We start from the raw sequence: 72,089 nt of genomic DNA, 5'->3' as shown, positions 1-72,089 counted from the left end.
CCTATCAATTTTAAAAAATTAAATCATGTATCCTGAACTACTTTATACGGGTACTAACATTTAACATCGTCACCAAAAAAATATCAAAAAAATCATCTCATTATTTTCAAGCTTTCCATTAATTTTTATTTAAAAACTAAAAATTTTTTATATTAAATATTACAACTTTACCATTAATTTTTTTTAAAAAAACTAGTCATTATCTCGATACTCAACCATTATAAAAGGGTTAGCAAGGGATCAATGAGATGTTGTGAACAATTATTGTACATATATTTGATTAGCTATATAGAAACCAAGAAGCCGATATTTAACAACTTCTAGTGGTTTAGTAAAAAATCATTGAAGATAGTTAAAAAAGATGAGTGGAAGGACCTGAGCGAAGAAAACTGAAAAGTAAAATTACAAGGAATCTCGTAAGGAGAAGTGAAGTGGAAAGCCCTATTGATGAGAGCAACAAATTGCTTGATGAGTTATGGGTAAATACGGTGGGTGCCTCTAACCAAGAATCTGATATTTAACAACTTTAGTTACACACCTACTTTAGTTGCAAGGCATCTTGGGGGTATACAACATATGCTAAGGACGACCAAATTATCCCAATTCTCTGGTTATTCAAGGACTAATCTGCTTTGGAAGTTGTGGAGAACATCAAATAAGACTAGAAACTTCTAGTATTGGTTAAAAAGGAATCAAATGGTTTGAGAGATCTAGTCACTAGTGAAAAACATCCAAAGTGGAAATCTATCACTAGTCACCATCCCCATGACTCTTGAATTTGAAATTGAGAGTTTGCAATATGTTGAACCAATAAAAAAAAAAGATTAGAAACGAGAAAGAATTAAGAGAACAATTGGAAAGGCTTTAAATGAAAGTGGACACCGGTAAAACCTTCAGAATATCCCTTAAGGAGCAACTCTTTACCAAAGAGAAATTGAGAAAGTTTGTAGAGCAACAACTGGAAAAAAAATGACAAGAAAATCATGTCTTTAGAGAAGAAATTGAAAGAAAAAAATCAGGCTAGAAACTAAACTAAAGAAGAGTAAAAAGAATTAGGAATTAATTGGATGCGAACCAATATTTAGCTAAAGGTTTTGAAAACCAATTTCAATGATTACCAAGAAAGAACTGATATGTCTTCAAAGACCCAAACTGGAGTTAGAAAGCCAGATTGAAAAGTATGAAAGGCTATACAAGAAGCACGTGATGTTGAAAAGTGAGCTGACTAGAGTAAAAGCCAAAGGAAAAGTTCTTGGGGGTCTTTAAAACTAATTTTGATAATAAGAGAAATTAATGAGATCAATCTGTTACAGAAGAAGCTTAACAAAAAAAAGTCCAAGGCAAAACATTTAGAAGAAAAGAAAGGATTGCTTGAGTGCCATAACCAGATGATAGACACCAATAATAATAAATTGAATAGCAACAATATGTTACTCTTGGAGAAGACAAGAAATATGGATGAGCAGATTAATCGTGCCTTTGTCTATACCCGATGAATCTGTCACAATGCTCGGCAAGTTGGAAGGGATGTCCATCAATATCAATAAAGCATGGTTGAATAGTGGGCTCAACTTGAGGTCAACTACTAAGAGCTGGAAGACCTTAAGAATAATATGGCTCAAATGGCTAGCTTACTTGAGCAACTCCAGCGAGTGCAATCTGGGAAGGGACATCCAGTCAGCAACTAACCATGTTACCATCGCTAACAGCTCTAGTTATCCTCTACTCATAAAACATGGGGGGAAATCTTGCTATTAGATCACAAGGAACAACGAGCATTTTGATGACTCATCTAATTATGCTTGCTCAAGTGCCGACCATAATAGATCTAATAATAAAAGGATCCCATAAGGTTAAATTCTCCGATCATCTCGAACAAGATAAGTGGGCTGCTTAGGAGGAAAAGATTAGGGGTTGTTAAGGGATTTAACATCTATGACCCAGTTAGAGAACCTGAGACATGTTTGGTGTCAAATGTAGTTATGCCCAAAAAGTTTAAGGAGCCATAATTATTCAAGTATACGAGACTAGAATGTCCTAATACACATTTGAGATCATGCTGTAACAAAATGGAAGAAGTCATGCGTGATGAGAAGTTGCTCATCAATTTCTTCCATGAAATCTTGATCGAGTTTGCGTTAAGATGTTACATAACCTTGGATAACATAAGGATCAAGAAATAGAGTGAACTAGTTGATGTTTTCTTAAAACAATACAAGTTAAATATTGACATCGATCTGGACCAGACGAGCTTGATGATGATGGAGAAGAGCAACAAGGAAACCGTAAAGAAGCATGCTCATAGGTGGAAAAACAAGGCAATTCATATACAAACCACCTTTATTGGAGAAAGAGATGGTGACTCTATTAACTGATACTTTCAAGTCCCCGTATTATGAGCATATAATGGGTAGCTCAACCCAACAGTTTTATGATGCTATTGTTATTGCTGAGAGAATAGAATAAAGGATAAGAGCTAATAAAATATTAAAACCTACTGAGAATAAGAGGTTTATTGGGAGGAAAAAGGATGTTGAGGTGAGTAATGTGGAAAGAGGATATAAGGGTAAAATATTTTACCGAACCTAAAGCTACCAAACCCAAAATTACCAGACCTGGTATTTGAAAATATTCAATATTAACTTTGTTAAGCCTCTTTTAGTAAACCAACTCACCAACCTACCAGAAAACCAAACCGGAAACAATTCAAGGAGAGCCTACCAAAGAAACCAATAACAACTCTCACCTCTACCTATGATCTTAGAAGAAATGTATGCAAAAATTGCTAAGCAAAGGTCATATGTCCTCTCTTCCATTTCTACCATTAAAGCCTCTCTTTCTAAATTGGTACAAACCAGATCAAACCCGTAAGTACTATCTCACGTGGGCACATGATGTGGGGGTCAAGGAGTTGCTATCTAATTATTTGGTTTAGGATCACTAGGAGACCTAGATATACTCATCTTATCATAAATTCTAGGGTAAGAGACTGATTGTAGTTATGAAAGGTTTTAACACCCGTAACGCAACTTACCTAAGATAAACTGCATTGTGTGGTCTTTATGATTTAAAGGTTTTTATGGGTTCTTAATCAATGGTCAATCTATAGCTAAATTTTTTTTTTAATTTTATGAATAAATTTGATATTTTAAATTTATTATGGGCTTGTATGCCTAGATAAATTTTTACTAGAAGAGTCCATGTAGGTGCTTTGGCCAACTTTTAGTATTTAAATATTAGATTACTTGTAGGTCCAACATTTATACCAGAATATTGAACATTAATTTTCATGAATTAAAAAAAATTAAAGATAGTTATTAAAGTATTGGCCAAGTTGTCATGGATTTAATTAACTAGTTATTAAATCCAAAAATACATACAAAGATATTTTGTATATAAATGCTAAAACTCACTATATATTTTTTTATATTTTTTTAATATGATTTTTTAGAGAGACTTGATCATATACACATCAAATAAAACACATTTTTGTAATTTTAAAATGAGAAGATTTTTTTATTTTTTTGAAATTTTAATGAAAAACAAGTATTTTAATACCATACCCATATCTTAAAAATAAATTCATCTATACTTTTAATTTATTAGGAGTTGCTTTCTTAAAAATAAACTCATGAATACTTTTCCCTTAAAAAAAAAAAGTGTAAGCTAATGCCAAAGAGTAATATATGGCGATCCAATCAATAAAGGTACCAGGTTAATAATTCTCAGGTCCAACTGGTGAGCTCTTACTTTGAATTTAGTTACAAGTCATGCTACGCGCGCATTTATTGTTTTTATATTTTAAAAATATTTTTAAAAATTTAATTATTTTTATTTTAAATTAATATATTATTACTTTTTTTAAATCATTTTAATATGCTGATATTAAAAATAATTTTTAAAAAATAAAATAATATTATTTTAATACATTTTTAAATAAAAAATATTTTAAAAAATAATCATAACCATACTTCTAAACAACACTTTATTTTTATTTTACTTTTGGTTTTGAAATCTATTATATTCCTTTTTTTTTTTGGTGAAATTACATTTATTTAACTCTTACATAAAAAATTCAACAAGAATTGATTAATTATTTACAAGATTGTCATTAATTTTTTTGACCCCGAGATAAAAATACCCTCTCTGAACACAACCACCTGATATCCTCGTTTTTTCTAGTAACAACCTCTCGAATAAACGACGCCAGTAGCAGCGCCACAACTCCATGGAAGCCAACAGTAGCCCCACACACGGGCTCTCTCCTTCAACCTCTCATAGTCCACTCTCTTTACCGACTCACAGCCGCCCCTCAAAACACATATAATCAAAAGGGAAAAAAAAACCAAACACACAAAAAAGTCTCTCCCAAATACCCAGTTTTCTTCTTCAAATCCAACAACCCCATTCTTCACAATAGCACCACACACGGCGAACAACTGCCTCTCCTCGTCGCCAACCACCAACAGGAATGCTTACCACGCACGCTGACATACCTCAACCAACATGACAACAACAACGACCCAGCCACCAGCAGCCACTAGCCATGGTTCTCTCCCACCTACAGTCGAGACAATCCCTCTCTCTTACAGACATTAGATCTCAAGATATTTTTATGAAGGTTTTAAGTTATAATTTATATGAGGGTAAGATGGACATTGCAACTCAATCTGAAATTCTGCATTGACTTGAAGGCAACGTGTAATCTTTTAAACTATGAAGGAAACATATAATCATCAGCAAATGTTAAATGTAATTTTTTTTAATTGTTTTGAAGAGCAAGTTGACCGGGTTTTTTAACTTTTAAGTGTATTAAACGAGTAAAAGATACTTAATTTATTATAATAAAAACATTCAAAACGTAAAAAAATTTAAGGAAAATCTAGAATTTATACAAGTTTAAATCTACAAATAAGTAAAATAAAAACTCATAGAAAACATGCTTTCAAATTTGCAATTGAACTAATAATAAAAATATTTATGTTTAAGTTAAAACAAAAAAAAGATACTTACTTGTTGAAGCACTTTAAAATTATGAAACTTTTGTAGTTATCAAGGATGAATCCTTTATTCTTAAGAATTTTTTGCTCTTTATTTATGCAATTAGAATATTTGAAATATATCTTTCAAAATTTTAACATCACTATCTTAATTTAGATACACTTCTAAATAAGATATTTGAATCAAAGTAAAAGAACTCAATTACCTCTCAATAATATGAACTTAAACCCTAGATTTTGGAGGAAACACTAAGCATAAAAAGAGAAGAAAAACACTAAAAATGAAGGAAGAGTGCATAAAAATATGAAAAAAAAACTTGTAGCAAACTCTCTCTCCACCGCCATTTTTATAGTGAATTTTAGAAGCTAAAAGGTTAAAGAATTAATTATGGTAATAATAAAAATATATTCCTACCATTATCAACATTTGATTAGCCACCTACAAATCAAGAATTAAACTTGAACATGGTGGTCATAATGTCCCAAAATATTATTTTATAATAAACCTACACCTATGTCTGGCCTGAAGGTCGAGTTGGCCCAATGCACGCTCACATGAGTTTAAGTTCAAAGCCACTTTGCTTAAAACTTTTTTCCTCTAAAAGTTTGGATGCAACTAGGATGTTAACAATATGTCTTTTAAGATTCTAAGAACACCATCTTAGTTTAGATACACTTTTAAACAAGGTATTTGAACCAAAATAAAAGAATTCAATTATCTCTTAACAAAGTGAGCATAAGCTCTATATTTGGGAGGACAAAAAGCATAAAAGAAGAAGGAAAACATTAAAAACAAGGTGAGGAAGGGTGAGTAAAAAATTGAAACAAAAACTTGTAGAAAATTCTTCTTGAAAGTTAAAAGGTTAAAGAATTAATTCTAGTAATAACCATAATTAATTCCTACCATTATTAATATTTAATTAGCCACTAATTTAGATCTGAACATAATAACTATAACGGCCTAAAATATTATTTTACAATAAATCTACACCTAGCCTAAAGATTGAGCTAGGCTAGTGCATATGTGTGTGGGTTTAATCCCAAAGCCTACTTTGCTTATAATCTCTCCCCTCTAGAACTTTTGAACTAATTTTCCACCATCAAGCATTTGTTTATTCAAAATCTAAACTTAATATACCATAATTAGAAAGAAACCAAAAATAATTCTATTTTAAAACCCCAAATATGTAACTTCACCATGAAAGAAATATTTAATGAGATTAAATAATACCAATTAGAGCATTATTGTCATTGGTGGAGAGTTATATTCAAATAAGAAAAAAACAAAACATAATTAAGCTCTAGTTTTGAAACAATAATGTTTCCTTAACATATGAGAAAACAATAGAGAAGAGCATGCAATTTTCACATTGGTGGTAAAAATTGTTAGAGGTTTAAGTTACATGATAAAGGCAAGTCTCCCTATTCCAATAAATTAACCTTGTTATAATGAGATAACAAAAAATCTCCAAGTTAAAATTTGTACCCAAAATCCCTTAATTAGATCAATATAAAAAAATATGCTCTCATATATTTAATATTTCTTTGATGATCATAAACAATTTAGTTAATCCCCCTATAGTATTTTAGAGTTAGTTTTCATACACTCTAATAATAATATATTTTTTTCAAACTAATAATTTCTTTTTCTTGCATTCAGGCCCTTCCCCCTCTATGATGAAATGCTACTCCACTATAGCTAGAGAACTCGTACAAAAATATAGTCATGCTTACCAGTTAAAAGAATAATTTGATTGCACATGCTCTTGTTATCATGAAACTATTCATGATGAAAAAGATTGAAATATACATGTAAGGATGAATGCAAAAAAAATTATATATGTAAAAAAGATAACCATAATTGTCTTTGTGAAAATTCTTAGTCCTAGTATGAGTATGACCTAACTCATCCAAGCTAGGGGCTCCATTTATCTTATGATTGATAAATTTTGGCAAGTGAATTGAATATACTATTTTCTAGGGTAACATTCATTGCAAAACAAATAATATGCAGTTGTGGGTTACCACCCTATGATCAAATTTGAACATAAAACACCAATGTATGACTTTGTCCACAAGTTCTAGTGGCAAACATATGTGTACTAAATGTAATAACCATGCCAATATGGCTTGATGATGATCACATCAGTATTTCAGTCGATCAAGTTCATTTACCTCAATTCTTTGAGGCTTAAACTTAGCACAATTAATTTGTTTTTAGTAAAATATCACATACAAAAATATATTTAGGGATTTAGTACATTTGATAGAGTCACGAATAACATTTGCGACACAAGAGTCACGTATACCATCTACGATTCGATAATCACATTCTTTAATTGTGACTTGAGAGTCATATGTGTTATCTGCGAGTAAACTAAGAGACTCACCCTATAACAATTTCTTTTGCTATTAACTCCCTTAAAAAAAACCAAAATTCACGTAATTCAAATAACCAGTTTTCCAACATCAAAACACAATTCACATAAGTAGCATATAACATTTTCAATTATAAGTAAAAAATTTAGACCGACAATTAACATAACATAACATTTTATTAAAATCAAACTAACTATACATCTATTCATAACTCTCATAACATAAAATTCACAAGTAACTATATCTAATAATCACTTCAAGGCGCACATCCTTCCTAACCTCTTAAAGTCCTCCATGACATAAATTGAGCGTAATGTTGGCCACATTATGTCCCATCTCATCGATAACTTTATGGATAGTTGTTGTTTTCTAAGCCTCCCGTACCAAGTAATAAATCTATATACTACATTAAAAACTAATTAGTAGTCATCATCCATAACAACATTAATCTAATGTTTAATAAATGTTCTATGTAAAACAATATTGTATACCAATCAATTTTGTCTTGGATAATATGGATGTATCGAAAAACATGACTAAATAGGTGTAATGGAACAACGCATAATGAACAGATATCATCTTATATAGGTATCTACATCAATCATCGGATGTTACTCCTTAAAAACATGATCTCTCCTAGTATCCTAAAGATCTAGGTAAGATGTATGAATCATCAACCAATTCCCCTTACGTTTACCCTGACGGCTAATATTGTGCAGCTTGTCATTGGTATCAACATAATTCGGTACATGCTGAGATAATTCAAATTATCGCATTACTTGATTTGGATAATGCACCTCAAAAACGTCAAAGCAGTGCATATGATTTGTGTTAATCAAATGTCAGATCCCTCACGGTATATAAGCAAAGTTGAAAGTATCGAGTCCTTTGTATATGACATTCATATAACCTATCATAACATATAAACAAATTATATTAGATAACAAATCAAAACTAAATAATTTACGTTCAAAACTAAATAATTTACATTCAAATAACAAAAAATTCAATACATTTGTAACACATACCTGGTGTGACTATTGTCCAGCTCATCCTAGTAAAACTCATGGACATGAGTGAGATTTATCATGAAATGCCTAGCCCCACATCATCCAACATGACAAACCATAAAGTTAGTATATTTTTTACATTCAATTTATATAAATAACATGTTGATTAGAATCAATTTTATTTTATTATTTCCTAGAACCAATGGATAATGGCCTCTAAGTGACAATGTCAAATATATTATTACCTCAGCTCTCTGAACATCCAATATGGATATGCTCTTATGACTAGAGTAATATTAATCAACATTGACAATTATAAGTTAGTATTTAAAATGCTATTAATTATAATAATCAAAGAAATTAAAATAATTATACCTGGCGAAATAGTAGACACCCGACAATTTTTCTTTTATTTTATATACATGTTTTACATAGTTTTAAATATAGATATACAAGCATGCCCCCTAACTGTAACTAAGAATGACCTAGAAATCCTCAATCAGTGTCAGAAAGAACAATGATAATGCATTGTCAGTTGTACTCATGAAAATAAGACGTCAAGACATATGTAATTTGTATGCTTAAGCATACATAATCGATTAGTCCTTTATTCCATCTGCTGGGGGTTCTTAAAATTTATATCCAACCATGTCAATTTGATGCAATTGCCCCTATAAGCACTAGCTAGAGCCATTCATCCTCATAGACGATCATATAAAGCATCTCTGTCAATCAACCCTCCACATACTGTCATAAGGGTTCCATCTATCAGAAGACCTATCAACATGGTGACATTTTGGAGTATGGGTGTCATCTCACCAACACATAGATGGAAGGTGTGTGTCTCGCGCCTCTATCGCTCAACTAAAGTTGCAATCAATACGTGGTCAAAATGTATGCCATGCAGCTGGTTGATCTCATAAAAACAAGAGTTGATAATAAATGGGAGGACATGCTCATGTAACTCCATTAAGGTATGTTATCGAGGTTTTACAGGATCATCACCTTGAATATCAAGAAATTTAGTTATTTAATTAATTAAAATCGTTAAAATTTAATAATTTACAATGCTTAATTCAAATAGTTATTTAAAAATTCTACTAATCTAAAGATCTGATCTCTTCGCTCCAAATATCATTGGAACAATGTTGATCCTACATATATAAAATTGACCTATCAGCAGGACCTGCCTCAACAACCAAGTGGTCCTACCTGGTAGCACTCCTAGACGTTGTAATACTTTCTCTAGTCCGAACCATGCCTCTCTCTTGGTCCTATATCAACAAATTATTAGCCTTTGCAATATAATTGAACATCCATATAATTGAATTTAAAACAATAATTGAAGTTTACATAATTTAAAAAACTACAAAGAAAATAATATATATTGTATAGTTTCACAATGTTTTTTTGTTATGACCCCTTGTATATGCCATATCTATTTAGTGAGTGTCTTTCTCTAGCATCAATCTTATTATATAGTGCACATAGTCCATATTTTGTAAAGTGCAACATGCAATTAGGTGTGAACATAATCAATGATACAATTGTCATTAACCACAAGTACAAGTTGCTTTATTGATGTTAATTATTTTCCACACTTCTCTTGTAACACCAATTATTGTAGATGTCTCAAGCTGAAATATCCTATCTCCAAGATCAAATAGAGAGATATCAAGTGTGATCTAGAAATTACCGCGTTAACAAGTATTTCAGCTAGGACATTTGGAGGCCACAATACATCACGACTAAAAAAATCTTCAATTTTTTCTCCAAGTTCCACAAAATTTTTATTACACCTAAGAAATATTATTTTTACTATAGCTGATACAAGCAAGCCACACAGTTTTAAAAAACATTATTAAAAACCTTTAACAAATTTGTGGTTGTATTGACATAATGATGACTATTGGAATCATATGACAATGCTTATTTTTTTAGGTTCAACTTCTAGCCATGCTCTGATTGCATCATCAGTCTCCACCAAATCCTCATATAAAATGTCAAACTCATGTTTAGAAGGATTTGTACACATCTTATATAACATATTTTTCAAGAAAAAAATTTTGAACTTAGTGTTGAAGTTACTCACAAAGTGTCATGAACAATATCGATGATACTTAATAGGCTTGGGAAACATATGTGCCATAGAATTCTTAATTGACACGTTTCTATTTGATATAATACACAACCTGGTGCAACCACCGATCACATATTAATGAAGCAAATCTAAAAACCAACTTCAATTATTGTCCATCTTTTTTTCAACAGTAGCAAAACAGAATGGATAAACTTTATTATTTTCATCATAAGCAACTACAACAAACAACTTTGCCTTGTACTTACCATAAGGGTGAATACCATCAATACTAATTAGAGGATAATAATATTGAAATTGGAGCACCAAATGACCAAAATTCATTTTATGATCCCAAATGACAATTCTTAAATTTGAATCTTTGATGGCCACTAGCATTCTAGGTAAGTTTTGAAATGAATCTTCATGTGTACCAAATAATTACTCCAATATTTTTTGTTTAGTCATCTATGCCTTTCAATAGAAGACTTCATGCTCATAATTTCTCTCCACAATACCTTGAATTGTTACATCACTCATACTTAAATCCTTCTTTACAATTCTCAACATCACCTTAGCAATTAAAATCTAAATCAATATGACGATGGTGTTGCAAAACAAGAGGGTTTCCACATGTGTGTGGCCCTTTCAATTTTGAAATTTCTTATGAATTACACCTTTGGTGATATCTCCCATGCAAATACCATTTACAAACTAGTTCCTGAACATATTGTAACTGAACATAAGTTTTAGTTGAACAATAGACCTTGTACTGCAATGAATTCTTTATATGCCACCATTTTACTGTATGAATACATTTATACTTATCTCTAAATTTCCTTCCAGCCTCCAATTTATCATCTGATAAGCCTAAATGCCTACAACTATTAGCCCAATCATTACATCCATATTAGTCATCCACACTCATAACCTCAAATTTAGAAGCACGAAGAGCCATGTATTGATTAATAGGTTCAACTGATTCAATATCCCCATCACCCCTATCTTCTCCATCTTCCTATTCAACCTCAACTCTATCAATGTGATAATCATCTTCACCATCACTTGGTTTAGATTCTCCATAGTAATATGGAGCAGATGTCATACCCAATTGAGGTTTTATATTAACAATTTCCCACATCAATATTTTTCTACTTGTATTATTACCTAACTCATATGGACCAACTGCTCGTGATGCTTATGTGATTCTCTAAGAGTTACTTGGAACCCAGGTTAACTCCATATTAAAAGAGTTTCCTCGTCTAGGTCTACTATTCAAGTAGAGCTCCAACTTATTTATCATATTAATCCTCACAAACCTAAATATTGAATTAACACTTCCATTACTATAGATTGGTATACCGACATAACAAGCTTGATTGACCCTGGTTTGCAACATCCTTCAATTAATTTCAACTACTATTTCAAATATATTCCAATCAAGTCGATTATATAACATTCTAGATAACTCGTTAAGGGACATGTGTAATGAAGCAGTTAAAAACTCATGGCTTTCCCCATTATAAGTGATACCATTATCGGTATTAACAATGATACCACCATGAAAGCATAATATTTTTAAATTACCAAACATTCCATCAAAAAACACAACAAAACATAATTCTAATTTATTAATATCTTGGGATTAATCAAAGTGGATAATTTATCAACAAAACTATAATGGTAATATAATCAGCTAAAACTCAAATTCATCAAATTAATCGGCGAACAACTACATTTATCAAATTTCTCTACCATAAAAAATTGGATTAATCAAAGTGCATAATTTATCAATAAAACTATAACAGTAATATAATTGGCTAAAACCCAATTTATTAAATTAATCGGCGAACATCTACTTTCATCAAATACCATAACAAAATTATCAATCAAATTCATGTATTTCATAGCTAATATCATTATTTTATATGTAATTCAGTATAATCTATAATTTAACCTAAATCAACACTAATTCTAACAAAATAATTTTGTTAATTCACAATCTAATTAACCAAATCTCTAATTCAAAACCCTAACATTGTATGAAATCAAATAAATAAACATTAGCATAAATTACATCAAATTGATAAAGGAAAAGTGTTCAATATACCTCTAAATGTATAATATAGGTGGTGATGGTGATCGGTGGTGACTGTTTTAGCCAAAAATTAGTTGAATCGCGGTGGGAAAAGAGAGAGAGAGAGGTGGCGATCCAGAGGAAGGTCGTTGAGAGTGGGGACGGTCGGGTCGCTGTTGGGAGAAAGAGAGAAAGGAGGAAAGAAGAAGAGAAAAAGGAAGAAAGAGGCTCTCTAGGTATTAATTTTGAATAAGGTAGCAGATGCCATCTACAACTTGCATGTTGCAAATGGCAACTGCAAAATAAGAGTCGTAGATGGTATTTGTGACTCGCATGTCACAGTTTTCATTGGCTACTCGTAAAACCATATTATATCCTCAAATATTTTTTCTTATGTGTTACTCTATTATTTTTTTAACTATGCTAAAAGAAAATCTCTAGACCGGTTAGTAATTGAGTTTATTTTTATTTTTAATGCTATCATTTAGGATTCAAATCAGAAGATTGTAATAAATATTTTTTTTTTATAAATACATCATTTTTTATATAAATAACATTTAAAAATTTTAAAATTGATTTAGAGTGTGAAATCTAATTTGAGGATATCTTTATTTTAAGATCCAAGCAAGAAGCATTAAAAAAAGAGAGAGAGAGAGAGATGTTGATTTGTTTCTCTTGATTGCTCCATGTATTACGCACAATGGATTTGATCCATTCATATTACATTTTCACACCCTCCCGTGTAAGATGAAGGCAAATTGAGACGAAATTGGATAATCTAAAAGATTAGATTGAGAAGGTGTCCACTGTTTGAAACCAAAAATAACCAAATTTCTTTTATGACAAAATCCCCACGACGATGCTGTGGAAAAACCTGAAAAAGGATTTCTATAAGGTTTTATGGATTAAAGTAGGTTGACAAATATTAGAAAGAAGAGTTTTTTTTTTTTCCTTTATTGAGTTTGCGCAATCATGTCTTGACAAAAACTCGAAAGCTCATGTGTGTTCATGTAGTCAAAGCATCAATATGTGCTTTCGGTAAAGATTGCAGTTCAAGCAATGATGCTTTCCTGACTTGGCTAGATGCCATCAAAACCCAAACCTACCTGCCAACCAGACATTTAAAGTCATATATGCTTTCATGACTGCTGGTCTTTATTTAGATGCCAGAGTTTTGCACGCAAAGAATGCTCTATTAAGGGCAATCAATTGACGGTTAACCCTTTCTTGCAAAATCCATGATTGTTACCACCGCTACCTTGCATAAGGAAAACCCAGTTGAAACTTGAAACTTGAAATGGTGTGCCACACACATAAGCCTATATTTAGAACCCACAACAGGTGAAACTAGTGTTTGAGGGTTATAGCATATTAATGGAGCCTGATCCCTCTTCTCTAGATCATATATCATATATGGATTCCAAACTAGTGTTTATATTTTTCACAATCGAGTCCACAATCAGTCAGAATTAATCTACAAGTTCTGAAGAAATGCAAAAAAGTTCAACCTGATTGTGCTCTGGAGCAATCAGGGCAGCAAAACCGACCTCTAGCTTGACATTTAGAGTATCTAATGGTTTTCACCTTGGAGTCGCCACCAGAAGGCATAGAACGAAGCAAAAATTAACTGTGAGAATGGCATCCAACTATGTTAAGAAAAAAACAAACAGGACAAACAGAAGGTTATGATATTTGAAATCATAATAATGGTCATGATGCACAAAATAAATCACAATTAAAATTATATTCTGAGGTATCTGAGAGTAGAGTGATCCAGTATGTTTGCATTAAAGAGAGATCATCTACATTGCAATTCTCTACACAAATTGCCAGCTCAAATTGCCCTCGCAGCATTTATATTAAGTATAATTGATATCCACTAGAAAACAATAGAACTTTTGTATAATTCAACCACAGAAAGATCCTCCAGTTGAGTTGATCCTATAAAATGCAGAGACTGAAAATGGATAACAGAACTTAACTGGAGCACAGTTCCAATTCAAGTACCTCTTGATTTAACAAATAAAAAATGGTTATGAAAGCTTGAGTTAGCATTGTTAATTTACCAATCTAAAAGGTACAAGACCATTTATATATAAAGTAGAAATTAATGTACTCAACGTTGCTGAATAAAGAGCCAAAAACTTCAAGCTTGGAAGAACAAGACATGAGCATCTTCAGTCTTCCTACTGACAATGGCTCATCTTTCTAACAACATTCTAGATTCAGGTTTCCATTTTAAGTTGTAAGGGCAACAAAATTACGGCCCATAAGATACTAGCTGCAGAATTATAACTCAATCTTTGATCACTTTCAGCAAGTAGACAATACCTGCCATCCTGAACTATTTTTTTTCCTTCCAATAAGTTTTGATCCTCAATCTAATATGCTCTTCTCTGCAGGAAGAGAAACACTGAGCTATGCATGCAAAGACATGCAAAACTTACAACTTTGATAGATCTTCAATCTTCCATTGCACACTTACCAATTTGTACAGTGACCCAAGTTTCTTTTAATTAGACTAAATTGGCAAAACATAAAGAAAACAAAATGGAAATAACTAAAATCCTATTCAAACTCAAAAACAGACAAAAAAAAAAACACTTTCTTACAAACATTTTAACAAGATTGTAGCAATCAGAGGTAACAATTCTTAGAAGAGGTAACTTAACTTGGTGTTATGCTAAAAATGATAAAAGAAAGTGAAAAGGTTTGGATATATATATCTTTTTTGTTTTTTTTACCTTCTTTGTGAAGCAGAAATGAAAGAATCAATCTCGGGGGCAGAAATGGTTGCCCATAAAAGCAAAGCTCCAACCCCAAAACCTGCTATTTCACTTGTTTTATCATCATCAGGTATTAAATGTATAATACATCTTAGGTTTTGGGCACACAAAGTCTTATTAGCTCAGATGGTTGGAGCTTCACGCTAGTGTTGCGAAGATCGCAGATTCGAAACCTGTATGAGCCATTTCTGATAAAATAAAAATAAAAATTTGGGTTTGGCATAACGTATTTAGTGGCCTGATTTCAAGCCCATGTAAAAAAGCCCCCGTTTAAATCTCAATGGAAGTTTTCATACAGTTAGCTCATGGACCTTAATTAATTTTTTTTAAACATGGAAAAAAGTGCTTAGGCGACGATGATGCTTTTAAAGAAGTAAAAAAATTGAACAGTCAGTTTAAACATTAATTAATTTGATGATACGACAAAAAGTAGCAAAATAACAACAAATAATAATAAAAAATAATATTGGGATAACTCAAGCTTAGTTAATTCATGAAAGCTTTTATCTTACACATGAAATTAAGATAACTGAATTGAAAAATAAAATCTGAAAAAACCAATTATAAAAACAGACTTGAAAAAAGATATAAAACAACCTAGTTCAATTTTTAAAACTCATGACCTCAAATATTAATAAAATCTCAATCAATAAAATATTGAGAGATGAAATAAAAAAAAATTAAAAACAAAATAAATAACAATTAAAAAAATAAATGTTAAATCTGACATAAAATAAATGAATTAAAATATTGAGGGACGCAATTAAAAAAATAATTTAATTAAGAGAATGATTAAAAAAATTAACAATAAAAAAAATAGGAACTAAATCTGAAAGGGGAAAAAAAATGAGGGTTAAATTGAAAGAAAATTTGAAAAAACTACTGACAAAAACTTGATCTTTTTTTGTCACACATGCCGCCTAGAAATAGAGACGATGTCTTGAGGATTAAAATACTATTGTGGAAGCTAGAGTTTAGTCGATAGATGAAGCTATACGCGCCGTCCAAAAAACACAAGAGCACCAATCCGTGTTAATTTATTTTATATATATTTAAATACTAAATTGCTCTTGATCGGAATTGGTAATTAAAAAAAAAGTCAAGAGGAAAAAATAAAAAAAATATCCCTTGACCTAAGAAAAAGATAATTTTAATTTAAGGGCAGCATGCTAATTTTATTGTGCACTTAAAAAGAAATAGTCAGAAGTTTCTTTGCCTTACAGTTCATTAATTTTTGCCTTTAAGAGTATGCCAGTCATTTAACTGTGCACAAAAAAAATGAGCACTTTACCTTTGCTACGTACCAAGGTCATTTGTGTTATGTTTTACAAGGCAAAATCAAAATTTTAGTTTAGAGCAACAGTACAAGGACTATAATAAATATTATATCCCTTTTAATCTCTTTAATAATGCTATAAAGAGTAGATGACTAGGAAAAAAATATGATACCATATATCAAAAGGAAAAGATTATTAATTGTTGACTGTGAAATTACTGATCACATCTTTGAGTTAATTGAGATTATATGTGTGTAATGGTATGGTCTTTGTTAATGGTCATGTACCAAATTTTTTTGCCCTTTAATTGTGAAACTAAAGGCTAATTTAGGTTATTTGTTATAGAATGGTGAGATTAAAAGATAGGGGATGAAGGTTAAAAAAAAGGGAGAGAACGGGTAGCTTTAAAAAGTTTGGATGAAATGTTCATTGTAGTCCCGAAACAATCTCAATTATATATATTTGGTCCCTTTAATTTTTAAAATTTAAAAACAAAATCAATTTTGATCCCAAATTTAATTTTTTCTTATTTTTTGGTTCTTAGTTTAAGAGAGGAGAGAGAAAGTGATTGTATTCTGACACTAAATAGAAAAAATCATTGTTTACACAAATTTCAGCCACAGAAAAGGGTCATTTTGGTGTAAATGGTTCCTTTCGATGGAGAGAGTTTATTCTAGGTGTTCTTTTCCTCTAACTTGCCTGATGTAGTAGAATTGAGCCTGAAAACAATTTTGGTTTCACGTGAATTATAGGTTTTGGTCTAATTTTTAGGTTGTTTAAGGCTATAGATATGTCTTACAATGTTTTTAGGGTGGTTTTTTTGGGTTTTCTTAGTCAAAATATAGATGTAAATGGTTTTTTTGTCTGAAATTACACAACCAAATTCCCAGCGACCAGAGGTCACTGGGATTTGGGCAAGTGAGGCGTCTTTTGATTTTTTTCTTAAAAAAAAATTAAGAGGCAGATGACAGGTTGTCAATCAAATAAGAATTAATTTTAAAAAAAATAATAAGGCCCATATGCATGGGATGCTCCAAGCCTACCTGCTCAAGCCTTTTTTTTTAAGCTTATACACTTTGGGCCAACCAGGCCCGAGTGCCTAGGAATGTTTTCTTTTTTTCTTTTTTTTTTAAATTTTATGCATCACAATTGGATCTTTATTGATTTTTCTTCCTTATTTGTTTTTAATTTAATTATTTAATATTTTGTTGATTGTTAAATGGGCTATATAATTTGTTTCGATTTAATACTTTTTTTCAATTGCTTTGATATTTGTTATTCTCAATTATATAGTTATCTATTTTATATTAAAAAATTATTATTATTTTTTATCCAAATTAAGTCTATGATATAAGTCACGAGTTTTGCTTGTTAACTTTGATAAAATAAAAATCAAGCTTTATAATTTTTTTGGTTGTATAGATATAGTTCTTGATTTATTTAATTAAATATACACATAAATTTTTTAATTTACAATTAAAATTTTTTATGTTAAAATACATGTAAAAAATATTATCATATTGACAAAAAAACTATTCAACTTATAATAGAGCATAGGTTAGATAGCTAACGATAGTACTATAAAGAGTAGACACCATATATCAAAAGGAGAAAAACATTAATTGTTGACTGTGAAATTAATAGTCACATCTTTGAGTTGATTGAAAAAAATAAACTTTTTGATTTATTATTAAATATTTTTATGTTAAAATACATATAAAAAATATTGTCATATTGAAAAAAAAAATTCAACTCATAATAAAACACATGTCAGTTAGCTAACAATGGTGCTATAAAAAGTAAATACCGTATATCAAAAAGAGAAAAAACATTAATTGTTGACTGTAAAATTAGTAGTCACATCTTTGAGTTGATTGAGATTATATGTGTGTACCAAGTTAAGCATTGCATAGTTTCATATATGCAATTTTAGATGTTTTCCTTATAATTTAATTTAATTGTTATAATTGCAATGGTAAAAGATTTCTACAGTTTGAGCATTCGGGTAAAACATTGTTATTGGAGGATTTCTCCAACCCAAAATAATTTTTTGATTATCCAATAACATTTTATTTGAATTGAATTTAGGTAAAATGATTTTTTTTTTCATCCAAAATTCATGTATAAGTTTTAATTACCTAGATTAAATTGGATCTATGATTATTTTGGCTATACAAAATTAGGTTTAAGAAAAATTACAAGCACATTAGTTTTAAAAATTTGTCAAAAAATAAGTTTATAAACAAACAACAAATGTAATTTGATTAACCATTTTTTTTTCTCATTTTACCTAAATTACTCATTTTCAAAATTTTGAAACATTTATTATCCTAATTAGTTCAAATAATTCTTTTATTTTTAATAGTACTCAACCCTAGATATTTGTGTTGATTAAAAAATGAAAATTGCTAATAATGTTTCTTAGTTATACATATGTTAGGTTCCTTCTTAGGAATTCATGAGAAACTTAAACAAAATTATCCTTTTCACCTTAAAACTTATAATATCTATATTTGAATATATTATTATTATTATTTGCTTAAATAATGATATGGAGACATTTAACATTGGAAACTGTTTATGTAAATCCTGGGATAAATTGAAAATTATAATATAATAGAAATTAAGGTGTAATGCAATGAAATAAGAAAAAGAAAATCAAAGTTCAAGTTTTAGTTAAGGGCCAAATTGAAGAATCTCAAAACCAAGGATCAAAGTGCAAAAGATGTGTAAGTTTGGGGACCAAAATCAATCAAAATCAGGGGTTAATTTGAAAGAAATTGAAAGTTTAATGGTTGATAGGGGTCAGATTGAACAAATAAGAAACCAAGGACCAATGTAAAAAAGACGCTCAAGTTAGAGAAGTCAAATCAAGGTTTCTAGGGGTGCGATTGCAAAAAATAAAAAGTTTCAAGGAAAATTAAGGGTGCATATGCTATAATTGAAATAATAGAGACCAAATTAAAGTTTGCATAATCTCAAGTACAAAACCCTAATTTCTAGGGTTTAATATGAACAATATATCACTCATTTTTAATGAAGAGAATGAGTGACACGTCGTTTAGTCCTTGTTTGTCATCTTTTTCAGCCGAGAAGGTTGCTCAAGTTGCCACCTTTAGGTGAATGAATGTGGAATGTTGGATTACATTAAAGGCTCAAACGATCACCAATCGACTGAGAAACACCTCCTCTATAAAGATTTGTTATCCTTATCACATATTTATACCTACTTTGGTTTATGAACTTAACAACACCTTATCCACGATTAGCTCCCCCTGCATTTGACAATTTTAAACTGATTGAGAGCTCACTTTCTAATCAATGAATGTGAAGTTCTAGACCTCCAAATCAGATGATATTTGATCCCCATGATAGATATACATTCCCTCTACAAAGATCAGCTACTTTTATCCCACGTTACATCTAGTTTTCATAATGATCTCTCTAAAGTAGTTCACTTAATCAGACTTGATTGAAGAAGAAAACCACCATGATTGTTTAAACTTTATGGATACCTTCTATTTACAGGTTTAAGCTTATAAAAAGACAAAAAGAACTAGAATGCACCTTTATAGGGAGGTTAGAAGAGAGAATGAGAAAGAATCTTCTCTAACAAACTCTTACCAAAACCACCATGGTTTTGCCATTTTTGTTTTTGTTTAGCTTATAAAAGGTTGTTCTTGAGCACACCAAAAGAGGAGGCCTGTAAAAATTATAGATAAAAAAAATAAAATACAAAAAAAATCAATAGAATACTTAAAACAGAAGGAAAAGAAAGTTTCTAGGTAAACCTTCAAATTTTGATAATAGGGTCGAGCTCAATGAGTATACCGCCTCCATCTTTATTTTTATCTTTTAAAGTACTATTTATGATGTGTGTTATACATCATTTGAAGTCACTTATTACTTTGAAGGTCATGATTTTTTGTTTTGGAATGTTTAAACATGCTTTGAATACATCTTGTATATGCTCAAGTTTTGTTTATTGCTTTATTTTGATGTGTTAGAATATGATTATGGAATGACAAATGTTAGAATAAAATATTGTTCTTGCGTGCTTTGATGTTAGGTTAATCTTGTTTAAAGTTATGACAATATGTTTTAGGTTTTTTATTTTGCTTTGGATTAAGCTATTTTAGGTTAGTTTCTGAGTTTGCACAAGTTGTAAGCATGTTGTTTGAGCTTCAAGATAATGACATTAATCAATGGAACAATGTTTATACATAGAAGTATGTGTTTTGGTTGTTGCAGATAGCATGGATTTTGTTTACTAATTTTTTCCTTAATTTTTTTTTTTTTGGTTTTGTTGAATGGTATAAGTCGGTTACGGGAACATATTTAAGCTATGGTTGCTAGGCTTAGGACATTTTCTAGGCTCTTCGTACTTGTTTCTTGGTTGACAACTTTTTCTTCATTTTCTAGGTAATTCTAGGTTTTCTAGGTAGTGTTCTTGGGAAGAACATTGCCTTGACTCCATGAACAATGTTTATACATAGAAGTATGTGTTTTGGTTGTTGCAGATAGCATTGATTTTGTTTACTAATTTTTTCCTTAATTTCTTTTTTTTTTGGTTTTGTTGAATGGTATAAGTCGGTTACGGGAACATATTTAAGCTATGGTTGCTAGGCTTAAGACATTTTCTAGGCTCTTAGTACTTGTTTCTTGGTTGACAGCTTTTTCTTCATTTTCTAGGTAATTCTAGGTTTTCTAGGTAGTGTTCTTGGGAAGAACATTGCCTTGACTCCATGATTTAGATCATTTTTTGGTCAAATTCTTTGCACTAGCATCTTCGCATGACACCTTTAGCCAATAATCTAGGGTTTTTTTGTTTTTGCATTAATAACTTGTTTTTCAGTGTTTTAATCTTAGAGTTTTGGTTTTTGAACTGAGACTTTCTCTAACCAAATTGTGATGATTCAATAATAATTGAAGTGAATAGATGCTAATTTTTTTATCCCTTTATGATTTCCAACGTCCTTATATCTTAGAATTTGTTATATCTAGTATGAAATCAAACCCACGTTTCTAGGTTCTTTTTATGGTGTTCTTCATTAGATTCAAGCAAAAAATTCTTGTTTGATCTTTGTTCATTTTGTTTCTATTTTGAGATATGTTTATGGGTTTAGGCTTTAGACCAGGAAGTCGAGCCCACATGCCTGGTTTGAGCCCATTCCTGAGTTAAGGGCATGTTTGGCTAGTCAAGTGTTTACTAAGGAAAAAACATTTTTTGTGTTCTTAAAGCAAGTTTGTCAAACATAGCCTTAAGACAATTTTTAATTCCATAATTTTTAGTTAAGGGTGTGTTTGGCAAACATGCTCTAGTAATTTTCCAATAAGGTTTATATTCTTATTTTTTGTGCTTCTGGCAAACAATCCCTTAAATAATTTCCAAAAAATCTAAAAATTTTCAAAGACCATTTTAAAATTATTTATGGGTCCTTCGCATATTTTTTCAATCATTTTGCTTAAAATCGAGGTTGTAGGCTTAGTATTAAAAATACTTGTTTTTCTCCAAAATTTCAAAAAAAAATCGAATAAATTTTCTTCATTTCAAAAATACAAAAATATGTTTTATTTTGTGTGCATATGGCCAAATTCTAAAAAACTTTATGTATATTTTAAAAAAAAAATAAATTGCATTTTATCGCACTTAAAAAAAATATAAAAAAATCAATTAATAGGTATCACAAAAAGTTTGAGATTATCCATTAGAATTTGGTCAAAATTTCATAAACACCATAAAAATCATTTTGTTTATTTAATTTTTGTGATATATGTTTTACTTTTTTTCGAACTTCAGAATAGTTAGATTTTAGTCTGATAAGATGAGGACTTTCTTATTGAGAAGGACTTTTTTTGAACTTTAGATAGACCAATGAATATAAACACGACCTTAGAAAAAACAATCAGTCAACAATGCAACTTATGTTAGGTAGGATGTATTAGGGATGACGCGTCTTTTCCATGCATAACTAGTCACCTTACCTAAACTCTCGTAAACCATTAGGTTTTCTAGTGATCATAATACTAGGTGGCAACTCCTGAACCTTATTAATAATATTTTTATGATTAACCCCAACACATCTAAAACCCCCTCGATCCAGGAGCCATACCCACCTGATGTAACCATATTATTCGATAGTTTCACCCATATCTACCTAATGTTTTGTCCATGTTTTATATATAAAATGCCTTGATATTCTATATTTTATGTTTTGAAGGCACTTTTGGATGAAAGATGCAAAAAGGAGTAAATTGGAGGTAATTGGCAGATTTGACGTTCAGTCGATGTTTTGTGCAGAGCGTGAGTTCTAGAGATCAAAATGAAGTGATTCCAGTGGCACTAAAAAGCTGACATCCATACCTTTTTAGAAATGTAATGCAAGAAAAATAAAAAGAGAAATATCATGGAAATCACATCCTGCAAAGTCAAATCTCACATTTTGCCAGTGTTGACCTTTGGCCATTCAAAATTTAATATCTGGAGCTACAGAAGTCCAATTGATGCAAACTCAATTTTCTTGGATTCCTAATTCAAATACCTATCCACGCTCCAAATTTCAGCCAAACACGATGTCATATGAGGGAGATATGATTTTTCAAAGATGACAACTGAATTCTGCCAGCAAATAGGTTTCATGAAGAAACGAGTCCAAATTACATTCCGAAGCATCTAAACTGACATCCAAGTTTTTATATCAGCAGTTTAGCTCCTCTAAGTTAGAGCTTGAAGATTTCATGCAAGGCTATTTCTCTTTTTTAGGGAAAATAGTTATTGAAGTACTTAAATATAAACTACCAAGTTAAGGAAGGACTATTTTGTAAAATAGAGACTAGGGTTTCTTAGCATATAAAAAGAAAGAGAAAAGGGGCAGCAGCCAGCAGAAAAGAAGGAGAGCAGAAGGAGGCAGCAGCCAGCGGAGAATAAACACAAATTCTCTCCTCTACAAACCCAAAAATCATGCTCTCTTCAATCTTTAGAAGTAGTTGTTCAATAGTTATGCAAGGCTAAGCTCTTTTCTTGGTTGCAAGGACACAAAAACCTTCGGATTTCAAGGACACAAAAACCTTCAGATTTCAAGAACCGTGAGATTTATTCTTCCTTCTATTTTCAGTTTATGTTATGAATGAGTATGATTGTTTTCCTATGCATATTTCCTATGATTGTTGTTGATGATTGCTAGAGCGGACTCTAAGTTATTGTTATAAACAATCTATTGCTAAGTTTAATATCAAAATCAGAGTTGTGATATATGAACTTGTGAAGCAACTAAGCTTGATAATTGTGGCGGAACTACGTTATTGAACTTAGGGAGAACATTTGAACAAAGTGACACAAGCTGCGGACAGCTTGTATGTTAATCTTGATGAAATTATCTAGTCCTTAAAGCTACTATTAAATTGAATCATTAGTGCGGACACTTTGATTGTTTGTTGGTTAGGATTAGTTATACGGCGAATCCGTTAATTAATCAATGTTAAGAAAAGATAAAATTTCAGAACATAAATTGCAATTTTCGTTTCAAGGATCGGTTCTAATTTCGGTAGGTGGATGTGTGCTTGCGACCAAGATTTGTTTTCTTGATAAATTTCGGTTTTAATTGATTTTGTTTGCTAATTCAATTGCTGCCATAGTTTAGATAATCACAAACCAAATCCCCCCAATTACATAACGTACAACATAAAAATCTGAATTCAAATTTCCTCGTGGGATCGACCCCTTGCTTGCTCTATACTATCTTGTGTGTTTTAAGTTAGGGTAACTAATTTGTGGGAACACGACATCACAACAAATTTTGGCGCTGTTGTCGGGGAAGTAATTTTAGTTGATTCTTGTGCTATAATTTTTATTTGCTGTGATTGTTATTTCTTTTTCTAAAAAAAACAGAATTTTTGCTTGCTGTGGTACTGTTCATTATGGCAGCGGTACTGTTCAAAACATATTTTTTGGTGGAATTAGGTATTGGCCTTTTGTTTCCTGAAGGTAAACGACGTTCTAAACATGATTAATGTTTAACCACTAGCCCCACCCTATTGAGGCCAAATTCCACTGGTTTCTAGGGTTTTTAGGCAGTTTTAGTTTTCTAGCGCAGGATTTTCGTACAATTTGCATTGTTTTCGATCTTTTATGTGGTTGGTTTCTTTTGAGTTTTCTTGATGATTTATGTCAGTAACCCATTCTACTAATCAAAGTCAAGTGCAGTTGGATCTCGAAATAGAAAAAACTTTACGCAGGTTACGAAAGGAAGCTCGCCTCAACACCATGGCTATTGCACGACAACAAACACTCAAGGACCTTGCTGCTCCTAACGTGGAAAATCAGCCATTGTGCATAAACATTGACAATAATGTAAACTTTGAGCTCAAATCTGGTTTTATACATTTGCTACCAACATTCAATGGTCGAGCAGGTGAAGATCCTCATACTCATCTCAAGCAATTCCATATGGTTTGCATTGGCATGAAACCGAATGGAGTTGACGAAGAACAGGTTAAGTTGAAAGCTTTCCCTTTCTCTTTAAAAGGGGCAGCAAAGGCATGTCTTTTCTCTATTCTTCTAGGATCTATTGGAACTTGGAATGCCATGAAGAAGATTTTCCTTGAGAAGTATTTCCCAGCATCTCGAGTTTCCAATATAAGGAAAGAAATATGTGGGATTTGACAATCTCATGGAGAGACACTTTCCGAGTATTGGGAAAGTTTGAGCAACTATGCATTCAATGCCCTCATCATCAAGTACCCGATCAGCTACTCATTCAATATTTCTATGAAGGATTGATGCCTACTGACCGTAGTATCATTGATGCTGCAAGTGGAGGGGCATTGGTAGATAAGACACCCGAGGCTGCACGCCAATTGATCTCAAACATGGCAGCCAACTCAAAACAATTTGGCACTCGTGGAGACTTCTCCAACAAATGAGTAAATGAGGTAAGTATTTCTAACCTTGAAAATAAAGTTAATGATCTTACTTCTCTTATGCGTTCTTTGGCTTATGGAAATGTGCAGCAGGTGAAAGTTTGTAGCATATGCTCCTTACAAGGACATGCTTCGGATATGTGCCCCACAACGGAAGATGATTACATTGAACAAGCTCATGCAATTGATGGAACATTCAACAGACAGCCCCATCATAAATATGATCCCTTTTCCAACACGTACAATCCTGGATGGAGAGATCATCGCAACTTACGCTACGGCAACCCATCCCAGCAAGGCAATCAAGGTCGACAGTTCCATCCCCATAGGTTTCAGCCCCAACAAAATTATCAAGCAAGACAACCCCCTCCATTCACAAACTCCAATGTTATGGGGTCGTCATCCAATGATGATCTTCGTGAGATGATGAAAACTTTGGCTTCTAATACTGTTACCTTGCAACAAAATGTCATGTCTTTTCAACAGGAAACAAGGTCAAGTATTCACAACTTGGAAAAGCAAATGGGGAAAGTAGCTTCAAGTGTAGGGAAATTGGAAGCACAAATGAATGGAAAGTTGCCCTCCCAAACATTAAATCCAAAAGAGAATGTTAGTGCTATCATGCTGCGAAGTGGGAAAGAAATTGAAGAGAAAAGGTTGAAACAAATTGAGATGGAGGAAGAAGAAGAGATAGAAACTGAATTGAGTACAAAGAAGGAACATCCTCCTCCTCCACAAACTAAAACAAAGACCAACACTCCAAAGGTAACTCCTCACTCAATTAATTCCAGTTTTAAAACAATTCCATCATTTCCTGTGAGTTCTTCTAGGTCAAAGAAAGAAGATAAAAAAAAAAGATTTTAGAGGTTTTCAAGAAAGTGGAACTCAACATTCCTTTACTTGATGCTATCAAGCAAATTCCCAAGTATGCCAAATTCTTGAATGAGTTGTGTACTACCAAGAGAACTTTCAAACTGAAAGGTCATGAAACGGTAAGTATGGGTGAAGTTGTATTTGTCGTTGTTCAAAAGAATCTACCTTTGAAACAAAAAGACTCAGGTGCGTTTACTATCCCATGTGTTATTGGTAATGCTAATTTTAAAAGAGCTTTATGCGATTTAGGTGCATCCATTAGTGTTATGCCTAAACATGTTTATGATTCTCTTAGTCTAGAGCCTTTGAATAAAACTAGTATTGTAATACAACTTGCGGAACGTAGTTTTGTTTACCCACTTGGTGTGATAGAAGATGTCCTAGTCAAGATTGATAGTTTGGTTATTCCATGTGACTTTTATATTCTTGATATGGAATATGATTCTTGTGATTCATCAACCAACACTCCTATATTGTTTGGGAGACCATTCTTGAAAACTTCCAACACAAAGATTGATTGTGGTAAAGATACCTTGTCTTTGGACGTAGGAGATGAAAAAATTGAATTCAATTTTCATGATGCAATGAAATATCCTTATAGTAATGTTTATTATATCACATGCTATGACCAAATTGATAAGTGTGTGCAGCAAGTTTGTGATTTTGATTGCGAAGACAGATTAAGCATAGTTTTGAGCTGTGTCTATGATTTCACCAAGATAGAAGAGATGGAGAGGCATGTGTGTGTTCCCCAAAACATGCACGAATCAGTATTGGCCTTACAAGCTTTGCAAACCATTCCCCATGGTAATGTCTTTGTTGATTTAGTACTCTCACATAAAAAGCTTTTGCCATCTATTTTACAGGCCCCCAAGTTAGAATTAAAACCTTTGCCCGATAATTTGAAGTATGTATTCATTGGCGACAATAATGCACTTCCCGTTATCATAGCAAAAGGTTTGACAAGTATGCAAGAGGAAAAACTTGTGAAGTTGTTGTGTGATCACAAAACAAAAATTGGATGGACTTTAGCCGACATCAAGGGCATTAGTCCCTCAATGTGTATGCATCACATACTATTGGAGGACAACGCAAAACTAACAAAAAAAAGCAAAGGAGGTTGAACCCGCCTATGATGGAGGTAGTGAAAGCTGAAATTTTAAAACTGTTAGATACAAGAGTCATTTACCCCATCACTGACAGTAAATGGGTCGTGCCAATCCATGTGGTGCCCAAAAAGACCAGAATCACGTTGGTGAAAAACAAAAATGATGATCTCATTCCTACTCGCATCTCGAGTGGATGGAGAATGTGTGTTGATTACAGAAAGCTCAATCTTTCTACACGCAAAGATCATTTCCCATTACCATTCATGGATCAAAAGCTTGAACGCCTAGCAAGTAAGTCTTTTTATTACTTTCTTGATGGATATAGTGGGATACAATTAGATTATTATTAATCCTGAGGATCAAGAAAAGACTATATTTACATGTCCATTTGGTACATATGCATATAGGAGAATGCCTTTTGGTCTCTGTAATGCTCCTGCAACTTTTCAAAGATGCATGATGAGTATTTTTTCTGACTATGTTGAAAGAATAATCGAGGTTTTTATGGATGATTTCACGGTGTATGGTGATTCTTTTGATAAATATGTAGAAAATTTATCTTTGATCTTGAAAAGGTGTATTGAAACTAACCTTGTCTTGAATTATGAAAAGTGTTATTTTATGGTAGAACAAGGAATAGTTCTTGGGCATGTTGTGTCTTCACGTGGATTAGAGGTTGATAAAGTTAAGATGGATGCTATTTCATCATTGCCTTACCCCTCATACGTGAGGGAAGTTCGTTCTTTTCTAGGCCATGCAGGTTTCTATCAACGCTTTATCAAAGATTTCTCGAAAATTACAGCACCCTTGTGCAGACTATTAGCCAAAGAAGTGGATTTTGTGTTTGATCAAGCATGTAAAGATGCCCATGATGAGCTTAAGAGATGTGTCACATCCGCCCCTATCATCCAACCACCACATTGGGATGAACCTTTTGAGATAATGTGTGATGCGAGTGACTATGCGGTAGGAGCTGTGTTTAGGCAAAGAATTGGGAAGAATTTGCATGTTATCGCCTATGCTTCTCGCATGTTGGATGGAGCATAATGTAATTACCATACAACTGAAAAGAAACTTTTTACAGTGGTGTTTGCTCTTGAAAAATTCAGGTCATATCTACTTGGTACAAAAGTCATTGTTTTTACTGACCATGCAGCTCTCAGGTATCTTTTGAAGAAGAAGGAGTCCAAACCAAGACTGATTAGGTGGATCTTGCATTTACAAGAATTTGATCTTGAGATCAAAGACAAAAAAGGTGCTAAAAACCATGTGGCTGATCACTTGAGTCGATTGAGGACCGAGGATATACAGATCGAAACAATAAGAGAGACATTCCCCGATGAGCAGTTGTATATGTTGCATTCCTCTACAAGACCATGGTATGCTGATTTGGTAAACTATTTAGTCACCAAAGAATTCCCTCCAGGTTTGTCTAAACCCCAAAAAGATAAGTTACGAGCTGATGCTAAATATTATTTTTGGGATGATCCTTACCTTTGGAAATTTTGTGCGGATCAAGTAGTTAGGAGGTGTGTACCACAAGATGAATTTCATTCCATTCTCACTTTTTGTCATTCTCATTCTTGTGGTGGGCATTTTGGAGCAAAAAGAACAGCCCACAAGGTACTTGAAAGTGGTTTCTATTGGCCTTCTATTTTTAAAGATGCATATCACTTCTGCAAATCATGTGAAAAATGCCAAAGAATAGGTAATATCACTAATAAGAATCAAATGCCTTTAACGAATATTCTTGTAAGTAAAATTTTTTATGTTTGGGGTATTGACTTTATGGGTCCATTTCCTTCTTCTTTTGGCAATCTTTATATTCTTCTTGCTGTTGATTATGTGTCCAAATGGATTGAGGCGAAAGCCACACGAACTAACGATGCTAAGGTTGTTTTAGATTTTGTTAGGACTCACATATTTGACAGGTTTGGAATCCCTAAAGCTATCATTAGTGATCGTGGCACTCATTTCTGCAATCGTTCCATGGAAGCATTGCTACGCAAATATCATGTGACTCATCGAACTTCCACAGCATATCATCCTCAAACGAATGGCCAAGCTGAAATTTCAAATCGAGAAATCAAGTCCATTTTGGAAAAAATAGTGCAACCTAACCGGCAAGATTGGAGTCTACGTCTTGGAGATGCACTTTGGGCTTATCGGACTGCTTATAAATCACCTATAGGAATGTCACCTTATAGAATTATTTATGGGAAAGCATGTCATCTACCGGGGGAGCTTGAACGCAAAGCTTTTTGGGCCATTAAACAATGTAACATGGATTATGATGCTGCTGGGATTGCAAGAAAACTACAACTGCAAGAGTTGGAAGAAATTCGAAATGATGCTTACGAGAATGCAAGGATTTACAAAGAAAAGACTAAGAATCTTCATGACCGAATGCTTACAAGAAAGGAGTTTCATGTTGGAGATAAAGTCCTTCTTTATCATTCGCGTTTGAAACTTTTTCCTGAAAAATTGCGCTCTCGTTGGATTGGACCCTTTGTTGTTTCTAATGTTTTTCCTTATGGTGCAGTTGAAATTACAAGTTTAGAAACCAACAAAGTACTCAAGGTCAATGGGCATCGTTTGAAACCTTTCTATGAAGGTTGGACAACAGAACTCACCGAGAGTTAGCTGAACCAATCTATGAAGAATGAGCATGCCACATGTCAAGCCAATGACATAAAACAAAAGCGCTTACTGGGAGGCAACCCAGCACAAAAAGAAAAAAAATCAAATTTGCTTTATTTTTCCTTATCTTTTATTTTTTCGCATTTTAATTTATTTTCTGTCATTCTCTTATGTTCCTTTGCTTTTATTTCAATATTGAGGACAATGTTGTGTTTTAAGTGTGGGGGTATTGGGAGAATTTTAGTTTTCTTTGTTGTTCTTTAAAAAAAATAAAATTTGTGTTTGATCTTTTTAACTCCCATTGGTTTTTGAGAATATGAGTATTATGTATAAGAATTAATTGAGATAGATGAAGATATAAATCAAATGAAGGAGTATGCATGCAAATTTTAAGGTTTAATTGGTTTAGGGATTGATTTTGAGAGTATGCCATGTTGACTTTATAATGTTATACCAATGCAAGCTTTTGAGCCTTCAACATTATATTCTTTGAGTGTGCATTCTTTCAATGATATGTATCTCTAGATTTTGCTTCATATCTTATTGAGATTATATTCCATTACAAATATACATGAAGATGATAAAGGTATTAGGAATTTTAATCACTTGAACCAAAACGCCAACCTAAAGCATATTATCCTTAGTAAGCCCCTTTTGAGCTTGTTTATCTTTTCTTTGCTATATCCATTTATAAGCCTTAACTTTATATATGTTTTTCTTTTCCCCTGGCCAAGGATTAGTAGAGCACATATACTTGTGATATCTCATGGAATTATGGTTGGAAATTATGTGAAAAGAAAGAAGTGATGCTTGATGAGAATATGAGCAAAGTTATTAAAGGTGAAAAAAAAAACAATGAAATGAAAAAGAAAAAAAAAGTGTTCCTTTATATTCTTAAGATTTTATGTTGAAAGAGCTTGAAATCAAAATGAGTTAAGCATTGGTGATTAAAGATGAAAAATTTATGAGCTTTGATGGAATATCTTGTTTGAAGTATCATTTTTCGGAATGCTTTACTTTCTTTGGTTTGAACCTTTCCTTTTACTTTCTTTTACCTCACCTTAACCTTAGCCCCATTACAACCGGAAAAGAAGACCTTTTGATTCATGTAATACTTGTAATAAGTTGCTAATGGAGATGAGATTGAAAAGGAAGCTTATGGTAGAACATACTCTTTGATTGAATTTAAGAGATTTAAACACATAAACCCTAAACACATGAGTGTTGGAGTGTATATCAATGAGAGGACCTATCACTTTGGCATGGCATAGATTTCATTTAAATCCCGACGATTGATTCAGTTTTGAAGTTTGCATGTAAATGAATTCATGAGAATTATACTATTTATCCTTCATGATTGTATTCTTGTTTATAATGCATACATTCTTGGACATTGATGGAAGATTAAGAGATTGATCATAGTTATTTTTAATTTGATTTTATTTATCCTTTCTCGAGGACGAGCAAGAGCTAAGTGTGAGGGTATTTGATGTAACCATATTATTCGATAGTTTCACCCACATCTACCTAATGTTTTGTCCATGTTTTATATATAAAATGCCTTGATATTCTTTATTTTATGTTTTGAAGGCACTTTTGGATGAAAGATGCAAAAAGGAGTAAATTGGAGGTAATTGGCAGATTTAACATTCAATCGATGTTTTGTGCAAAGCGTGAGTTCTAGTGATCAAAATGAAGTGATTCCAGAGGCACTAAAAAGCTAACATCCATACCTTTCTGGAAATGTAATGCAAGAAAAATAAAAAGAGAAAGATCATGGAAATCACATTCTGCAAAGTCAACTCTCGCATTCTGCCAGTGTTGTTGACCTTTGGCCATTCAAAATTTAATATCTGAAGCTACAGAAGTCCAATTGATGCAAACTCAATTTTCTTGGATTCCTAATTCAAATACCTATCCACGCTCCAAATTTCAGCCAAATACGATGTCATATGAGGGAGATATGATTTTTCAAAGATGACAACTGAATTCTGCCAGCCAATCATTAGACCCTTCAACACTTTGGAAATCCAATTGGAAGGCAAAGAACTGGGGTAGTCCATCACAACCAAATAAAAAGGGTAAGGTTGTATACCCTAGAGAGATGAGATGCACTTTGATCATTGTTAAAGGTAACAATGTTACTTCTACTTCTCGTAACTATGACATTAAATACTTTTATTTTCTGGATTTTGGTCATCTTGCTTCATAGTGTCCAAACAAAGAGTAATGGTTATGAAAACTAGTAACGAGGTGGAGACCGATGGGGAGGACAAAGAGAAGAAGATTCCACCATTGGAGGATGCTGATGATGTTTGTGTTAAGTATCCGGTTGAGGGAGAAGCACTTATGGTAAGGAGAACACTGAATATGCATGTCAAAGTAGATGATTTGGAAGGTCAGAGCGAGAACATATTCCACACGAAATGCTATGTTTAGAATAAGTTATGTAGCTTAATTATAGATGGTAGTAGTTGTAATAATCTAGGTAGTATTGAATTGGTGAAAAAGTTGCAAGTGTACACTGCCAACATCTCATACCTTATAAATTATAGTGGTTAAATGATAGTGATAAAGTGAAGGTGAATAAGTAGGTTTTGGTTGTGTTTTCTATTAATAAATATTGTGATGAAATGTTAGGTGATGTTGTGTAAATGCAAGCTAGTCATTTATTGTATGGTAGATTATGGCGGTATAATAAGAGAGCTATGCATGATAGAGTGACAAATAGATATTTCTTTAAGATGAATGGAAGACATATAACTTTTATATCTTTGACACCTAAAAAAATATATGAGGAGCATCTGAAATTGAAGAAGGGAAAGATGGTTGAAAAAGAGAGCTTGTATAATAAGGGGACCTTCTTTGCTAACAAGACTCTTCTTGGATTTAATGATTAAGTTATTTTTTGGTTTGGTATTGATTTTTCCATGATATAGATTCAAGGTAAAATCTTTTTAAAGAAGGGAAGGATGATCTGAATCACGTGAATCACGTCAAGTTCAAATTTGGCCTTCAAATACCTGCTGACTAGTTTTGCAAGATTAGACATATTTCTCAAAACGTATGTCGGATCAAGCTAAAATTTTACAAGGATATTATAGACATATGGGACTATATTTTGATAAATATTCAAGTTAAATAGAGTACAAGAACATATTATTTCAGAAGGTCAAAGTTACTAAACAAATCTTGTCAATTATGCTAAACTAGACCTATGTATACTATTTCGCACATATCTGCAACTAAAGGTGAAAATTTGATATAATTCAAGTTGGGATGGAAAATAGACATCTCAATCTTTCATACCATATATGATAAGCCCAATAATTCATCCAAACGGGAGAGAACAACATGTTTGAAATAAGGACTTAAATCTGCAAAAAAAAAGAAATTATATGAAAATTAGAGATACGGGCTACATGAAAGAATTTTAGTATGGAAACTTTGTTTTTTATTATCCTATTTTATTTATATATTTAATATTGAATAATTATTTTTAATTTGGGTTTGTTTTGTCCCATTAGATTAGAGGTTTATTTTATTATTCAACTTATGTTACTTGATTACTAGTTTAGGCCCATTAACTTACAACCCAAGAGGGATCCATTATGGTTAGTTAGAAGAGATCATATTATGTTTTTTAGCTGCAAATTTCAGCAAAAAGTTGAAGAATAAACATGAGTTTTATTTTATTTTTGTTTGTGGGGAAACAACCTTTCTTTGCAAGGATAAAGATCGTACATTGACTTAATGAAGATTTTGTCTTTGTGGTGTCATTCGCATACTTAGAGTTCATTGATACAAGGTTATCTCCGGGTCTAAGTCTTTTTCCAATACCTTTGGTTCTTAGGTACAGGGTTACCTCTAGGTTAGGGTTTTATTAAACCTGATTGTCGTCTTTTTGGATTGTTATCTATGTCGTTGGGGGTTGCTTGACAACGTGATCAAGAGGTCGACATTATATCATATTTAATTTTATTAACTTAATTAGATGGAATAAAAGTGATGAGATTTTAAATGTTTAAGAACTATCTTCACTGAAAAATTAAAACTATTAGATAAAACTCTAATAATAGTGATATTATATTGTTATCTAACAAATCCATCAACTAGAGACTATTTCAAGTTCTCTGTGGAGCTCAAGATGGCATGTCCACTCTAAGGATGAATTACATGATTGGAGTAGCTGCCGCATTTTATTTTATGTTAAAATCAAAGATTTAGACTAGATGCTTATTATGCAAAACAATTTAAGAAAAAAACGAAAACAAATTCAGCGTAGACGTCCGTTTGTTAATATTAATATTTGTTGTGGTTAAATAAAATGTAATCAAACTTAAATATAGTGAAACTCCTTGATTGATGGATGATACTTACCATAACATTTGTCTCCTTTTATCTTATCTTCATTAGAAACATTGTCAACTATTGAAACCAGGCATCGACGACTGCTTTATCGAGTATCAAGTTAGTAGTTACTATTACTATTACTGAAGAAAAGGTTAGGTCTCCTTCAACGTAAAGTAGAGCTAATTTCATAATGATTAATGTGAAGACAAAACCTTTTTCTGTTTTGTAATCATTTGCTTCCACCACATCTTTTGAAAGTGAACGACGAGATAGTTATTTAGCACAACAAAAATATATATATATATATATATATATATATATATATAGATTTCATTTCATAATTAAAAAAGAGATAAGTAGGTGCCCTATTACAAAGCTTACACTAACATTTTATATATTGATACTAGCTATGTCATTTGTCATGGATCATATATTTTTCTTTAGTAAAAAAATAAGTATTTAGGCTTTTTAAATATGTTTTTAGATATAAAAAAATATTCATAATCATAAATTGAATTGCTTATATATGCATCTTATTATATAGATTGATATTTGATCAAGACATAATTAAGATTAAAATATTTGATTATAAAATGAAATGCTATGCATTTAGTTGTGTTTAACAACTTTATTTTTCTAAATAAATTTTTTATTTAATCAAACAATTATTTATGCCAATAAAAAAAAAAGTGTTAATAAAAGCAAATGGAATAAAATTATAAAGCTTAGCTATAAAACAACTCAAAGGTAAATAATAATAAAAAAAAGTTTTGAGTAAACCTGGGTTAACTCACTATCCCTGTGATCATGAACACAAAATTAGAATAACTCCATAGAAAAAAAAGTGAAAAAAAGCTCAATTCCCAACAAAAATTATATGTCCAATGATTAAATTAAAAAAATTTAATTTTTGAAAAGGACCTAAAAAATACCAAAGTCAACTCATATTAACCTTCAAAACTCATGACTGCAGTCATGAGGTCTAGATTGACAATATAGAAGGCAAACCAAAAATTAAAACAAAGCAAAATTCTCAATAAAAAAAATATAAAGAGATGAAACTAAAAAAAAAAGTAAAGAAAAAAAAAGATTCAAGTTAACCCAGGTGAACTTACTAACCTGCCAAAGACATAGGATTGGAATAACCCCATAGAAAAAAAATAGAAAAAAAACATGAAGATCAGTTCAAAAAAAAATATTGAAGGATGAAACTAAAAATAAATTAATTTTATAGGACCTAAAAAAATCAAAGTCAACCAGTGTAAACCTTTAAAACTCGCGACCTAAGTCATGAGGCATATCAGGCAAGCAAACAAAAAAAAAGATGCAAAATGCCCAATAAAAAATGACGAGGGATGAAATTGAAAGAAATGCAACAAAAAGGATCTAAATTAAAACAAACAATATTAAAAAAATTGAGGACCAAATTCGATGTAAAAACAATTGAAATAAATTGTTAGGGATGAAACTAAAAATAAAATTCAATTAGTAAAAGAAAAATAAATTAAAAGAATGAGGATCAAATTTGATATAAAAATTAAATTAAACCTAATGATTAGAAATAAAATTGAAAAAAAAAATCAAAAGAGACCAAATTCTACATAAAAAATGAAATCATATACTAGGGATAAAATCAGAAAAAAATCAATTAGTAAAATGAAAAAAAAAATCAAAAGAGCGAGGAACACACTTGATATAAAAATCAAATTAAACCAAATGATTACGGTTGAAATTGAAGAAAAAAACAAATCAAAAATAAATCAAATAGCAATTAAAAGAATAAGGACTAAATTTGATACAAAAGATAAACGAGAGGACACTATTGTACTTTAGTAATAAGAAGAGAGAAAAAACAGAGAGAAGTAAAACGCCTATCAGAGTCCAACTACTGCTATGCTGCATACACTCGCCACACCACCAAAGAGAGGACATTGTCGCGCTTCCAACACAATCGAGAAAGGTGATGTTTCTGCCAAATGCTATGTACATTTCGCTTGAAGGGTGCAGATGAAGTCCACTCGCTAGCGCATGCCAGAACTTTCTTTTTTAAAATTTATATGACTAAAAGACCAAAATGCCCTTAGTTCACCTAAGTATTATGAAGAAACCAAAAGTAAGACAAAAAAAGGCCCTGTATTGAAGGTTTAATTTTTGTTTTGTAATGGTAGTTATATAATTCAAATATTCATTGAAAATCAAAACGGCCATAAAGCTCCTGGACCAAAGTTTATTTTTATTTTCGATAAATGTTATTTTATTAATTTTATTGTTTTAAAAAAATAAAAAATACCTCTCTAACCCCTATGAATTTGAAAACAAAAAATGTATTCCTTTGAAAAGACCATAATACCTCTAATTGAATGCAATGTTTTCGTGGAGAGGACAAAATAGAAAAAACACAGTGGGCATTTACAGTGTTTTTTCCATGGCTTTTTGATTTTCAGTTAATGTTTTCTTTAAATAATTAGTATCTTTTTTTTATTTACAAGAATGTTCTCTCTCAAATTACAATGGAAAAAAAGCTTAACCGAATACTTAAAAGTGTCTAATAATATCCAAATACAAGATGAACGAGTTATAAAAATTAAATATGTTTTGGTTAATTCCTAGCCCCTACGCTTACTTTGTCTGCAAATAATATGAGTGAAGTCTCTGTTAGCAATTAAGTTTTTTATCGGATTAATCAATCCAAAAGCAACTATTAGTAAAATATTTAATGATTATTAAAGATAAATAAGTTTTTATTAATAAATTAAATATATTTTCATGAATAAAGTTAATGTCTAGTGTAATAAACTAATTGGTTGTAAGGCATATATACTAACATCTCTCATTTGCACTAAAGTTAATCACTCATGTGTCAAATACCATATCACTCAACTTAATGATAATGATTTTACTGGGCAATGGCTTAGTAAGAGGATTTACAAGATTCTCTTCAATCCATACTCACTCTATCTTTACATCTTTTCTTTCTATGGTTCTCTAATCAAATGGAATTGTCTATGTATAATTTTGGATCATTTATGATACCTTGGTTTCCTTACTTGTGCAATGGCTCCATTATTGTCATACTACAGGGCTACTGGATCAACAATACTAGGAACTACACCTATTTCAGTAATGAACTTCTTGATCTAAACAATCTCTTTTGTCTCCTCAAATGCAGAGGTGTACTCAGTTTTAGTTGTAGAATTTATTTTGGGCTTGTATTTGGAACTTTTTTAACTTACAAAACCATTATTTAGAGTAAAATATAAGTAGATTAAATTTTTTATTTTCAATATCTTATTGAAAACTAACATCCAAATAACCATGAATTACTAGTTTATCTCTTTTATAGACTAGAAAAACGTTCTTAATTTTTCTTAAGTATTTAAGAATATTTTTAATTATCTTCCAGTGACTCTTACTTGGATTAGATTGGTATTTACTCATTATTCTTAAAGCATAAAATACATCTGGTCTTGTATATATCATCGCATACATTATAGATCTTATATCTAAAGTATGTTGAGTCATTTCCATAATATATCTCTCAATTTGTGTTTTAAGGCACATATCTTTGGAGAGACGTATCATATACGAAATAAGTATTCTCTTTTAAATTCTTCCATGCTAAACCATTTTAGTATCTTATCGATGTATGTGTATTGAGAAAATACAACAAACCTTTTTAGATTTATCTTTTTAGATATTTATTCTTAGTATATAGGTTGCTTCTCTCATATCCTTTATGGAAAAATTCTTGGACAATCAGATATTTACTAACTAGAGTAAATAAATGTGGTTTCCTATTAGTAATATGTTGTTTACATATAAGCTTTATATAATGACAAGTCTCATCTAAATTTTTTTATAGAATTAAATTATTTAATTATCTCATCAAAATGGATATTCCAACTCTTTGATATTTGCTTAAGTTCATAAATGAATTTTTATAGCTTGCATACTTTATTAGCAAATTTTTTAAATTAAAAACTTTCAATATGTGTTATAAACACATCTTCTTGAAGATTCTCATTCAAAAATATAATTTTGATATCTGTTTGTCAAATCTTATAATTATAGTATGTAACTATAGCAAGCAAAATCTTTGTAGATTTTGACATGCCAGCAAGAAGGTTTCATCAAGTTCAACCTATTCATCTTTGTTTGTAAACTTTGGTAACTATTATAGATTATATATGTTTGTACATTGCTATCCATATTAATCTTTATCTTAAAAACCCACTTATATTCAACATGTTTTATCCCTTCAAGTAGATTAGCCAAGTCTTATACCTGGTTGGTATACATGTAATCAATTTCATATTTCATGGTCTCAAGATATTTTTTAGAATCAATATCAGATATTGGTTCCATGTAATTGGTAGGCTCATTAAGTATAAGCAACTCATCATTTTCTGCTTCTATAAGAAGTTCATATCTCATTAGTGCATGACATGTCCTACCAAATCTATAAAGTTCTTATGTTTTTTTAGCTTTAGGCTGAAAATAAAATATTATAGCCTAAGGTTTAGGTTCTATTTAGATGTCAGTTCATGGTTATTGAACTTCTTTAAGTTTTATTTTCCTCTCACTACTCCTTTCAAGAACAAATTCTTTCTTTTGAAAGGTAACATATTTTGAGACAAATATTTTTTCTCAATAGGATGATATAAATAATATCCAATAGTTTCTTTTGGATATCTCATAAATTTATATTTATTTGACTTAGCTTTTAGCCTTTTCAGATACAATATGCTTCATATAAACGTCACATCTCAAAACTTTTCCGTCTCTTAACATTTCATATCTCATATAAAGTCTTATTAAAAGATTTTGATGGAACCCTATTTAAAAGGTAAGTAGTAGTTTGTAGGGCATAACCCTAGAAAAAGAAGTTGGAAGGTTTGTATAACTTATCATGGATTACACCATATCCAATATGGTGCAATTTCTCCTTTTAGAAACCTTATTATGTTGTGGTGTTCTATAAGGTGTCCATTTTGAGATAATCACATTCTCTTTTAAATAATCTTGAAAATCTTGGTGAAGTATTCACCGCATTTATTCGATTAAAGTATATCGATACTCTTTTCAATTTGTTTTTCAACTTTATTTCTGAATTCTTTGAATCTTTCAGATGATTTAGATTTTCATCAAATATATATGATCATATCTTATCAATGATCAAACATGTATATTCATGTATGGAACAAATCGTTACTGGTCCATATACATCTATATATGTATTAAACCTAATAATGCATTAGATCTTTCACTCTTTCAGTAAAGGGTGTTTTGGTCATCTTACTCAATAAACAAACTTTACAAGTTTCATATGATTCATAATAAAAAGGATCAAATATCCTTCTTTATATAACTCGGTGATCCCTGTTTCATTGATATGACAAGAACCGAATTCCTTGCGATGGATGATTTCAACTTTTGAAATTTGAAAAAAAAAGAATCCAGTCAATTTTTTATTGTATCAAATCATTCATATACGTGTAGATATGGATAAGATCTAGATTTTATAACATATAGAGATATAGGTTTTTTTATATGGATCCATTTGGTTCGTTTGATTTTTGCTCGAGCCGGATGATGAAAAATTATCATGTCCGGTTCCTTCGGAGGATGGATTTTTAAGTATTCACCTATCCCAATAACAAAAAAACCTGACTTGAATGATCCTGTATTAAGAGCTAAATTGGCTAAAAGAATGGGTCATAATTTCCCTTATGTAACACGTTGGGATTATTTAGCTACTATGTTTACAGAAGCGATAACAATAAATGGACCGAAACAGTTGGGAAATATTCAAGTACCTAAAAGAGATAGCTATATCAGAGTAATTATGTTGGAGTTCAGTCGTATAGCTTCTCATCTCTTATGGCTTGGCCCTTTTATGGCAGATATTGGTAGGCAGACCCCTTTCTTCTATATTTTTAGAGAAAGAGAGTTAATATATGATTTATTCGAAGCTGCCATTAGTATGAGAATGATGCATAATTATTTTCGTATCGGAGGAGTAGCAGCTGATCTACCTCATGGCTAGCTAGATAAATGTTTGGATTTCTGCGATTATTTTTTAACAAAAGTTGCTGAATATCAAAAACTTATTACACGAAATCCTATTTTTTTAGAACGCATTGAAGGAATAGGAATTGTTAGTGCAGAGGAAGCAATAAATTGGGGTTTATCAGGACCAATGCTACGAGCTTCCAGAGTACGATGGGATCTTCGTAAAGTTGATCATTATGAGTGTTATGATGAATTTGATTGGGGAGTCCAGTGGCAAAAAGAAGGGGATTCGTTAGCTTGTTATTTAGTCCGAATTGGTGAAATGACGGAATCCGTAAAAATTCTATAAATAATATGGATATTGATTATCTAATTTGTTCTTTTTGCAATTTATATTGAACTTGGGCATTTCAAGATCAGGTATATACAAACCATTTGTATAAGTACTAGATCCATAACAAATATCATTATTATAGAAGAAACAACATTTGCCCTTAATAACAATTTTAAATCCATTTAAAAATAGATACAATGTTTCTAAAATGTATTAGAATAAAATAACAATTATCAAGCTCTACTATCAGTCTATTTGACAAAGTTAATGCAACAACCTTTGATTCATTACTAACTCTTAGGTCTACTTTTCCTTTATTCAATCACAAACACACATGAAGTAGAAGCTTCAATAAGCTTTTTAGCCTTCACTGTTGGAAGATAATCTTTATAGTTCCTTCTATAGTGGTTTTCCTTGCCATAATAATGACAAGTACCTTTATGATTCATGATGCCCCATGTAAGCTTCTACATTTGGAATGCAAGACTAAGTTCACACTTAACTCGTGATCTATGATAAAGCCCTGTTGGCTCAATTTCTTAAAATAGTCAATCATTCTCAACACATAGGTGTTCACCAAAAAACTCTATCATCTTACAATGAAACAATTCCTTAAAGGTCTCATACCTCTCAATTATACTAGCTACATCAAACAATTTTTTAAGATGCATAATTATTATATAAACATTCATATTCCAATGTTGTGTTTGAAGTTTAAGTGACATGTTGGCTAACATCACATAATTAGCCTGCTCATCATCATCAATATGACATTGATATTCACTTTGTACTTTGTTATCAGTGTCCTCATCACAGATAAGAAGAATTTGAGTTTCAATAACCTATAACTTTCTTTGTTGTTTGAGAACAATTATCACATTTCGATACCTGTTAAAGAAGTTTGGTTTAGTCAATTTATTAGCATCAAGTATGTTATGTAGAGATATATTTATTTTACTCATGATAATCTATCAACATATTCATACAAAGATAATGAGTATTGGTATCATGCATAAATATTTATAACCATATTTAGATAAAAACTTTAATGATAATTTGGTCTTCTACTACTTTCCTGCAAATTAATAAAAATCACTATTAATTCAGGAAATTTCGCTTAGATCTCTTAGTGAGCTAAGATCCCATTTAATTTATATGATCTTAAGTAACTCAAAAAATAAATTAAATTAGATAGATAACATAGCTTATCAATTACATATTTATATAACTTCTAGATTAATTAGGTGACAACTCTCTGAAACATATCATATGTGTTTCACCTAACTACTTCCCCTAATCTTATGCGATCATAAGTAACTCATCCAAATCATATAAGTTAGTTAAGTAGGACTCGATTTTATAACATTAAACATATTTAATTAATGGTAATCTTGAGCAACTCAATAAGTTATCCATGAATATAACTCTGGTTTTATGCATATAAAATCAGAAGACAACAAATCATGTTCTCAATATGTACTTAATATTTTAATGAGGGATTAATTTTTTTGATTAAGTCTCATTCCATGGCATTAGTGATATATCATACATAACAATTATATATAAACATACAACCCTAACATGCCGTTCTAATTTGATGATTATGTACATATTTAAACTAATTTCATCGAGCCATTAAAGGAAATTTGGTGGTCAAAACCTAGGTAGTTGTTGCAAATATTCATAAGTCTTTTGTGAGCACCATGGTTCTAGCCTTTTTCATCGTTCTTTTGTCATCTTAGATTACAAAATAATTTTTTCTATCTAAATCCCTACATTTCTGAATAATTGGTTCAAGGTTGGGTTACCACAAACAACAAACCGTTCAAGTGTCTAACCTTCAACAGTAATCCACACGAACCATTAGTGAGAAATCTCATAAACCCTTTTAGAAGAGAGGGATTGGTATACCTTTGAGTGATAGCTCTTTTCTTTTACATTTTAGGTATTTTTTTATTGTACCAGATATAAATCACAATCCTAAATAAAATAGGATTAAACAAATTAATTTATTAACAATTCAACAATTGATTTATTTGTATTAGAAGATCAAGTATAATGTCTAGCAACCTATCATGATCCCTAAATATTTAGAAAAGTCATAATTGGTATGACTTAACTTTCAGTGATCAATTTCTCAGTGTAATTATTATCCCTTTATCAACAATGTTTTATTGTAGACATTATAGCATGAAGTGTGTTTACTCTGTCAAATCATGTTTATTCTCAATACCTTAGTCATTGATTATTTGAATAAGATTTGATACTTTTTTCAAATCTCATTCCACCTTGCGCAAGGATTTACAACCAATACTATTTAAGAACAGATGAATAATTTTCATTAATTCATCTAGGATGATGAATCTTCTGTTAATTACTTAAATACCTTCATATAAGGTATATTATACTCAATATCTACTCATTTGTTACCCTTGATTAGGACAATGTATGGTAGAATCAAAACATAACACTCCTTTAATAAGATAACTTCGTGATCTCAAGTATAAGAATCACTTACATAGTCGTCATATGAGCTTTTCCATAGATACAAATTATCTCTCTATATGAAATTCTCATGATGATCAATTTAGTGTACATGTCATCTGATAAGCACCTACATATTAGTTCTAGGTATCTCTTATACCTCAGCTTATGAGAACAATTGTTTCCTTTCATAAAAGAAAGATCATAATATGTATGAGTCTCAACAATTCTAATTAATGTTCAATCTTAATCAAGAATTGACTAGGAACATTTAGAAACAATGCTTTGATGTATTAGGAAACTCATAATTATAACTTTATAATTTTCTTTACAAAGCATTTTGGCCCAAGAACTTATTTTTACTTTAGATTCATTAAGAAAATATTATGTTCATTACTAAAATATTTGGTGAATATTAAAGATAAATAAACCTTTATCAATAAAATATATATATTTATATGAACAAAGTCAACATCACTTGTAACCAACTAATTGGTTGCATGGCATAAACACTAACAATGCAAGCTTCAGTTATTGTTACTGATAAATCTTCAACTCTAGAAGGGAACGAGAAATCTGTGTTTTGAGAAGGAATGGTCATAAAAGGGTGAGAACTTAGGAGTTCATTTTGTTATGTATGAGAAGAGGACTATATAGCCAAGAAATGTGTAATATTTCTCCCAATAATGGTTGTCATGGAAGTAGGACTATGCTAAAAGAAGTTTAAATGTCCACTTAAAGTTTAAAAAAAAACCTTCACACGTGAGCTTGATTCTAGTAGCAATAAAAACCCGAGAAAATAAATGAATGCTTACTTTCAATGTTTTCATGTGTAGCCCTGTTGAGTTGAAATAAGCATGGTTATTTTGGAAAAGTTCAAGTCATAATAGCATTGAACGAAAAGTTTTTTTTATCATATGGCTAGTCTTTTTTGCTTTTATTTTCCTATAGACTTTCAACATCATTTATTTTGTTGCTATATTGTCTTATAAGATGCGGTAAAGATGCGGTAATACCTTAAATTCTCAAGCTTTAAGGAATTAAGACTATGGGTGAAGTTGGGCATATTAAAAATTTGAGTAGGGAGGCTTAAGCTTGTTATCCTTTTTTTTTTTTTTCTGCAAACAAATAGTCTATGGTTATCATTTTACTCATGCTTTCTTTTTTTAATAATAATTACATGCTAGTAAATGTAGATTTACTATCGCTTTATAATAATAAAAAATTGTGAAAATTATTATTTTAATGAAATCTCCAATTTTTAGGGAATAATGTAAATTATTTTGTTAAAACTTTTATTCTGACAAAATCTCTTACTTTTAGAGATTAAATAAAAAATTTCGTTAAAACTTTTACTATGATGAGATCTTTTACTCTTAATTGAGGATTAATGTCAAAGATTTTGTTTAAACTTTTATTCTAAAAAAATCTCTTACTTTTAGGGATTAATATAAAAATCTTGTTAAAACTTTTATTTTGTTGAAATCTCTTATTTTTAGAAATTAAAATCAATTTTTTAGATGTCTCCTATATTTAGGTACCGGCCAATTTTTAAATAAATCATGAATAATCTTATAATATAATTAATATCATATACAAATTTAGAAAAACGCAAAACAAACATAACCTTTCACCGGAAAAGATACAATAATGGTGGTGTCTACTTTTAGAAATTAACATAAAATATTTTGTTAAAACTTTTACTATGACATAATCTTCTACTCTTAATTAGGGATTAATGTCAACCCCTGATGAGTAAACAAAGCTCTTATCCTGGTTTATGGTCAAGTTCGAAAGCCTAGAAAATGTATCCAAAACTCCCCTAAGAATTCTCAAAAAACCCAAGTCAACATGACAGAACATCATAAGATCATCAACAAAGTATAAGTGTATGATATGGTTCTATTCACTAATGGAACTTAAACCGCACATCTCAAGTAATCTCTCTAATAATACACCCCAAACCCTCTATGGCTAAGACAAAGAGATAAGGGGAGAGAGGGTCACCCTGCCTAGTACCTCTGGAAGACCTGAAAAAACCAAATGTAACAACCCTAACTTTTAAAACATTATACACATGGATAGGAGGATAAAAAAAGAAAATCCAAGGAATTTTTTTTAAGATAAACAAATATTGAATTACTCACATCAGTAGGTTCACATTATATAATTTAAGTAATAAAAAATCTATTACACAAGTTAAACAAAATAAACTATTATACAAATTTACTCATACAAGTCACAATTTATGGTTAAACATTTGAAAAGGGATTTCTCTATTACTTTATTAACCAAAATGAATACACAAAAGCAACACCAAATGTATAAATTAGAAGGTATGCAGATAAGATAAACCTGCATATAAATTTATAAAAACACTATAAAGTTGATTTAACAATTTAATATATTTAATAATTCATTACACTACACTAACAATTTCTCTTTTTAACAAGTTCACTATCCAGGGTTCTGATTCCAATTAATTCAATAATAGATTTTAACAATTACCCATTTAACAAAGCACGAGTTCTAAACCAGGAAACTGATTCAACAATCATCCATTCCCAGGGTACCAGTCTTATCACTAGGAAGCTGGTCCAACTAATAGCCCATTCACAGGGCACGAGTTCCAAACCGAGAAACCTGTTCAACCAATCACCTATTCCTAGGGCACCGATCCTATCACTGGAAAGCTAGTCAAACCAATAGCTCATTCACAAGGCCCTAGCCCCAAACCAGGAAACTAGTTCAACCAATTGCCCATTCCTAGAGCACCCATCCTATCATCAAGAAGTTGGTTCAACCTATATCCCATTCATAAGGCACCTATCCCAAATTAGAAAATTAGTTCAACCAATTACCCATTCTTAGGGCACCAATCTTATCACCAGGAAGTTGATCCAATCAATAACCCATTCGCAAGGCACCAGTTCTAAACCGGAAAACTGGTTCAACCATTAATCATATATAAAATATGCATAATAAAAAAAACCAAAAATTCAGACATGCATAATAAAATTCAGAATGCTCTTAAATAAATGTTTAAAGTGTTAAGCACCTACCTGAAATTTGTGCTTTGTTGGTCGTTCTCTACTGTTGTTTGGTTCCCATAGCCTCACCTATACCAATAGGTGCACTAGATTAAGTTCAAGCTACAATCATATACATACACACTCACTTTACAATCTATTTCCTCAATAATTCAACATTTTCAGTCAAACACATCTCTAAACGAGAAGTAACAATTTATGACTTTCAGATGGTTCAATATAAGTGTCTTTCAATTCTGTTCGGTATTTTGGTCATATGCAGAGCTCCAAGACTTGATTTTATAGAGGGTTTTAATTTATAGAAAATTAAAACATATATCTATGACTATGATGCACATGAATAAACCCTGTTTTTCCATCTACATACCTAAATTCATAATTTTCAGCAGCACGGAAACTTGTCCTGCTGATTTTTGTTTAGAACCTTTGTTGTTTTTTATTTTATATCTAGCTTTTTGTAACTCCAATTTAAGCAAGGTCAGTTGTGTTTAAAAGGTAACACCCATGTCTATAACATTGATGAGTAAAATTATTTCAAATTCTATCATCTTAAGGTCTAAATCTTAGTGAAAAACCGAAATACAAACTGTCCTTTTTTTTATTCCTAAGTTTAACAAGTATCTTCTTGTTTCCCATGCCTTTTTTCCATCATTTTCAGCACCCATCAACATATAACACCTTCATATATTATCATTTAACATAATCTAAACCCATCAATCTCATTAAATACATTATTTTAAAATGAAAATTTTCTCTACTAGCCTATTTTCCATCCACCAACTATATCAAATGTCAACATCTCACCATCTATATCAAATATCAATATCACACCATGTAAACACAATTTCATATTCAAATTTCATAACCCATAAACCTCTACTAAAACAATTTTCAACAACTCAATCATTCAAGAAAAACATAAAACAAAATAAACTAACTATTAACAGAGTTTATTACCTCTTATTCAAAAAAATTATGAAGTGAAACTTGGAAACCCACACATTTTTCTTCCCCTTTTATTTTTTTCCCAAACCGTCTCCTCTCTCCAGCCAATCTTTTGGTTTTCTCATATTTTTCTTCTTAACTCCCCCTCCTAACACTTAGTGTGTATTTAGTATTGTGGTAACTTTTGTATTTGTGGTTTAAAAATAGTAAATTTTAAAAAATCACTTTTAGTGTGATTGGTTTGATTAAAATACATGTTTGATTAAAATTATGGTTGAAGTTATTGTCTAGCAAAAAGCATATTCAATATGTTTTAGTTAAAACTGTGGTTAAACTGATGTTATAATAAAATGACCAAAAAGGACTCGTAGTAATTTTTTATTTTGCAATTGTAATCTAAGCTTTGTGATTTACATCTCATCAAGAAATCCATTCAAACTTGCCAAAAAAATTGATCTTTTGTTGCTGGAATCAAGCATGCTTGATGTAGATCTATACAAATGCAAACTCTCCAAACTCTTAAAGACAATTTGTAGCTTTTTTGTTTATACAATTGTTTCTTTAACTAAGAAAAATTTCAAATGTTGTTTTGGTCTATGTGTTTTATCAACAATAAAAAAGAAACAAGTAAAAAAAAAAAATTCAGAATGAGTGGTTCACTGGAAGCATGTAAAAGTTGCTTCACCAAAAACTGAGGTGAAACCTCATTTATTGGCGAGTCGCATAAACCAAACTATAAGTTTATTTTGTAACCAAACACCATGCAAATGAGGTTGGGCAAAAATGCAACAGCTATTGCCAAAACAAACGGTCCTTTAGATTGCTTAATCTAGCTTTTTGTAAGTTTGGAATGAATTTGCAAGGTTTTCCTCTAAAATATTTTTTTCTCTCTCCTTTTTCTTTCTTGCCTTGGCCGGCCAACACTCTAGGAATTTCTACAGATTTCTTCTCTATTTATAGCAATAAGTTTCCTTATTTGCATCTTGCCTCCTCTCACTTTCTTTATTTTCACATTAGTCCCTCATGTTAACTAAACTTCCATATTAACCCCTTATATTTTATCTTATTTTTAGATTGACCCCATCATTTTTTTTATTTATACATTGGCCCCAATATTTCTCTTATTTATACATTCGCCCATGAATTCCTTCTCTTACTAAACTCTTTAGTTCTTTATTATTGTTTTCAATTTTATTTTTTATCATATAAACTCCTAATTAATTCCATTGAACCCTTCCACTCATCAATTATATTAATATTTATGAACTTCAATATTTTTTTCATACTAGGGTTTACACGACAATTCAAACTAAAATATCTTTTATTTCGACGGAACATAATTCCTCTCACCACATTTCCATTTAATTGCTTGAACCCTGCCTTTTCATATGGAAACAACTATAACATCCCGAGGAGGTTAAGTTTGGCATCCATTGGTTTCTTGTCCACGTTTTCCAATAGATGTTAGATGCTACATCATAATACACCCAAAGATGCCAGGGAGACCATTTGCTCTTGTTTAATTATGATTTAAAAGCGTCCATGGATTATCGATAGAACTTTGCTTCAGCCATAAACACTAGCCACTTGTACTTACATAATTAGTAGAGCAGGAATTTTACCTTTTCATCTCAGTGGAATTTTGTTTCTATATGAGGTGATCTATGGGGCTCCACGATATCGTAACTATCTAGCTACCTATCTTTCTAGAAACCTTTCCGTGATATCTTCTAGGTTTTGTCAAAAGGATAAACATAGTCGTCAAGGATTTTAACTTTTTCGGAGCTCGAACTTGGCTGTCTGCAAGTTATCACTAAACACATGGATGGCTGATGTTGTGCCAAGAAAATTAGGTAATTTGAGAGGTTGAATTCAAAGAATTAGAGGTATACTTAACACACATTAAGAGATGGCCATAAGGAGAAGACATTGCTTTCCACTTCTTTTTCGCGCTATCAAATCAAGCTTTTCTTAGTATGATCTTCGAGTTCTTTAACAAGATCTTGAATTCACTCTATAAATGCATCTTTCATACCTTTATACTAATGAAATAATTTCTGTTAACTATCATTACCTATATATAGGCATTTACCACATAGAAAATTAAGTCTAACCAATTAATTTATGCCCTAATGTTCTAAAAATGCTAGTTATAGTCATCCCAAAAGCCAGATATGTAGCTTAGGTGACTCATCTAGGTCGACTGTTTCGGGCATATTTAAATACCCCATTACCTTATTTGGCATCCTAGAACCTTCATCAGCTATTAAAATACACATCATTTACATTAAACAATTTCTAAAGCATGCATTTAAGGATAGTTTATGTCAACAGATGGTGTAATGGCATTGGAGCACAAGCTGTTTTCGAGGAAACAACAGCAACCCACTAACTTTCTTTTATCGCTAAATAAAGATTATGCTGTCTACAATCTCATTATCAAAGCTAGACAACAAACATTCTAGCTTGAGTTAAGATATGGAATCAATCAATAATGTTGGAGGCTGGATTTATGCTGATGATATACTGTACGGTATCATAGATTTAGTAGAGACAATTGTACACTGCTGATTGGCGAAGAGAGGGAGCTGGGTAAGCATATGGTAACACATGGATTCAGATTATAGGAGGGAAGGAATGATTGCACTGAGGAACCTGAAGCCAAAATAATGGTGGAAGACATTAGTGCTCATGAGATCATCATTTTAATTTGTAAAATAAAATTGAGGATTCTAGCTGCATGACTGATTGAGGAGGTATATATATAGGGGAAGACTATATGCACGTTTCATGCAAATTTGAGACAACATACAGTTTTGGACAAAAGTAAAGCAACATAGTAGCAATGATGGGTAGGGGAATTGCTGAGCAAGGGTGGAGGAAGGGTCCTTGGACTCCTGAAGAGGATAAGTTGCTTAGTGAATATGTGAGCTTGAATGGTGAGGGAAGGTGGAGTTCTGTTTCTAGGTGTTCAGGTAAGCTCTCTTTCTAGGCTTGATGTTTGGCAAATGTAATCACAGCAAACATCACCACTGGCTTGCTATATCAAAGGGGGAGAGATAAAAACAAGAAAGCCACTATAGCTATTAGTAAATTAATTATATACATACACTCTTAATTTTTGGGTGGGAGAGGCAAAATTTAGAGTTTATCATTCATTGGTAGACACTGATCATGCTTTCAGCTTTTGATATTATAAATCAACGCACGTACTAGCTATGTGCATACTTTGGTTGAAAAGAGTAATTTTCTCATTAATTGTTAATTTTAGTGCTTAAACTTTGACTTATTATTGGTTTTACCAGGCTTGAATAGGAGTGGAAAGAGTTGCAGACTGAGGTGGGTGAATTACCTTAGACCAGGACTTAAGAGAGGCCAAATAACACCACAAGAGGAAGGCATCATTATTGAACTACAAGCTCTCTGGGGCAACAAGTAATGCATTTTGTATCCCCCCCTTTATAAAATCTTTCTTTCTTGGTTTTTTTTTTCCTGTCTATTTTCATTTCTCTATAAACTATTATTAATAGTCCATACATCACCAGGTGGTCAACTATTGCTAGATACTTGCCTGGTAGAACAGATAATGAGATAAAAAACTATTGGAGAACCCATTTCAAGAAGAAAGATAAATCCTCTCAGAAACAAGAAAAGCGAAAAGCTCTGATTCTCAAACAGGAAGTGCAGCAGCAGCAGCTAGAAGCAGGTGAAATGAAAATGGTCAACACCATTGATCATGTTAAGATGCATGAAGCACAAGAAATGTATTTCATGTACCACAATTTGGAGGATCAATGCTCGCCTGTGATGACTCAAGATGTCGCATCTTGGGCAGACTTTGTTGTTGAGGATTATTATGGACTATTAGGGGGCTTGTGGAACTTAGATGATCATCCACAAGGTTAAATTACTCATACAAGTAACTGAAATAAGATATCCATGCAAAATCAAGCAACAACTTGTTCTTTTGGATAGGACTCAAAGAATATTTACAGTAGAGGGTACAATTTCTAATAATGGTTAGAAAATGTTGATGGTGACATATTTTACTCATGTCTAACTTGCTTAGAGGATGTTGAAACATTATTTTTATGAGAATTTAATAAATGATGATGAACTTTTATTAAAGATTGTGGGTTAGATTTATCTGTAACTCTACAATTATATAGATGTTGCTGTTTACTGATATTTCTTTGCTTTACAAGTCTTTCAACTATATTTTTTATCTCACTAAAATTTAGTGGGGGAATAAGAATGTCCTCTCCACCAATATTGTTTGCTTTGAATTGATTTTCTCTCTAGACTTCCTAACATAATTTTTTATATATACAAAATCCTCCTAAGAATAATCTGAATGATTTAAACTTGAAGAAATGAAGAACAAGAGAGAAAAAGTGTAAAGTTTTAATATGAGGAATGTGAGATGAAGCTTGGCTTTGTGCTTTGAGCCATACGTCAATATATTATATTTATAGATATACATTGTAACTATAAGTTGGTAAAATACAAAAACGAACTCATTCTAAAGAGAGGGCACAATATTAGGAGGCTCAGTCAAATTGCTAATATAATGGATATTGCAATCTGTTGTTGCTGCATATCCTTCAAGATATTGTTGTTGCATATCTAGTTGCTATCATTCTCCTAGAGTATCTGATGATCTAACATCCCCCTTCAAATTGATGAGGCGCGAACAAACCATTAATTTGTGCTTCAAAACTTGAAATCATTGAGCAGATTGTCCTTTTGTAAAAATATCAGCTACTTGATCAAGCGTCAAGATGTGTTGGACCTTGATATCACGATTGCAGACTTTCTCTTGAATAAAGTGGTAATCTATTTCCACATGTTTTGTTTGAGCATGGAACACTAGATTTGATGTTAAAGCAATTGCACTAATGTTGTCACACCACAGAGTTGGTGTGGATGAAATACAAATACCAACTCTTTGAATAACATTCGTATCCAGTATAATTCAGTAGTAGCTAGATCCATTGAACGATATTTTGCCTTTATACTAGAGCGGGACACAATATGTTGTTTCTTAGAACTCCAAGATACTAAGTTACGACCCAAGAACACTCCATAACCGCTAGTGGACCTTCTATCATCAGGATTGCCTACCCATTTGGAGTCACAGTATTTATGAATGTCAAGGAAAGAAGGAGTGTAGTATAAACCATCATTGATTGTTCCTTTCAAAACGTAGAACCCTTTTCATAGCCTACCAATATGACAACCTTGGTTGATGCATATATTGACATAATGGTTGACAGCATATGTTATATCCGGTCTTATGATTGTGCAATACTGTAAAGCCCCTATAATATGTCTATAATTTATGGGATCAGATAGCACTTCACCATCAAAGCTAGATAGCTTTGTACCTAAAACAGTATGAGAGGTAAAAGGCTTGGCTCTAACCATTTTGGTGCGATGTAATAGATCACAAATATATTTGGTTTGACGTAAATGAAGGCCTTGTGAATTTCTATCAGCTTCCACACCTAAAAAATAAGATAATGAAACAAGATCTTTGACATGAAAAATGCTCTGCAGGCTTCAGATTAGAGTATCAATTTTGATGGAGCTTGAACCGGTGACCAAAATGTCATCTACATAGATTAAGACAAAAAGTTTTGTGTTGTCAGTATGTAAAGCGAACAAAGAGTAGTCATTTATTAATTTTTTTGAACCCAAGTTCAATGAGATGCTAAGATAAACGTTGAAACCATACTCCTGGAGCTTGTTTGAGGCCATACAAAGATTTGTGTAATCTTCAGACAAAATCAGGTTTTGTATCATCAATAAAGCCCCATGGTTGTTCCATAAACACTTCTTCATCAACTACCCCCCTTGGTTTTATAGACCTTTTAAAAATTTATACAATTTTAATTTATAGAATTCAGAATTTCTATGCTATGATGTAATTATGAATTGATATTGTATTTAATGGGATTATGTACTAATATTTTTATGAAAATAATACATTGAGACAGTGGATATAGATTGGATAGACATCGTAAATGTTTGGAATGAAATGAGATTGTGCATGGGAAATTTGATGAAATAGTTAAATTAGGTATGTGATCATCACCCGAATTGTATTTAAATAGTGTTGATTTTGTTTGTTTTTTATTGTCAATATTTTGTTAGATCAATAAATACATATTGTATGTTAGAAGAATAACATAAAGAAAAAAATACAAAAAAAAGAAAGATATAAAGGTACTAATGTGTTGAATTTATTAGCATCCATGAGGGGATGACTAAATTTATTGGTATCCATAAGGGGATGGCTGAAATTATTAGCATTCATGAGGGGATGGCTGGATTTAATGGCATCCGTAAGGGGATGGTCTGATTTATTGGCATCTATGAGGGGATGGCCAGATTTATTAACATCCGTTAGGAGATGGCCGAATTTTATTGGCATCCATGAGGAGATGATTGGATATATTGGCATTCATAAGGGAATGGCCAAAATGATTGGCATCCATAAGGGGACAGTCGGATTATACTTAGTGTTCATAGAATCAGTGACTAAGAATAAGATATGTAATGATACTTGGTGACCGTGATATTAGGATTAAGGATAAGAAAGGAACGATACTTAATGATCATAGTATCGGTGACTAAGGATAGAATATAAATTGATAGTTGACGATCAATTATCGGTATCTAAGAATATGGAAAGTGTTGATGTTTAGCCGCTAAAAGAATGATGACCAAGGAAATGAACTATGATTTGATTAATCATAGGATAATGATGTAGGTTCTCCTTTCCCTATACTTCTATTTAAGTTGATAAGTCATTTAAATTAAATTGTGGACAATAAAGGTTACTTCCTAGTTGTACCTAATAAAAAGGGAATTTATATTGTTGTCTCATTTTTTAATGGAAATCATTGTGTTGTTATTTACAATAAATAAAAATCTGTGTTGTTTCCAATAAATGGAAATTATTATGTTTTTGTTTCTAACTGGGTAGAAACTATGGTGTTGTTGATTCTAATAAATGGAAACTATTGTGTTGTTATTTCCAAGTGAGTGGAAACTATGGTGTGTAGATTCCAAATAATAGAAACTATTAAAACTATCTTGATTGTACAATGAAAACCATTGTGTAATAAGATGAACCAATGATTAAGAATGTATATGATAGAGGGGTTGATTGGCAACTAAAGATTTAATATTGTTTGATGCGCTACTAAGTTAAAACAAATGTTAAGGGGGTGATAATGTAATAAACAATTATGATACCTAGAAAATGAAAAATATGGTAATGTTACAAACGAATTATGTCAAATGATGATGGTGATGTGTAAATTGAGACTAATATACATGGTTACTTCAAGGATTGTACCCAAAAAAATTGGTAACTAAGGAAATGAAATATTAATTAGTTGATTGAAGAATCGAAAATTGAGTTGCTACGTAGTGATGTGTAATCGGTAACCTCAGAATTAAATGTATTACATAATTCGTCATAAAGACAACATCGAAAGTGACAAATATGAACTTGGACACCATAAGAGCTAGTGTGTAATATGATATGTATATAATGTAATCGATATTAAAAGAATTTTGGATAAGCATATTGATCTTTTTCTTTATGGAAACCACATCCATCTATTTTATGGCTAGTTGTTAAATTGTAATCTTATTCTATTTGCAATAATGAGCATAGATATTGTCATATGAGTTGAGATATTATTAAACTTGAGTTGAATGTGTTGAAAAATGGTGTTAAAAGTTTTAATAGACATAATGATTCCTTTCCCTCATGAAAAATCATGAGCATAAGTTTTCTTGATGACTAATAACTCTCATTATATTATATATGTTGCAGGTCTATGTCACAAAGTGGGTCAATGTTGATTGTGTCATTTCATTGTTTATAATTTTGTTAAGTACTTACTTTATGTACAATGAATTCTTATAATTGTGTTATAACTTCACCTGGAAATGTACTAATTGGTATAAGTGTACTCCCAGCATTCGATAATTAAGTTATAGTATCTTTTAAAAGCCATTTCTAATCAAGCAAGTTGAACTGATAAATGGTGTTTTCAAAATGCAAAGGAACTTTTTCATAAGAATCATGACAATGCAAACAAAGCTACTCCTATTATTCATGCTAACAAAAAGGTGCTAAAAAAAAGAATTTTTTCTCAAACAAAACCTCGAGTTTTCACTCGAGCCTCTTGCTTTGAAACCTAAAAAAAATGTCACTTCATCATGTTCCTTCACCAATTTCAATCTTGCTTGAATAAAAGATCAAATTATCTTTTTTTCCTTAAATATCAAACCCTTTGGGAATTGTAAGAAATTCAAAAAAAAAATGTTTTAAGCTTACATCGGATAAATTTCTGTCTTAAAAATGCACTAATTCATTTGAGCCATGAATAGTAAAATTTTGAGCTAATGCTTCCTCTCAAACTTTACCCTGAAAATTCTCAAACTTTACCTTAGTGTTGAATGACATGTCTTAGGATTACAATCAAAGAAACACTTTCAAACATACATCTCATGATTTCTTTACAACAATTGGACTTGAATGGATATGATACTTAAAATTTACGACTTGATTCCAAAGCAAGAAAGCAATTTTCAAACAAAAAAAATCGTTGTCCGAGTTTGCAAAGACCTTGACAACAATGACATTGACACTTCTCATATTCAGTGTGGACAATCCAAAGAAAAATTAGAAGATGGTCCATATAAGAAAAGGAAGGTAATTCATCTAATTGAGAAAAATCCAAGACATCATCATCCATCATTTGTGAAAAAATCTAAATATTTTTCACAACACGGACAGGTTACCTGATCACAAACCATAGGGTTGGCGACCCATACAAAGACCATTTATAGAAAATCCTAATTATTTTACACACCACGAGCAAGTTACCTAATCACGAACCATGGGCTAGTCACCCAAACAGAGACAATCCATGAAAAACCTTAATTGTTTTCACACCACGAGAAGGTTATTCAATCATGAATCATAAGATGGTTGCCCAAACAGAGACCATCCATGAAAAATTCTAGTTATTTCACACATGGGTGATTAGTACTTAAAAGTGTATTTTTATCAAGGTTTTATATCATTATTTTGCACTTGAAGTATTAATAACTCCTTAACTAGAGCATGTTTTATAATAATAGGTCTGATAATATAAGATAGCTTTAATTTATATTAAATGCTCATTTTAAATGCAGGCATATATAACAATTCAAAGGATTGATTGATGTGATTAACTATTGAAAGTGAAAGGACAAAGAAAATGCTAAGCTTAGAAAGGAGATACCGATTCAATTCAAATTGGAACACTGTTCAGTTATTGGATCATATCTGGAGCTATAGATCTTGAATTTCAATTTGATTTATATGGATAGAAAGCTAAGAAATAGTCCTACAATGTTTATGAATAGTGGAAGACCCAAATCTGTCATTTTCAAATCCAAAGTTTGGCCATAAAAGAGAAGTCAGAATCTATCCTACAATCCAGCCCGCACACTACTCTGAATTTTACCCATATCTGGAGTTCTAGAAGGCAAAATGATGTGAAATTTGGTGGGTCGAAGGAAAAGACAATTTCCAATAACTTTCATGAAGAAGACCTGCTCCAATTCTGACGGTAACAATGACATTTCATCCAAACAAGAGCTTGAGGGCTATCCACCAGCAGAGTATTTTAGACATATCTCAAGCTTTAGTGCTCCAAATGCTTTGAAATTTGGTGGGTGGAAGGAAAAGACAATTGCCAATAACTTTCATGGGAACATGTTGCCAAATTCTGATTTCATCAATGTCATTTCATCCAGCCAAAATGCTTGAGTGTTGTTGTCTACTAAGTCCACTAAATCAATAGTTGGCCACTACATCAATAATCAATTACCAAATGAATAGTTCTGAATTTTAGCCTATAAAAGAAGGCATTTTCCATTCATTTAGGAATCTTTTTTTTCAGATCAAGATCATGTTCTTGCTCTCTCTCTTTATATTTTTGTAATGCTTAAGTTTTGCTTTCATTAATCTCTTGTTCATGCTTTTCATTTCTTTTACTATACTTAGTTAACTTATATCATGTTTATGTTCTTATATTGTTTATTTATGTTTTTCTTCTTCATAATGTCTAGCTAAGTTAATTATGTCAAGGTGAAAAGGTTTCACTAATGGTGTTAGGATAAGTATAATATAAACTTAACATGGACTTTAATGTTTATATCCAAGAAAGTTTGCTATTAACATGTCTTATCATTTTTATCTTATTAATTCTTAATACCTTGCTTGTTAAATGGTTAATCTAGATTTGTGTTGTATAACACTCGGTACATCAAATACTTGATCCTTCATAGTCTTCGGCCGACATCATTGTTATGAAAGGAATTTGATTTGTTGTCAACATAAGTTAGCATCATGAATACCTGATAAAATTTATAAGTATGGTGTTATGTAAATAAGATGATTAATATGATCATGTTGATAATTTATAAAGAGTTTATACTTTACTTATCTCTAATACTATTAGTGGACCCTCTAATCTTGATATTTTTTTTATCATTGTTTAATCTTCACATTTATCTTACATCTCAAAGTCCTCTTTAACTCATCATCATCATCATCATTGTTGTTGTTGTTGTTGTTGTTGTTGTTCTTATTATTATATAGTTCACCTTCATGTGGTTCGACCCCGGTCTTGCTGGGTTATTTATTACTTTGACACTCCTGCACTTGGGATAAGACATCAACTCTTTAATTGTGTCAAGTTTTTAGCGTCGTTGCCGGGGAGGTAAATTCTTGTATAACTTATAATATTTATTTTATTTTCACTTTTCACTTTTCTTGTATCTAACTTTTGTTTCTTTTGTTTTGTTTCTTTTTCTTTTGTTCTCTTCTTCCTTTTATTCTCTTCCTACACGTGCATGAGAGTTTAGTCACATATATTAAGTGGTAGACTTTATAGGGTATTCTCATCATTTTCAGAAAATATGGCCGAAGAAGATAACCAATCACTTTCATTTCCTCATGCCATGACCAAATAAAGAAAAGTCAATCACAACTTTGAAATCTTTGAAACTTTCAAACAGGTAAGGATCAATATACCTTTGTTAGATGTTATTAAACAAATACCTTCTTATGCTAAATTTTTAAAAGATCTGTGCACTGTGAAGAGAAAACTGAATGTGAAAAAGAAAGCCTTTTTAGCCAAACAAGTAAGTGTCATTCTTCAGAACAATAATTCTTTGAAATATAAAGACCCTGGTTGTCCTACAATTTCTTGCTTTATTGAAGAACATAAAATTGAAATAGCTTTACTTGATCTTGGAGCTAGTGTGAATTTACTTTCATATTCAGTCTTTCAGAGTCTCAATCTAGGTGAGTTAAAACCAACTTCTGTAACTCTTTTACTTGCCGATAGATCTGTAAAAGTGCCTAGAGGAATAGTTGAAGATGTGTTAGTACAAGTTGATAAATTTTTTTATCCTGTGGATTTTGTTGTCTTGGATACACAATCTGTTAAAGCATGTAATTCAATTCCTGTTATTTTAGGACGTCCGTTTCTTGCAACTTCTAATGCATTGATTAATTGTAGGAATGGACTGATGAAGTTATCATTTGCAAACATGACATTGGAGATGAATGTTTTTAACATTTGCAAGCAACTTAGAGATAATAATGATTTACAGGAAGTAGACTTTATTCTGAAATTAGTTTATGATCAATTTCAAACTACTTCTAATGAAATTGAGTTTAATGAATCTAAAGATTTGCAAATGGTTTATTTCCAGAAAGAATCAAAGGCAAGTAATTGGAGACCACAAATTGAAGAATTGCCACCACGATCAATTGAGTCTATACCTTCAAGTGTTCAACATCAAAACCTGATTTGAAGCCGTTACCATTCAATCTCAAATACTCATTTTTGGGAGAAAATGAAACTTTTCTGGTAATAATTTCTTCCAAACTTAATGCACATCGAGAAGGTAAGTTATTACAAACTCTGAAAATGCACAAAAATGTATTAGGATGGACCATAGCTGACATAAAAGGAATTAGTTCTTTGATTTGCACACACAGGATTTATTTGGAGGAAAATGCTAAACCCTCTAAAGAAATGCAACGAAGGTTTAATCCTAATATGAAAGAAGTAGTGAGGAATGAAGTCATTAAGCTTCTAAATAATGGAATCATTTATCCTATTTCTGACAGCAAACAGGTAAGTCCTACCCAAGTTGTACCCAAGAAGTCTGGAGTCATTGTGATAACAAATGAGAAAAATGAGTTAATTCCAACTAGGACTATTACTGGTTGGCACATGTTCATTGACTATAGGAAACTTAATTCAATGACTAAAAAAGATCATTTCCCTTTACCTTTCATGGATCAAATCCTAGAAAGAGTTGCAGGTCATGAATTTTATTGTTTCCTAGATGGCTATTGATTAGTACTTAAAAGTGCATTTTTATCAAGGTTTTATATCATCATTTTGCACTTGAAGTATCAATAACTCCTTAACCAAAGCGTGTTTTATAATAACATATCTAATTATATAAGATACCTTTAATTTATGGTAAATGTTCATCTTAAATGCAGGCCTATCACATAAATGAAAGAATTGATTGATGAGTTGAAGTACTGAAATTGAAATGACAAAAAGATGGCCAAAGAGATGCTGGTGCAGTCCAACCTGGAACACAGTTCGGTAATTGGGTCATATCTGGAGCTGTAGATCTTGGATTGAGGTCCATTTTATATGGATAGAAAGATAAGACATAGGCCTACAACTTTCATGTGGAGCCCAAGATTTAACAAGGCCGTTTTCAAGTCCAAATTATAGCAACAAAGAAGTCCGAATCTGTCCTGCAGCCCAGACACTGTTCAGTGTTCAGCCCATATCTCGAGTTCTAGAAGTCCAAATGATCTCAAATTTTTATCCTGGAAAGATGAGATAATTTCCTAGAACTTTCATGATTGAAGTCTGTCCAAATTATGACGTTATCAATGACATTTTTGGCAGATAAGAAGATAAGAATTGTCACCAAGTCAAGATGTGGCCACCCACTCATCAATTAGTCAACAAATCAATAGTTCCAAATTTTGGCCTATAAAAAGAGGCATTTGCCATGTATTTAGGAATCTTGGTTTTTAGATCAAGATCATGCTCTTGCTTTCTCTCTTTATATTTTGTAATGCTTAAGTTTTGCTTATATTAATCTCTTGCTTATGCTTTTCATTTCCTTTCCTTGTTTATTTATGTTTCTTTCTTTCATTATGTCTAGCTAAGTTAATTATGTCAAGGTAAAAAGGTTACACTAATGGTGTAAGGATAAGTATAATATAAACTCAACATGGACTTTAATGTTGGATACTAACATGTTTTGTATTTGTTATCTTATTCACTTTTAATACTTTGCTTGTTAAATGGTTAATCTAGATTTATGTTGTATAACACTTGGTACAACAAATACTTGGCACTTTCATAGCCCATACTGTATGGTATAACCGACACCTGAGCTATGAAAGGAACTTGATTTGTTGTTAACATAAGTTATAATCATGAATGCCTGAAAACATTTACAAGTATTAGCATTATTCGAATAAGATAGCTAATGTAATCATGTTAACAATTTATAATCTGATTGGAACCTCCTTGTGTGTGGTTTCCAATTGAATAATAAGAGTTTATACTATACTTGTTTGAAATACCATTAGTGGATCCTCTAACCTTGACATTTGTTGTTATCATTGTTTAATCCTTACGTTAATCTTTCATCTCAAAGTTCTCATCGACTTCTTCCTCTTCTTCTTCACTATTATTATTAACACTATTATTATTATTGTTGTTGTTGTTGTTATTGTTGTTATTGTTACTTTTGTATTATTGTTATCTATAATTTATACAATTAACCTCCATGTGGTTCGACCCCGGTCTTGCCGGGTTATTTATTACTTCGACACTTCTGCACTTGGGAGAAGACATCAATCTTTTGGTCGTGTCAGCTATTCAGGTTACAACCAAATTGAAATTGCATTGGAAGATCAAGAGAAGACTACTTTCACATGTCCATTTGGTATTTTTGCATATCGAAGGATGCCTTTTGGATTATGTAATGCATTAGCCACATTTCAAAGATGCATGCTTAGCATATTTAGTGATATGGTTGAACATTTTCTTAAAATTTTCATGGATGATTTTTCTATTTTTGGCAATTCATTTGATGATTGTTTGACTAACTTAGAAAGGGTTTTGAGCAGATGTGAAGAGAAGAATCTTGTGCTGAATTGGGAAAAATATCATTTTATGGTAACAAATGGCATTATACTTGGTCACATTGTTTCATCGAAAGGAATTGAGGTTGACAAATCTAAAATTGAGTTAATTGCCAACTTGTCAACACCAAAATCTGTTAAAGATGGTAGATCATTCTTAGGACATGCTGGTTTTTATAGAAGGTTCATCAAAGATTTTAGTGTCATATCTAAGCCATTGTGTAACCTTCTAACAAAGGAAAATGTTTTTGAATGGACTGAACAATGTAAAAAAGCCTTTGTTAAACTTAAAAGCTTGTTGACTTCTGCTCCAGTCATTCAACCTCCTGATTGGTCATTACCTTTTGAAATAATATGTGATGCTAGTGATTATGTCGTAGGTGTTGTCTTAGGACAAAGAAAAGATAAGAAACCTTATGTGATTTACTATGCAAGTAAAACTTTAAATAGTGCTCAAATAAATTACACTACCACTGAAAAGGAATTAGTTCCAGTAGTATTTGCATGTGACAAGTTCAGATCTTATCTTGTTGGCTCACCTGTTATTGTTTTTAGTAATCATGCAGCTTTGAAATATCTTCTTTCAAAAAAGGATTCTAAGGCTAGATTGGTACGATGGATTTTGTTACTTCAAGAATTTGATATCACAATTAAAGACAAGAAAGGCACCGAAAATGTTGTCGCAGATCATTTGTCAAGATTGACAATAGATTCCACATCTGACATCACACAAATCAATGATTACTTTCCTGATGAATATTTACTTTATGTTGCTACAATGTCTTGGTTTGCTAATATTGTTAATTTTCTTGTTTCAAGACATTTGCTAGCTCATTGAAGTACCCTAGACAAAAGAAAGTTCTTGAACGAAGTGAAGAGATGACCCTTATTTATTCAAATATTGTCCTGATCAAATATTTCAAAGATGCATTCCTAACAATGAGGTAAGTAGTGTCATTAAAATTTGTCATTCTGAGGCATGTAGGGGTCATTTCTCATCAAGAAAGACAACTGCAAAAATCTTACAAAGTGAATTTTACTAGCCCACCATGTTCAAGGACTCACATGCATTCTGCAGGACTTGTGAAAATTGTTAAAAGTTGGGATCTATTTCAAAATGTCACATGATGCCTTTAAATCCTATTCTTGTCATTGAGATCTTTGACTATTGAGATATAGATTTTATGGGTCCATTTCCTCAATCATTTGGTTTCTTGTACATATTAGTCGCAGTAGATTATGTTTCAAAGTGGATAGAGGCAATTCCAAGTCGAAACAATGATCACAAAACAGTGATAAAGTTTTTAAAAGAAAATATTTTAAGTCGATTTGGAATCCCTCGAGCCATGATAAGTGATGGTGGAACACATTTCTGTAACAAGTCATTTGAGTCTTTAATGAAGAAATATGAAATCACTCACAAAGTTGCCACCCCTTATCACCCTCAAACAAGTGGACAAGTAAAACTTGCTAATAGGGAGATCAAATAGATCTTGGAGAAAACAGTGAACCCTAATAGGAAAGACTGGTCTTTAAAACTTAATGATGCACTTTGGGCTTATCGAACTGCTTATAAAACATCATTAGGTATATCACCTTATAGAATAGTCTATGGAAAACCTTGTCACTTGCTTGTGGAACTTGAACATAAAGCTTATTGGGCTATTAAAGCTTTCAATTCAAACCATGATGATGCTAGTCAGCTGCGAAAATTACAAATAAATGAGCTTAAGGAAATAAGAAATGATGTATATGAAAATTCAAGAATTCATAAAGCAAGAATCAAAGAGTTTCATAACAAGAAAATACTGAGAAAAACATTCAATGTTGGTCAAAAAGTCTTGCTTTATAATTCTCGACTCCATTTATTTCCTAGAAAACTAAGATCAAGATGGAGCGGTCCTTTTATTGTGAAACATGTGTATCCATATGGGGCCATGATATTGAGAATCCAAAGAATGGTAATGTTTTCAAGGTAAATGGACATCGTTTGAAAGTTTACTTTGATAATTTTTCAGTTGAAAATGACTCTATTAAATTGGGTGATCCTGTATATAAAGATTGATTCTTTTTCTCACATTGTTTTTATGTTTCTTTTTTGTATGACCTTTGTTTTGCTAGTTTCTCTCACCCCGGTCAAATGGCGGATAACGGTACTTTATGACTCTTAAAGTCGATTCTTTCAGTTTCCCATGATAACTGATATCTGTGTATATATTTGTGCAATTCTTTGTTCTTTCTCCCTTCTTTGCATCTCTTCTCATTTGAAAATGGACACCACTCTTAAAAAATTGAAAAAGTATTTTCCTGCTCTACCTTAGAATGCGATTACAAAAATTTACCGTGCTAGATGTGCAAGATTGCGATTGTTAATGAACCATGGAATTCCTAAAGATATTCGCTGGCTAATTGAAGCAAAGGTCTGATTATCAGGTGAGTCCTTCAATTCTTTCATTTCATACATGCTTGGAACAGGTAAAAGCACTTTTAGTGCAAAACGACTGAAAGTCTGTCACAGATGTGCCAGATGGACTTGTAATGCAAAATGTTGTTCTTTAGGAATGGTATCTGTAAATCGTGAAGATAAAATACAGTTCATTAAGGATGGCCTGAGTAAGGAGTCTTTAGATAATCTTCTGTTGACTCTTGAGACGCACCCTAATGGAGATGTGCATCATGCAATTCATGATTTATTACCACAATTTCATAAAGAACATGCACGACATAGTCTTGGGAATCTGACTAAAAAAGACCTTGTTTGCCAGTTTTTAAGAAAACTTGATGGGAAGCCTATCCTCGACCCATAGAGGGCGTTTAAGCCGTTCTTGGACGTAAAACCAAGGGAAGATGTGAGCCACAATCACAACTGCTTGTACATACACATTTTTTTAAAATAAAAGAGAGAGAGAGAGAGAGAGAGAGAGAGAGAGAGAGATACTCCAGCTGGCCTACATATAGGTGGTATGATTGCATTTTCTCATCTATAAAATCTTCTCTTCCTTCCTTTAATTTCTACTCAACCCACACATTCAACAGATATCACAATGTGTATAAATGGCAGGTTCCTCAAGTCATCAAATAAGAAATATTTATGTCTTCGGTGGATTTAGTCTTGGTAAAGAAAAAGAGTTTTTAAAATCAGCAAATCATCTTGGTCAGGTATTAGCTGAGAGAAAGATTCATTTAGTGTATTGCGGAGGCAGCCTTGGGTTAATGGGGGTGTGTTAATAGCTGCATTTTTAGGAGGCAGCCAAGTTTTGGGAGTCGTCCCCAAAGCTTTAGCAAAAGAGGACCTCCTTAGAAAAATAATTGGAGATGAACTACAGGTCTCCACAATATCTGATCGACTGAATACAATGTTTAAACATGTTGATGTCTTCATTGCCTTACCAGGTGGTCTGGGCACATTGGAAGAGATCTTTCATATTTCATCTTGGACCCAACTTCACATTCACCATAAACCTATAGGTTTGTTAAATGTTAATGGTTTTTATGATAAATTGTTGTCTTTTCTTGATCAAGCTGTGGAACAGGAATTTCTAACATCCTCAGCACGACAAATCATAATCTCTGCTGCTACTGCTGAACAATTGATTGACCAACTACAATCTTTCATCTCTGTAATTGATCCCTCCATGAGTCGCATAAATTGGTCAACTAAGGAAAGTCGTAAAAAGCTTAGATTGGATTTGAGCCTTCGTTTGTGAAACCTTGTGTCTTTTTGTTTTGTTATTTCTTATACTTGTTTAAGTGTGTTTCAGATTTATCAGTGTTTGTTGTTTCAGGTGATGTCTTTTATACTCTATCTTTCTACCTTAGGACATTGAGGACAATGTCTCATTTTGGTTGGGGGGAAAGGGTAGTCGACACCTAAAAAAAATTAACTAACTGTGTTTTCTATTTGCAAAACCGTTGTTACTAAAATGGCAGAGTCAATGAGTTCTTTTGTTAAAGTAACTCTTGAGACGCATCTTAGTAAACATTGTTAAAGGTCTATCAGAATACTTCTTGAAATATTCAGCTTTACAAATTCTCTCATTATTATCAATTGCTACTACTTATATACTCATTTAACAAGTATTCTTAAACCTTCATTTTCACACACACACTTTAACATATGATTGTGGGTCGCACATTGAATTATTACATTATTTATGTTTTTTTGTTAAAGGTAACAACTAAGGGAAAGGGATAGTATATAATTTGCAAAAAAAATTAATAATAAAAACATAGATAAGTTTGGTTTCGTAGCCTTCCTAATCTAAGCAATTAAGCCTAAAGGGGTGTTTTAACACCTAATACCCTAAAGTCAACTGACTTGGGAGATATTAGCCCAACGCTTGTTACATAGGTTGAGGAGAAAAGCTTAAGGGAATCAAACATTGCACTATCTACGTATCAGTATCTGCAACCCGAGTTATTAAGTTCGAAGGGGTGTCTCAACACCTAATTCCCTAAGACCAACTGGTTTGGGAGTCATTAGTCGAAAGCTCATTACATGGGTTAAAGATGCATTGTATTTTAAGTTATATATATATATATATATATATATATATATATATATATATATATATATATAAGAAAAGAAAAAAAGAGAAAAAGAAAAGGATAATAATCCCAACCCAAGGAAGTTAACCTTAAACATTAGAACAGAATATTATTTTCTTCTAATAAAAGCCCCATCAACTATGTTTTCATACATTGAGCACATAAAAAAAAAGTTTTATTAATATCTTGTTTCAACAGTATGAAGCAGATATATATAAATTTAATGAGAGTTTGTTTACTTGGATAGATTAATGGAAATTAAATGATGAATGCCTTGCTTTGTGGAATTTGCAAATTGTTTTTCTATTTTAACGATTTGATTACTAGGGACTAGTAATAAGCTGGTTGGGGGGTGTGATTAGTACTGAAAAGTGCATTTTTATCAAGGTATTATATCATCATTTTGCACTTGAAGTATCAATAACTCCTTAACTAGAGCATGTTTTATAATAACAGGTCTAATAATATAAAATAGCTTTAATTTATGGTAAATGCTCAGTTGAAATGCAGGCATATCTCATAATTAAAATGATTGATTGATGTGATTAACTATTGAAAGTGAAAGGACAAAGAAAAGGCTAGGCTTAGAAAGAAGGATACCAATTCAATTCAAATTGGAACACTATTTAGTTATTGGGTCATATCTGGAGCTGTAGATCTTGAATTTTAGTTTGATTTATATGGATAGAAAGCTAAGAAATAGGCCTACAATGTTCATGAATAGTGGAAAACCCAAATCTGCTGTTTTTAAATCCAAAGTTTGGCCACAAAAGAGAAGTCAGAATCTGTCCTGCAATCCAGCCCCAACACTGCTCAAACTTTTACCCATATTTAGCGTTCTAGTAGGCAAAATGACGAGAAATTTGGTGGGTCGAAGGAAAAGACCATTTCCAACAACTTTCATGAAGAAGACCTGCTCAAATTCTGATGGTAACAATGACATTTCATCCAGACAAGAGCTTAAGGGCTATCCACCACGTCCACCAACAGCACTACTCAGTATTTTAGACATATCTCACGCTTTAGTACTCTAAATGCTCTGCAATGTGGTGAGTGGAAGGAAAAGATAATTGCCAACAACTTTCATGAAGAACACTTTGTCAAATTCTGATTGCATCAATGTCGTTTCATCCAGCCAAAATGCTTGAGTGTTGTTGTCTACTAAGTCCACTAAATCAATAGTTGGCCACTACATCAATAATCAATTACCAAATGAATAGTTCTGAATTTTAGCCTATAAAAGGAGGCATTTGCCATTCATTTAGGAATCTTTTTTTTCATATCAAGATTATGTTCTTGCTCTCTCTCTTTATATTTTTGTAATACTTAAGTTTTGCTTTCATTAATCTCTTGTTCATGCTTTTCATTTCTTTTACTATACTTAGTTAACTTATATCATGTTTATGTTCTTATATTGTTTATTTATGTTTTTCTTCTTCATAATGTCTAGCTAAGTTAATTATGTCAAGATGAAAAGGTTTCCCTAATGGTGTTAGGATAAGTATAATATAAACTCAACATGGACTTTAATTTTTATATCCAAGAAAGTTTGCTATTAACATGTCTTATCATTTTTATCTTATTAATTCTTAATACCTTGCTTGTTAAATGGTTAATCTAAATTTGTGTTGTATAACACTCGGTACATCAAATACTTGATCCTTCATATTCTTCGGCCGACATCATTGTTATGAAAGGAATTTGATTTGTTGTCAACATAAGTTAGCATCATAAACACCTAATAAAATTTATAAGTATAGTGTTACGTAAATAAGATGATTAATATGATCATGTTGATAATTTATAAAGAGTTTATACTTTACTTATCTCTAATACTATTAGTGGATCCTCTAACCTTGACATTTATTTTTATCATTGTTTAATCTTCACATTTATCTTACATCTCAAAGTCCTCTTTAACTCATCATCACCATCATCATCGTTGTTGTTGTTGTTCTTATTATTATTATTATCATTATTATTATTATTATATAGTTCACCTCCCTGTGGTTCGACCCTAGTCTTGCCGGGTTATTTATTATTTTGACACACCTGCACTTGGGATAAGACATCAACTCTTTGATCGTGTCAACAGGTAAATTATCTGATCACGAACCATGGGCTAGTTGCTCAAATAGAGACCATTCGTGAAAAATCCTAGTTATTTTTCACACTACGGGCAAGTTACCCGATCACAAACCATGGGTGGTCGCCCCAACAGAGATCATTCGTGAAAAATCCTAGTTATTTTTCACACTACGGGCAGGTTACCTGATCACAAACCACGAGCTAGTTACCCTAATAGAGACCATCCATGAAAAATCCTATTTATTTCACACCACATACAGGTTACCCGATCATGAAATAAGGGTTGGTTGCCCGACCAAAGACCACGGGCAGGTTACCTGATTAATAATTAAAAGTGTATTTTTATCAGGGTTTTATATCATCATTTTGCACTTAAAGTATCAATAACTAACTAGAGCATGTTTTATAATAACAAGTCTGATAATATAAGATACCTTTAATTCATGGTAAATGTTCATTTTAAATGCAGGTTTATCACATAAATCAAAGAATTGATTGATGAGTTTAACCAATGAAATTGAGAAGACAAAGAAAAGGTTAAGCTTAAAAAAGAGATGCTGGTTGAATTCAAATTGGAACACTATTCGGTTATTGGATCATAACTGAAGATGTAGAACTTGGATTTAGGTCTGGTTTATATGGATAGAAACCTAAGAAATAGGCCTAAAACTTTCATGAGGAGTCCAAGATTCAAAAGGACCGTTTTCAAGTTCAAATTGTAGCAACAACAGAGAAGTCGGAATCTGTCCTACAGCCCAGACACTGTTCAATGTTCAGCCCATATCTCGAGTTCTAGAACTTCAAATGACCTCATTCTTGAGGTCATTCTTGTTTTGTTGGAAAGCTGAGACAATTCCTCAGAACTTTCATGAAGACTATCTATTCAAATTCTGATGTTATCAATTATGTTCTCTGCAGACAAGAAGATAAGGATGGTTACCAAGTCAAGAAGTGACCACCCATTCAACAATTAGTCATCAAATCAATAGTTCAAAATTTTTTGCCTATAAAAGCAAGCATTTGCCATGCATTTAGGCATCTTGGTTTTCAGATCAAGATCATGTTCTTACTCTCTCTATTTATATTTTTGTAATGTTTAAGTTTTATTTCATGTTATATTTTTCTTAATCTCTTGTTTATGCTTTTCATTTCCTTTACTATATTTATGTTCTTATGTTGTTTATTTATGTTTCTCTTCTTCATTATGTTTAACTAAGTTTATTATGTCAATGTGAAAAGGTTACCCTAATGGTGTAAGAATAAGTATAGTGTAAACTCAACATGGACTTTAATGTTTGATACTAACATGTTTTGTATTTGTTATCTTATTCACTCTTAATACTTTGCTTGTTAAATGGTTAATCTAGATTTATGTTGTGTAACTGTATGGTATAATCGATACCTGTGTTATAAAAGGAACTTGATTTGTTGTTAACATAAATTAACATCATGAATACTTGACAACATTTACAAGTATTAGCATTATTCGAATAAGATAACTAATGTAATCATGTTAACAATTTATAATCCAATTGGAACCTTCTTTGTGTGTGGTTTCCAATTGAGTAATAAAAAAAGTTTATACTATACTTATTTGAAATCTCATTAGTGGATTCTCTAACCTTGACAATTGTTTTATCCTTGTTTAATCCTTACATCAATATACCATAAAATTCTCATAAACTCTTTGTTTTATTAAATATATATATTATTTGTAATTTATATAGTTCACCTCCCTGTGGTTCGACCCCGGTTTTGTCGGGTTATTTATTACGACACTCATGTACTTAGGATAAGATATCAATCTTTTGATTGTGTCATTACCCGATCACAAACCACGAGCTGGTCACCCGAACAGAGACCTTTCGTGAAAAATCCTAGATATTTGCCACACCATAGGTAAATTACCCAAACACGTGTCACGAGCAGGTCACCCGATCAAAGACCGCTAGCGGGTTACTAGATCATAAACCACAGGCTAGTCACCCAAACAAAGACCATTTGTGAAAAATCCTTGATATTTTTCACAGCATGACCAAGTCACCCAAACACGGACCATTCTATCTTCCATCTTGTCACTCTCTAAAATTACTAGATCTTCGAGCTTGTCACTCTCTAAAATGACTAGATCTTCGAGTTGATCACTCTCTAAAAGGTCAAAATTCCAAAATTTTCATCGAGCTTATCACTCTCTAAAATGACAAGATCTTCGAGATGACCACTCTCTAAAAGGTTAAAATTGTAATTTATCTTCAAGCAAATCTCTCTTTTTTAAAGAATTTTCTTAACAAAATAAAAACTTTTGGTTTTCAAGAAAAAATTGAGTTTTGAAACATCTACGAAGATAACCATCTCTTGATTTTTCTCTCAAATTAGAAACAAATTCACACCTTTTATTTTCTTTACATGCATACTTTATACATACTTTATACATACTTTCTAAAGTTCATTACAAGACTTTATATTGTAAGTATTATAAAGAGAGGAGCAATTGTCATAACCTAATTTTTTATCCATTTTTAAACTTTTTTAAAAATAATCCATAAAAATAGCAAAAAAAAACAACAAAAAATCCAAGAAATATAATTTTGAAGTTTATGTATTGTTTTTAGGGATTTTCAATATCTTTTCAAAAGAATTAAAAAAAATTACTTTTAACATATTCGGTGTTTAATGCACTCAGTTCAAAATATTTGATCAATTTTTTAAAGTCGATGATGATGTCGTTTTTTTTTAATATTAAAATCAAAAAAATCAAAAACAAAAAATATTTGGATGATCAAAAATGTAAAAAAAAAAAATTAAAAGTCCATATTTTTTTAGTTTTTTTGGGAACCAAGCAATTTAGAAGAAAAAAACAAATTTATTTTGCCTTTGAACCACACAAAAAAAATGGAGAGATTAATTAGAGTATTAACAAAAAAATATACACCTAATACACATCAAAATACCCTCTTCTCACACGAAAAAAAAAAAAAGTCTAAATACCCTATCTTGTTCTTTTTCTCAAAGACCAGTGGCCGGTCACAAGCTAAAAATAGAGAGACATAAACACCAACCATCGGTGCAGCTCTTCCCCCAAAACCACAGATGCCATGTCTTCTTGTCCTTCATCTTCTTCTCCTTTCCATTTTTTTTTTATTTTTCTAGCAAACCCAAAACCAAACAAACTCTCCAGCTGACCCTCACCTTCAACAACCTCTGTCAACACTAGACACCACCATTGACAATCATTCCCTTCATTTTCCACCCAAGACAGACCCTCATCACTACTACATCCTAATTGGCAGCTCATCCTCACCAAAGTAACAACTCTCCTTGTCCAGCAACGGTGGTCAGCCTTATCTTTAACAGCAACAACCTTTCATCACGAACCCCCAACCCAACCACTATCCAAGATCGCCACCAACAGCTTCAGCACCTTCATTCACGGCCATATTTCCATCAACAGCTGCCACTCCATCAAAACCAAAAGAAACTCCACTGTTACAAAAAATCAGCATCTTCTCTCTCCTCAAACTCATAAATAAAAACCCATCCATTCTTCTTTATTTTGGCCAAATTTCGGCACCGAAACCCATACTCACCAGCCACCATAGCACAACCTCTCTTTCCACCCCTCACTGCCATCATAGCCTTCTCTCCTCTTTTAACAACACTAGAAATCTCTGCCACAACCGAGTCGTGACAGCCAAAACCTTCTCTCCACGCTCACTGTAAACAGTTTCAAGATCCTCTGCTAGCCCATATCAGTCCACATCCCCCAATCTCTCTTTCTTGTTTGTCCAACTGGGTGCTGAGAATAAGACCCACGGCTGATTCATCAACCAACAATTGTTAACAGTTTCAA

The 72,089-nt window shown here is 31.7% G+C and overlaps 2 protein-coding genes across 2 annotated transcripts; both read left to right on the top strand.

Moving 5' to 3' along the window:
- Positions 1–40,210: 40,210 nt before the first annotated feature.
- LOC133700056 (NAD(P)H-quinone oxidoreductase subunit H, chloroplastic-like) lies at positions 40,211–40,861 on the top strand. Its single transcript, XM_062123620.1, is given in 1 exon segment — positions 40,211–40,861. A coding segment is annotated over 1 exon segment (651 nt).
- Positions 40,862–50,173: 9,312 nt separating this feature from the next.
- LOC133700055 (transcription factor MYB48-like) lies at positions 50,174–51,453 on the top strand. Its single transcript, XM_062123619.1, has 3 exons — positions 50,174–50,251; positions 50,597–50,760; positions 50,871–51,453. Exons 1-3 carry the CDS (start codon positions 50,174–50,176, stop codon positions 51,229–51,231), a joined length of 603 nt encoding a protein of 200 aa, XP_061979603.1. The 3' UTR covers positions 51,232–51,453.
- The last annotated feature ends 20,636 nt before the right edge of the window (positions 51,454–72,089 follow it).

This window comes from Populus nigra, chromosome 7, assembly GCF_951802175.1.
Source record: "Populus nigra chromosome 7, ddPopNigr1.1, whole genome shotgun sequence".
NCBI classification, from domain to species: domain Eukaryota; kingdom Viridiplantae; phylum Streptophyta; class Magnoliopsida; order Malpighiales; family Salicaceae; genus Populus; species Populus nigra.
Note: the sequence above shows the minus strand (reverse complement) of the source record. Positions and strands in the feature narration are given on the sequence as shown.

Bases quoted from the DNA above. Each gene is read 5' to 3' on its own strand.
- LOC133700055 (XM_062123619.1), top strand. From the start codon at position 50,174: ATGGGTAGGGGAATTGCTGAGCAAGGGTGGAGGAAGGGTCCTTGGACT. The intron at 50,252-50,596 runs GTGAGCTTGAAT...TGTTAATTTTAG, and splicing joins ATAAGTTGCTTAGTGAATAT to TGCTTAAACTTTGACTTATT. The intron at 50,761-50,870 runs GTAATGCATTTT...ATACATCACCAG, and splicing joins CAAGCTCTCTGGGGCAACAA to GTGGTCAACTATTGCTAGAT.